The following is a 72,089-nucleotide window of genomic DNA, read 5'->3' as shown; positions in this document are numbered from 1 at the left end:
GTGTAGATTTAGAATGAAGTTTCTCAGTGGTCTTTATGTTCTCTGTTGCTGTTGCTGTCCTTGCCTGCTGCATTTATTCACTACTCCTGCATTTCTGTTGTTTGTGGTGTTTGCAAAGCAAAGAATCTCCCCAGTTCTGGTTTTCTTTCTAAAAATGTTTCAAACTCTTCTTTATTGTTGAATATCCATCTTTTGTCCTGTGTGGTTAAGCTCAGATTTTTAGGACTGGTCATCTTAGGCTACATCCTGAGTTCCATAGCTCTTAGAAAACACATTCTTCTATTCCTTTCTTCTTTTTTCTAGTGAATCCAGAATAGTGTTGTGTTAATTGAATGTCCTTTCCTTTGTATTTGAAGGAATTTGAATTCCTTTCTCTAGAGAGCATGCAGACCATGTTGTTTCTGAACTGAATTGTTAAAGTGAACCACTATGTGTCCTGGAGTTTGCTTTATCTTCTTCTTCTTCTTCTTCATTATCTTCTTATCTTCTTCATCTTCCTCCTCTTCCTCCTTTTCTTCTTCTCCTACTTCTCCTTCTTCCTCCTGAAGGCAATCTGTGAGTTCTTTAGATTGGGATTTCATTTTGTTCTGGAGGGTTCTCTTTTATTATTTCCTCCAATTATGGTATTAAGATCTTTTGTCCTGGTTATGTCCTTCTCGGAGACATATGAGCCTTAGGTTGTGTCTATGTATCTGGTCTTCAAGATCTATATATCTTGCTTGTATAGTAAGCATGTTTTCTTTTAATTATCTTTTTTTTTGTTTCTCTTCTTCTAAGTTGTCCATTTCTATTTGCATTCTGAATCTATTGTTTTCTCTTTTGTTTTTTCAGTGAGGCCTGCCATTGCAGATTCAAATTTTTCAATTCTGCTCATTATTTTTCCTGTGCAGGACACAAATTCTGCTTTCATAATTCTCATATCTCTTTTAAATTTCTCAAAAATATTGTGTTATGATTCCATGTTCTCAAATTCCACGGGGTCCTCTGTCTCATCAAATGCTGGATCACTTTCCTTTATTTTGCAGTATTTATTCATAGATGCCTGAATCCATTTACTACATCTAGAGGCCATATTTCCTTCTGTTGTCACTGTTTTTCCTGTTGCTGTGTCAGTTTGTGTTCAAGGTCTTTGAGATTTCTTCTTTTTGAAATCTTTGGTACTTTCAGTTCTGCATGGCCCCCCACCCCTCCCCCAGCCTTTTTTCCTTTTCATTTTGTATCCTCACTCTCTCCCCTCTGAGTGTGGTTTCCTTGGGGGCTGTACCTCAAAGCATTCCAGGCTGACAATTTACCATTCACCACTGTAGATCTTTGCCCCAAATGACTTTTGTGTGGTCAGAACCAGGCCCAGCTGAGTGCTGTGCTCTTTCCCTCAGGCTTAGTCACGGTGCAGCACAGCTCACCCTATACACATATTGTCCAGTCCCTGAGACCAGTCCTACTCCTTCTTTTCCTCAGTTCTCAGGTCCCCCACCAGGAGTTCACAACCTGCTTTCCTCAGGTCTGGAAGTTCAGAGCTTTGTAGTGCTGGTGCTTCTGGGTTTTAGCCTCAGGCAGGCTTCGGCTCCTGAGGGGCTCTGGCCAAGCAGACTGTCTATGGCCAAGCAAACTTGAGAGACCTGGAATTAGGGTCTCCATGGTAAAGAGGGAGAGGGAAGTGGGGTATAGGAAAACATTTTGACTTAAGCTTGCGTCATGTCCCTAGGTGTGCAGTGCAGCCTTGAGGATAGTAGTGTGCAAGGTGGGGGAAGGGTGCTGAGTGAGGTCAGTGAATATCAGTTCCTGGGCTTCTGGGTTTTTTTTTTCTTGTTGTTGTTTGTTTTTCTTGGTAACTTAATAATTTTATTAATAAGGCCAGCAAATTTGTTAATAAAAGGATGGTCATTTGGCCATTTCCCTTAGCCCAAAGACCCCCTCATATCAGTGGGCTCACAGTTTATATGCCCTTTGAAGAGTAGGTGTTCCTGAGGGTACCAATCGACTCTGTTTGGTTAACACTATGGGAAGTGGACTAGATTAAAATTAGGGTCTTGGGGTAGGTGACTTAGGTCACCCAAATCTTGGTCAAAGAGACATTTTGATTTTTTTTAAACTTTCTTTTGGATCTTGGGTGTCCTATACCCACGGAAACAGCTGAAGTTGCTTCATCTTTTGTGCATAATTTCTGTTTTAGAGAGAATTGAGAAGTCATGAGAATTGGAGAAAATGTGTAGTCATACACTGCGTACACAGGCAGGGAAGGGGGGAGGGGCTGTTCTGCACACCTCTAAGCCTGAGGGAAAGAGCACAGCCCCAGCTGGGGCTGGTTCTGACCACTCAAAAATCAGTTAGGGCTGAGACCTGTGCTGGTGAATGGTGATTTGTCTAGCCTGGAATGAGCCTGAGATCCTTCGAGATACAGCCCCTTAGAAAGTCGCATGACCCAGAAGTCTCATCACTGCCTTCTGTGTTTGTATCTTGAGCTTGCCTGTCACCAGAGGAGGTCTTTTTTGTATGTCTTTTTTGTTTATTCATTTTCCTAACCTACTTTTTTTTTTTGAGGGAGGAAGGCAGGGCAATTAGGGTTAAGTGACTTGCCCAAGGTCATATAGTTAGTGTATCAAGTGTCTGAGTTCAGATTTGAACTCAGGTCCTCCTGACTTGACTCCAGGGCCACTGCACTACTCACTGTGCTGCCTAGCCACCCCCAACCTACTTTTTGACCGGATTTTACATCCTTGCTAGGCTGTGCTCACTTCTGAAGGGGATGTCTGGCCTGAGCAGCTTTTCTTTTATGTCCTTCTGTTTCTTTCACAGCTCAATCTGAGGGGACTGAAGGTTTTCAATGCTTCCAAACTGGTGTGATCCAGGGAGAGGTTTGTTTATTGTCCTCCTCTTCTGAGACCTACAAATTCCTAACCCAGATTTTGTTCTCTTAGCTTGTATGTAGTTAAGTTTCAGGACATTACTTCTGGACCCAGTCACTATTAATCCACTAGGAGGCCTGGCAGGTTCAATTCAGCTGAACTTCTGGCTCCCCTTTCATATGGGACTCCTGCCCTTGTAATTCCACTGCAGGCTTAGATAATGAACTAAAACCTAAAACTGCATCCTGGCTATTCTGCTCCTGGGCTCAGAGCCACACTATCCTTGTGAAACATTCTTTGCTCAAAGCACAGCTAGTGTGTGCCCCACACTCCCCCATGACAACTCCTCTGAATCCTCAATCTGTGATCCTGGGCCATGGGTGACAAAGCCACTAGAGGGCACTTGTTTCTGCATCCAGAAATAGTTCGAGGATCTTTTCTCCAGTGCTCCCTACCCTAGTGTTGTATCTCAGCTCTCTTTCCTTGGGTGCTGGAATACTCCCTGCCACCACTGCCTCCTCACACATTCCTGGGCAGCTTCCCATCCCAAGGTCTGCAGATCTTCTTAAGCTTCCCTTGGCTACAAAAATGACTTGCTGTGACTTTTCTTAGCTTTCCCCATCAGAATTCAGACTGGTATGTTTTCTAGATTGTTATGAAGAAGGTAGATTGGGCTGCCTAGGCAAAAACACTTTCTCTCACTCTGCCATCTTGACTCTCCCCTTAGCTTATAATTTATTCTACAAATATATTCATTTAAACATAAGCGGCTTCCCCTTTTTATTCACTAATATCCTTCCCTACTCTAAAGTTCTAAGAAGCTTTTATTCTTCTTTCTACTTTCTTCATTCTTGTAGTACTTCTGGTGACCCCCTTCCTTCTTCCCTTTCTCTCCTCTTGAGGTCCTGTAGTAAATAGAAGGCCTCACCTGGAGTCAGGAAGGCCTGAGTTCAAATCTGACCTCAGTCACTCAGCTGTGTGACCCTGGGCAAGTCACTTAACCCTGTTTGCCTCAGTTTCCTCATCTGTAATATGAGGTGGAGAAGGAAATGGCAAACCACTCCAGTATCTTTGCCAAGAAAACCCCAAATGGGGGTCACCAAGAGTCAGACGCAACTGAAAAACAACTAAATAATAACAACAGATCTTTTATCCTTCTTCTGTTAATCTGGGCCTGTCATTCTACTCCCATAGACCTATTCCTCCCCCTCCCAGTGAGCTCTCTCATAACAAAGATTTTTTTTTTAAAGAAAAAGAGGAAGAAGGAAAAAAAATCAGAAAAGAAAAAAAAAAAACTTGGACAATATAGTGATGTTCACACTTGTTGACCTGCCCTACTCACCCTCTGGAAAGGAGTTGTGGATAGACGTCTTCTCATATCTGTTCTCTGACCAACCTTGTTCTTTGTAGCTTTGTAGTTGTTGCTGATCTTTCTATTTACATTACTGTAGTACAAGGTATATATTGTTTTCTTGGCTTCAATTACTTTGAATCAATCAGTTCATTTAAGTCTTTCTATACTTACATATTTGTCATACTTGTTCTTTCTCAAATAACGGTAATATTCCATTCTAATATATCACAATTTCTTCAAAACTTCCCTATTACTCTTGAGGGCACCATAATCCTCCCAACTACCCAGTCTCACAACTCAGGTACAACTCCTCACTTTCACTCATCCCCTCACCCCCATATCCAATCTGTTCGCAGGTCCTGTTGAATCTACATTTGTAACATCTTTCATATTTGCCCCCATCTCTTCTCTGACACTGCCACCACCCTGGTGCAGGCCCATCTCACTTCAAGCCTAGGCTGCTGCAGTAGCCTGATGGTTGTTCTTCCTGTTTTCAGTGTTTCCCCATTCTATTCCATCTTCCACCGGGATGACAAAGCAATCTACCTAAAGTGCATGTCTGATAAACGTCATCCCTCCTACTCAATAAATTCTAGTGATTCTCTCTTACTTTCAGGATCAAATATAAAATCTCATTTGGCTTTTAATTACTATGTGGCTCCTTTCTAACTCTCCAGTTTTCTGATGCTTGATTCCCCTCAATAGGATGCTCTACAATCCAGTGACATTGGCCATCTTGCTGTTTCTTGCCTTTTCCCAAATTGTCCTCTATATCTGGAATTCTCATCTCACTTCAGCTCTGCCTCTTGGCTTCCTTGAAGTCCCAGCTAAAAATCTCATCTTCTGTAAGAAGCTAGTACCTTCCCTCTGTTGATTATCTCCAATTTATGATTTTATGTAGGATATTGTTTGTACAAAATTGTTGACAGGTTTTCTCTCATATTTGATTGTGAGCTCCTAGACCTGGATAAAATATAAAATCTTCTATTTGGCATCCATAGCTCTTTGTAACCTAGCCCTGTCCCACCTTTCCAGTCTTCTTAACATTTCACTCCCCCATGCCTGTAATGATCTTTCTCCTCAATTCCACCTACTGACTTCCCTGGCTTCTTCTGTGGTCATTCAGTTTAGTCATGTCTGACTCTTCATGATCCCATGGACCATATCACACCAGGGCCTTCTATCTTCTATTATCTTCTGAAGTCTGTCCAGTCTCATGTTTGCTGATTCCATGACACTATCTATCCATTTCGTCATCTGCTGTCTTTTTGTCTTCAATCTTTCCCAACATTAGAGTCTTCCAATGAGTCCTGTCTTCTCATCATGTGGCCAAAGTATTTAAGCTTCCACTTCAGTATTTGTTTTTCCAAAAAATAGCCTGAATTAATTTCTTTAAGTATTGCCTGATTTGACATCCTTGCTATCCAAGGGACTCTCAAAAGTCTTTTCCAGCACCACAATTTGAAAGCATGGATTCTGTGGCACTCAGATTTCCTTGTAGTCCAACTTTCACAGCCATACATTGCTACTGAAAAAAACCTAGTTTTGATTATACAGACCTTTGTCAGGAAGGTGATGTCTCGGTTTTTTAGTATGCTGTTCAGATTTGCCATGTATTTCCTACCAGTGAGAAAGTGTCTTTTAATTTCACGGCTGCAATCATCATCTGTAGTGGTCTTTGAGCCCAAGGATATAAAATCTGATACTGCTTCCATTTCTTCTTTCTCTATTAGCCACAAAGTGATAGGACCAGTTGCCAAGACCTTAGAGTTTTTGATGTTAAGGTCCAAGTCAGTTTTTACATTCTCCTCTTTCACACTCATTAAGAAGCTTCTTAATATTCTTTGGTTTCTGCCATCAGAGTGGTACCATGTGCATATCTGAGATTGTTGATATTTCTCCAAGGAACCTTAATTCTGGCTTTTGATTCATCCAGCCTGGCATTTCTCATGATGTACTCTGCATATAAGTTAAATGAGGTATAAAAAAATACAGCCTTGTCATACTCCTTTTCCAATCTTAAACCAATGAGATGTTACATGGTTGGTTCCAATTGTTGCTTCTTGGCCCACATACAAGGTTCCTCGGGAGACAAGTAAGATGATCCGGTACTCCTATCTCTTTGAGGACTTGCTACATTTTGTTGTGATCCACATGGTCAGAGGCTTTAATGCAGTCAATGAAGCAGAAGCAGATGTTTCCATCCAGTCAATGTTGGTAATTTAGTTGCTAGTTCCTCTGCCCCTTTGAAAACCATCATGCTATTCTGGTAATTCTCAGTTCGCATATTGCTGAAGCCTAGCTTGCAGAATCTTATCATAATCTTGAGTGCACTTGTTCAGTAATTTGAACATTTTTTGGCATTGCCCTTCTTTAGGACTGGGATATAAATTGATCTTTTCCAATCTAGTGGCCCACTGTTGTGTTTTCCAAATTTTCTGGCATTTTGAGTACAGCAGTTTAACAGCATCGTCTTTTAAGATTTTAAATGGCTCAGCTGGAATTCCATCACCTCCACTAACCTTGTCGTTAGCAATGCTTCCCTAAGGCCCACTCATCAATTGATGTATGGCCCTAGATCAGTTACTAGGTCAGTAACCACATCACTGTGGTTATTGGTGATGTTAAGATCTTTCTTATATGGTTCTTCAATATATTCTTGCCATGTCTTAATATTTTCTGCTTCTGTTAAATCCCTACCATTTTAAATCCCAACTAAAATCTTTTACAGGAAGCCTTTCCCATTCCCTCTGAATTCTAGTGCCTTCCTCTTATTATTTCCTATTTACCTTGTATATAACTTGTTTGTGTATATTTGCATGTTGTATCTCCCATTTAGATTGTGAGCCCTTTGAGGTCAGGGACTGTCTTTTGCTTCTTTTTGTATCTCAGCATAGTGTCTGTCACATAGAAGGCACTTAATAAATGCTTATTGATTGTTTATCTATTCTCCATCTGTTATTTCATCCTTTTTCCTTCTCTACTTCATTCATACTTTTTTCTCCTTCCTCTCTCTCCCTTTCTTTTTCTTGCTTCATTGCCTCTCTCTAGTCCTTTCTTTTTTGCTTTTTGTTTTTGTTTTTTTTTTTCCTGGATCTCTCCCCATTTTCTTACTTCTTTCTAGGGCTGAATCCCAGCTCTGCTCATGACTACCAGTATAACCTTGGAAAAAGTACTTCCCTTCTTTGGATTCCTGTTTGTCATCTATAAAATGAGGGGGTTGGATTTCATATATAATATATATACGAACACTATATACATGTATGTGTGTGTGCACACATGTGGGCACACACACACAGAGTCAGTCCTCAACTTTCATGGAAGTAATGTTCCTAGAAAATGGTGACAAAGTAAAAAATATGAAGGTTGATACATTAAACCTATGGGAAATAGGGAATTACGTTACGGTGACCACCAAAAATTGTAATCCTTCAATACAGATTGCTGAAAATACACTTTTCTACATACAATTCTTCATAACAAAACATTAATTCTGATAACGTACTTTTCCTGACATGGTAACCATGAAATAATACATAAAATGCATTATATAATAAAATTTGGTGACCTTTTGTGCTAACATCTCAATTTTTAAAAACCATGGATTTCAGACAATATTCACTTTTCATAATGTATGAAATCTATAGTACCTTTAATACTGTACAGCAAATAAAATAAAACTAAAACTTTTTTTAACCTGAATCTTACCTTCCACTACATCAGATGGTGGTGTGAGAGTATTGTACTGTATATAGGATTATGCTGCTGTAAACCTCTCTACCTTGGCTGCCCTCTGAAAACCAAGAGAGAGGTTGCTGGAACTTTAGTTGTTGTTGGCTGAGACTGCCAAGGCCTCCATATCACCTCTGACCCTCTGTCCTTCACAGCTGGGGGATGTGCCATCTTGAAATAATCCACCATAGAAGTTTGCTTCCTGTGCCTTATGAGGTATGAGTTCCTTAAGGGTCTCCAGGCCAACAACCCCTTGCAGACGTTCTTGCATGAAGTTTATCTAACACTTTTATTTTCTCACCAAGCTGCATCACAGGCTTTACATCCTTGGGCTTGGAACCCAAAGAACTTGAACTAAGATTTGGGGACATAATTGCAACTTAAAACTTGAGTTTTAAAGGCAAACAATAAATATATGCAATCAATGCACAGGGAGCTCTTTACAACAGTCCTGAATGGGATGGATAATTGTGAAGACTTCACAGGGTATGTCTAAGGGAATAGGAGAGGTTAGGGATTTGGCCTTGTGATTCTGGAAGGTCAGGGCCTGGAGCTGTGGGCATGACCTTCCTCTTCTCTCTCAGATGTTAGAAGATAATGAACTTCCTGTGAGCTATCTGTTCTTTGCTCCAGGAGGGTCTCTCCCTCCCCCCCACCCCATTTCTTCTCCTAGACTTTCAGATGCCACCCCGGCAGTTGAGTTCTGATAGGGAAAACTTGAATGGACCAGATCAACCTTGGGTCCTCTGTCTAGTTTTCACACCTAGACTGTAAGCCCACCTCCCAGCCAATGGTGAGAAGGGATAGAGGTGGATGGGAATCTTTTCATTAAGAGTACACAAGCGAGCACACTGGAGACTTTTCCGACTAGCTGAGTGCCTGAGGGCAAGCCTGGTCTCACTGGAGAGTCACAAATTTGGAGGAGAGGAACTCGGAGAAGCAAAGTAAAAAGGGGGAAATCTGAGTGCACTGTGCATTGAGTGGAAATCGGCCAGCTGTGAAATTTTCAGTCGCGAACAGTCATACCCCGTGTAACCCAGGGTAAGTCCTGTGTCCCCTGTCCATGAGACCCAGCAGTGTTGACTGACAGATTTAAGGACTCTGAGAAGACACTGGAGGACTGAGCTAAGATCGTGAGGTCTTAGAAAAAACCAAGCCACCTGGCCCTGGAGTGCCAGGGGATTGGAATTTGTGGGGTTTCTAACCCAGAGATGAGGGTGACCTGTCGCATGTAAATTGGTTGCAAATCTCAGCGCTTGGACAGCCCTAGTGTGCTGTACCAAAGTAGAAAGGAATGGCCATAGAAAGAGCTCTTAAAATATTTGACTCAGGTGGGGAAAATGGGTTTCCCCTGGTAATGTTGGAAGTGATTCTGAATTCGAATTCGAAATTGTTCATGTGAAATGTCTGTCTAACTAATGTTTTGTCTGTGTTTTTTGTTCTATGTTCAGGTAAAAATGTTTAACTCTAGGAGACTGAAATGGGCTCTTTTGGTATGAAAATTGTTTGATAAGGAATCAGAGCTGAAGCTTCCAGCTGGGAGGGCTGGGGGCTCTGAATTAAGGGTTGGTTAGATTCTAAAGGGAAAAAAAATCTATGTATTTTGTATTGAGTTAGTCTATCTAACATCAGGCAAGTGTTTAAACTGTAGAGGAGAAGTAAAGGGGTCTGTATGAAAAATTGGATGACCACTTTAAAGAGGTTCAGTGGTCTGCTTAGGATGTGATTAAAAATTGTTGGTCATTTTAATCTTTAAGTTTTAAGGTAAAAAGAAAGCAGCTGGGAAAAGGAAAAGCTGGGTGAGTATGTAATTTATTATTTACTTGAAATGTTTGAGGTAGTTTGGGTCAAGATTAGGGAAGAAAGATTGAAATTGGAATGCAGAGGCTAAAAGTTTCAGTAAAAGTTGGGAAAAGAGAGAGATAAAGATAAAGAGATAAAGGGATTTAGGTGGGGGGTTGTAGAATGGCAGCTTGAGACCGCCTGGCTAGCCAGGAGTCCATGTGCTGCTCTTAGCTGCCACATGCTCCTGACCACACCCGTCCCCTACCCTCCACATTGAAAGACTGTGGGGAGCTAAAGCTAAAAGAAACTTGTAACCTGATTGGGAAATAGGTCTGATTAGTTATTGATGAAAGGTTTTATTGAATCTCTGGATATTGACTATAAGAAAGATTTTGATTTGTATATTCATTAAGCTTTGCCCATGTAAGGTATGACTGAATTTTGTTTTCACAGAGATTATATAAAATCATGACTTGAAGCCATATACTAGTGGCTAGGGATAGGAAATTAAGCTAGCCCCCTGAAAATTAGCATATCTAATTTGCTCCTTTGTTTTTAGAAAGGCTGCCAGGCCCAAATGTTGTACACCTAGGGAGGAGCCTTTAGCAACTGAAAGGAATTTTTCCCCTCCATGTTATCTGAGGCAGCAGGATGAAGGGGGAACTGAGAAAAATATTTTAGCTTGGTATAAAGAATGAGTGGGGGAGTTGCAAACCCATGTGCTCTTAAGGACCACTCCCTCTTATCTTTCTTAAGAGTCCAAAAGGTTTTTTTTTGAAAGAGAAGTGCCCATACCCCTTCCCCCTCAAAATCCTTAGAATCCTTAGGCATTTTGTTAATTGCCAGTATGCATAAGATGAAGCTTGGAGAAAGTGGGGTGCCAAATTCAAATCTGGATTGTTCATGAAAGCAGATAATGATATGAAATAAAGTTTTTCTTTTCTTTTGTTAAGTTCATTCATGGCCAGGCAAATATTCCTAACACTTGGGCCAGAGGTAGTGGGTTCTGAAGAATATACAGCTAAATAAATAAAGTGTATTTAAGATATTAATATATTAATATATGTTATGCATGTATTTATATATTAATGTATTAATATAGAAATACCAGAAGTAACAGAATCAACAATTCCTATATGTGATAATCTGGAAATGCAATTGATGTCATCTGAAATTTATTGTTTCTGTATTTCTAAAATTATATTGTATCTCTAAAATTCTCTTAGATTGTGAAGTTTGAGAAGACCATTATGTGATTTTAATCTGAGTTTGATATATGTGAATTGGGTGCTTTTAAAGGATGTGATGAAAATTTGATGATTTTAAACTGTCATATTTGGTTTAGAAATGTATTTACCTAGACTGAAATGAGTAGTTCAAATTTTACATACATAATAATGTTTAGGGCATTATTACATTTCTATAGTATAAATTTTGTTAGAGTTGCATTAGGTTAAAAAGTTGGACAATTGCTGTAACCTAAGAAATTATAACTTCCAAGTTTTGTCTGGACATTCAGTTGAAATTGTTTTTGCTATAAATCAAGTATTTATGCAAAGGCCTTGTTTGGTCCTCTTGTAATCTCTGTCAATTCAGGATACATTGTGAACTGTTAAAAATGTAGTTTTATAAACAGTAATCTTTTCTTTTACAATGCTAAGAGTATTGGGCCTTAGAAATTAAAATGTTGCCACTAGTGATTAAAATAATTCCTCTTATAATCTAGATGTTGTTAGATTAAGAATTGTACTTAATTAAGAAATTGAGGTTGTTAACTGAACCAAGGACTTTTGGATATTCAATCTTGTGTAAGGGTAGAAGAATTCCTATGGACAAAGCTTTTAAAGTCCTGGTAAACTTTGTGATTGTTAGAAAGCTAATTTAATTGGGTATGTAATGGATAGAAATTAAGCATTCTCACCATTACAATACTTTTTTGACTAAAGAATTTTGTGATATCTAGAAATTCTGTAATAACAAAGAATTGAGTTGTCATAATACTTTGAAAAATGTAGGGGTGTGATTTTCAAGCCTGTATCATCTAAAGATATATTTATGTATGTTAATCTGGAGGTTTATGGACTAATTTGTGATGGCACTTTGGGAATTTGTGAATGAATCCCAATGTTTAAAGGTTATTTTGCTTTAAGAAGGGGAGAGACACATCTCATTTTAGAGCTGTCCAAATAATTTTTCTTCATGAAAGTTTAGTGACAATCGCTGTTTATATCAGGATCAATTTTAAACTGTTTTAAAGAGGGTAAAATACTTTTGGAAAATGCTCTGTAAAATCTTTTGGTATAATTTTCAGAAGGCCTGCTGAATTTCCACCTGTAAGCTAATTGGTTGCAGTTCAAACCTGCTGTGAGTTTTCCAAGTTCTGGGTGAGAACCTTATACTTGGGGAATTAATGCTTATCTATAGAAGTCTTGGGGGAGGGTGGTTAAATCATGTGTTTTATGTACCCCAAGAAAGGCCCATTCAATGTCTTAGTTTAGATTTTTGAGTAAGGAGGGTTGAAACTGAAGTCCGTTCATTTCTTACTCCTCCTCCCCGCCCCACCTTAGTTTAGATGAGAAGAAAAAGTTTGACCTTTGCCTACCTGTCAGAAGGGAAGGACTGAAAGAAAGAGAACAGTAGGGGTCAGAAACCTCTGAACCTGGCTTCTTAAAGTCAGCACAAATGATGGGCTTTTAGGATAAGATTAGGTTTTGAGGATGTGGGTCTTAATGATACAGTTTTCATTAGTGAAGTTTGCCATCTGATGGAAAAGAACCCACCCTCAGGGGGAGATGATATGGCAGATCTCTGTAATCAGAAATCAGCAGGTAGTGACAAAAGGGAAGTTATCTGCCAGAATCTGTTACCATTGTGAAAGAAATTGGTTTTATGGGGAAAAATGGAAAATTGGATAAATGCAAATATGTGAAATCTTGTTGTTGTTAATCAAATGACTGGTTACATTGGTGCTCTTGTATAGCCAAATGAAAGATAATATGGTTTCTAAAGTATTAATAGGAATAATTTGGGAAAAAGGGAAAAGAAGTTTTATGAGATAATATTGTTTACAAATGTAAGGTTGAATCATTATCCCATAGACTAAGGCTGGGATTTAAAGTTACATTGTAGCTATGTGAGATAGAGTTCTTAGATGTTTAAAGTGATATAAGAGCAATTAGGTATTAATACAAATAGTGTAATTAATCACTGCAATTAAATCAGAGACATCTTCAGTTTAGGGAAAAGAATTTCAATGTAAGTCTCCTTAAGAGAGATAAGTTGTAGAATATTTCTGTATTGATGGGAAAAGTTAAATGTGGATTTGAATTCATTCCATTGTCTAAAACATAAAGATAAAGTTACATGGTTCAATTCTTTCAGATCAGGTGTAATTAGAGAAGAACAGAAAAATAGAGGAGAAACTGATGCCAATGTGTTAGAGCAATAACTTATGATCTTAATGGGAAGACTTTATAAGAGAGGAAATGCATACAAGCTATTTAGAGCTAGCTTTAAGGATATTCCTCTAGCAATGTGAGATTATATTCATATTCATTGGAACTTGCCATTCAAAGACTTAATGGGACTGTTAACTAACTGCTTTTCTGAGTCTAACTCCAGTTGTGAGTATCCAGGAAGGCTGACCCAAGATGCCAGCAGCCCTGTTGGAGGGCAGGCATGAGCTGCAGGTATGATTTCTTGACACAGTTGAGGGGGCAACTGTTCAGCATGTGCTGAGGTGGGACCCTCCTGACTTGATCCCCTTAACTGAAGCCTGACAGACTAGGCCTGGCTCGATGCAGGTTGCAGTTTGACATAACTTCTGCCTGGAGTTGATAGAAAGCTGGGGAAAATATGGTCCCCTTACTCTAAGTCCCTACTCTCTTGGTGGCAAATTTCTATAATCAGAAGTTTTTGTAAGTACAGTAAAAATCTATTGATTATGGAACATCTTAGATTACTATAGGACTGGGAGTAGTGTTTTTGTATAGGTCTGTATATAAGTTAGGTTTTTTTCTCAGTAATGGTATGGAGACAATTAGGTCAGGGACTTGTGAGAATATTATTTTGTTGTTTGGTTAATATCAAGCTTGTCTAAAGCTTTGTTACTATTAGTAATGCTAAAAGAAGAATGGCTTGTGGTTTATTTTGTAAATGCCATCAAAGAAACTTGGCATGACTAAGAGTTTATGATGTTATATGTGCTGTGTTAAGAATTGGTTATTTAATGTGTTTATGTATGTACTGGAGCCCATTGTTAACTCCTTAAGTGAGATACCATCCTCCTGGTGAGGAAATTAATAATGAGTGAATGTAAAATATAAGAAGCTGGGTTCTGATGCAAATTTCTTAAACAGAACAATTTGTCAAGGTTCCAATTTTGAATTTGTAAAATGATCAGGGTTATAAGGATTAGAAATGGTAACTTAAAATTGTGCTAAGGTGACTTTTGTGGGAGAATGGACAGAAAGCTGGTTCCTATAAGAAGACAAGAGGAAGATGCTGGGATGCCATGCTGAAGATGGCAGAGCAAATGCCAAGGACTGGACGACTTTTGATGCTCCCTGCGGGACAGCTATACAGGGAAAGACTTTTTGAATCTTAAAGGGACAATTGCATCATCATTTTCCTTTGGGTTTCTGTATTTGTATTAACAAAGGGGACTGCCCCCTTTGATTTGTCAATGTGTCAGAGATTTTGAGGAATGGAAACCTTAGAAAAGGGTAATGGGGATGCAAGCATGATGGGAAGATAAGTTGATGGACAATTTATATCAGCAATGATGTGTGAAGACTTCAAAATCGTAAGAAATCAGAAGGGGGACTGAATGGGATGGATAATTGTGAAGACTTCACAGGGTATGTCTAAGGGAGTAGGAGAGGTTTGGGATTTGGCCTTGTGATTCTGGAAGGTCAGGGCCTGGAGCTGTGGGCATACCCTTCCCCCTCTCTCTCAGATGTTAGAAGATAATGAACTTCCCCTAAGCCATCTGTTCTCTGCTCCACGAAGGTCTCTCCTCCCCCCCTCCACCCCATTTCTTCTCCTAGACTTTCAGATGCCACCCCGGCAGTTGAGTTCTGATAGGGAAAACCTGAATGGACTGGATCAACCTTGGGTTCTCTGTCTAGTTTTCTAAGCCCACCTCCCAGCCAATGGTGAGAAGGGATAGAGGTGGGTGGGAATCTTTTCATTGAGTATAAATTAAGGCAGGTTCCCTTTTACCTCGCCTCCTCCATTATGGAGGTGTGCCCAAATCTTGCAAGGTTTGTAAAATAAACTTACTTTGTTTCTCCTAAGGATGTCTCTCCTATTATTTAAAAATCCTGTCCCACACAGTACGGTAAACAAGACCACTGAAATGCCTAGTAGGATACCAGTGAAATGCCTAGTAGGATACTGGGGGTACAGTTTCTGGGAACCCCCTTGAACTCTCCTTGAATCTTCCCCCTAGATCTGGCCTTCCCCTGAGGCCATAAGCTTTTCCTTATCTCTAGGCCCAAATCTCTGTTAAACTAGCCTAGCCCTGTATTGTCTGTTATCTTCAGGTGGCCTTCAGCTATTTCCCACCCTTAATCTCACTCCTGGAGTCTTGACCTCTAGTCACCCCAGTACCATCAAGATCCTCCTTAGACTCCTCCCTTAGACTACATGACCACCCCTAAATCCCTCCCACAGTCTTTCTGTATATAAGCTCCATCTTGCCTCCATGCAGGCTCTCAGATTCAATCTAGCTCAGTGGAAACAAGCATCACAAATAAGACTACTCGTTATGGCAAATCTTTAATAAACTTTCTTTTTCTTTGGCTGAGAAGGCTTGAGTCGAGTATATTTGGCAGGACCTGGTGTGTCAGTATTTTGGGGTCCCGAGCACCCCTAGAAAAATATGGTTCCCTACCCTCATCATTTTCTTTAAACTCATCACCAGCAGCTCCTCCATAAAACTGTGAGAGTCTAGCCTCTCATTTTTTTCTCTCCTTCGGGATGCCATAAAGTTATAATAATAACTTTAACAATAATAAAATCATGCAAATGCTTGAAGTTGTAAAGTTAAAACACAAGAATGCTAAGGATTGTGTATATATATATATAGATATTATATACACACATGTAGATATTAAATGTACATATATACATTGTGCATATGTATGTGTGTATATAGGGAGCTGTTCAATGATCTCCCTCAGCTCCAACTCCATGTATGCATGTGTGTATACATACACATACATATTTGTGCATATGCATAATGTACACACAGGGGTTCTTAACTTGGGGCCCTTGAATTTGTTTTAAAAATAAACTGATAAGGGTATTTCAATTATCACTGATTTCCTTTGTAATACTGTGTATTTTGTTTTATGGATTTGAAAACATTATTCTGAGATTTCCATAGGCTTCCTCAGACTGCCCAAGGGGCACCCGATAAGAAAAAGGTGAGGAATCTCTGGATTCCAGCTCTAATCCTCTATCCTTATGCTTCTGCTCCCCCTCCCCTTCTTTCTCCCCCTCTCCTGTTCTTCCTGTCTCTGTTTCTCTCTTCTGCTCCTTTTCCCCTCTCTCCAGTCCCCCCTCCGGTTCAGACTGCGCTGGGCCTCCGGCCCGGCAGAGGGCGCTCTCTTTCGCGAACTGGCGGTGGTTCTGCCGTAAGACGCCCGTCTCCAGGAGCGATGGAGCCGGAGCTCCGAGTACCGAGACGGAACAGGAACCGGAAGCTGGGCCGGAGCCGGAAGCGGAGCGACGACAGCTGCGGGGGTGGGGTGGGGGGGCGGGAGCAGCGTTGGGGCCTGGACCGCCGCGGCGGCCCCTGGGTGAGAGTGGAGGTTTGCGCAGCTGGAGGCTTGGAGCGGGACGTCCTGCAGCGCCACCTCCCAGATCCGGTAAGTGCAACCCCCTCCTGCCTGGGATACACCTCGCTCTCCAGGACTTGGCCTCGCTCCCAGGCTCGGCTTTCTCCTGGAGCTTCGGCGCCGTCAGGCCTCGGGCCTCCCCTCCCCGACACCCCCGGCCCCACAGACTCCCCCTTTGTTTTTTTAGCCCTTTCGGGCGCTCCAGCGACAGTGGCCGGAGCTCCTTCTCCCCCACCCTCTGTCCCCGAGCCCGCGGCTGCTTCCTCCCTGACACCCTTCCTCCTCGCCCCCATCCTTCCCCTCCATCGCCTTGCCATGTTTTCCCTCTTTTCCCTCCTTGCTCCTTTCCCCCCACTTACTCCGTCCCGTACCTGCTCCTCCTCTCCTTCCTCTTCTCTTTTCCTCTTCTCGTCCTTCCCCCACCCCCTCTTCCCCCATTTCTTCTCACCATCGTTTTCTCTCCTTTTCCCCTCCTCTCATCTTTCCTCCTTCCCTTTCACTTGCTTCTTGCTCTCTTCCTTCTTTTCACTTCATTTCTCGTCTTCCCCCTCAACCTTCCCTATTTTCTATTTCCTCCTTGCTCCTTTCCCTTGCCTCTTTTTACACTCAGTAACTTTCGCACCTTGCCCCTCTTCACCCCTCACTTTCCCTTCATTTTCTCTGCTTTTTGCTTCATTCCCCTCAATCATTTCTTCTCTTCCCCTTCCCTCCTACTCCGTAGCTCACAGGATCGTTGTGAGGAAAGCACGAAGCGATATAGCAGCGTGAGCTTTAATAGTAACAATGTTTCAATTAACCGGTGACCTCATCAGCGTGTAGACCGCCTCCACCGGTGATGGTTGACTCCCCTCCACATCTCATCTTGTGCATTTCTTGTTTGTCTTTCTGTAAATCTGCTGTAGAAAACAATTCACTTTAGTGATATTTTTAATCTTCATCTCTGTTTTAAAGGTGAGGGTGTTCAGATAGGTGAAATGATTTTCGACATAGTGAGGACCCTTTCTCTGCTGCTTTTAATATTTTACAAATAGCAATATACTATTGCATCCCGTCAACCTCTTACCTTACTGTCATTACCAGCTCATCTTTTTATCAGGTATCCTCAGGGACGATTTTTATATTACTTCCCCAAAGAAGTCATCACCACAACACCGCTTGCACCAACCTGCTTGTCATTACATGACTTTTTTTTTTCACATTTATGATTCTTATGAAATTGTTATGTTCCATGACTCCCAGATATAATAGCACTAAGAAAACTTTACTGTTAAGAACATCGATGGTTTTTGAAGCAGAGACCAGCTTGAAATCCTAATCTTTAAAAAATTGTTCTTTTTGCCAAATTCAGAGCTGCTCAATTTGATCTAACCCATACTTCAATTGAATGAAGGGAAAACCTGATTAAGAGCTTGCTAGATGTCAGGCTCTGTGCCAGATGCTATTAAGTGCCGATCTCTGTGCCAAAACTGGGGACAGTAATGAAAAGCAAAGACAGCTTCTGACTTGGGGGAATTTACATTGTAATGGATGGAGACCATTCTTGGGGGAGTAGAGGCCCTATGAGAGGCATTTTGCTTATGTTGAGTTGATAATGGTTCCAGAACTGGAGGGGGTGAGGGAGAGGAAAGTGTGCGCTAGTAACTGTTGAGAAGCTGTGGAGGACAGAGTTGGGGAGAAAGGAAGGAAGTTAAGTCTGTCCAGGAGCTTTCTTGAAGTAGAGAAACAATCACCAATCAAGAAGGGGAGATGAGAGGAGCTGAGGAATAGAGGCAAGATAAAATTCAGCGATGAATCAGTCAACAGGTATTAGGGGTTTATGTCAGTGTAAGAAGATTTACAGAAAAAGCAAAAAAGTTCTTGCCCTTAAGGAAAAAAGATGTATATAAATCAGAACATGCAAGGTAAATACACATTAGATGGAAGGTAACTTGAAGGGATGGCACTAGCAGCTTGGGGATCTGGGAGGGGATAGGACTAGGAAAGGCCTCCTGAAGGAGGTAGTACTTGAGCTGAGTTTTAAAGAAGCCAGAGATTCCAAGAGTCCAAGCTTGGGAGAGAAAGTCTGCCAGTTATTGAGAGCAGCCAGTGCAAAGACATGGGGCTGGGAGATGGAGGAAGAAACAGGTAGATCAGTATGGCTGAACCATAGAGTGCTTGGAAAGAGTAGAATGAAGAACATTGAAAAGATAGGGAGGGGCTCAGCTGTGAAGAGGTTTAAATGCCAAAGTACTTTATATTTGTTCCTGGAGGTAATAGAAGGCCACTGGAGGTTATTGAATAAGATAGTGACATAGTCACAGTAACGTTACTTGGGCAGCACAGTGGAGTGAGGAGAGAGTTGTGTGAAGCTGGAGGCCATTGCAGTAATCATGGTGAGAGGTGACTTGGACCTGAATTAAAGTAGTAGTTATGTGATTTGAAGGAAGGGCTCATGAGAGAGATTTTTTTTTTTATTTTGGAGGGGGGAAGGCAGGGCAATTGGGGTTAAGTGACTTGCCCAAGGTCACGTAGTGTGTCAAGTGCCTGAGGTCTTATTTGAACTCAGGTCCTCCTAACTCTAGGGCTGGTATTCTACTCACTGGATTAGGCAACTAATTATATATGTGAGGTAAGCCATAGACAGGTGTCACTGAGATTTTAAAGCTGGGTGACTGGAAAGATGATGGTGTCCTTGACAGGGAAGTTCAGAAGAGGGGAAGGTAGGAGAAGGGAGATGGTGAGTCTTATTTTGGACATGTGGAGTTTGAGATGCCCATAGGACATCTAGTTTGAGGTGGTTGGTGTTGCAAAACTGAAGCTTAGGAGAAGAACTAGAAATGTATATCAGCATCTCAGAATCATGTGCAGATAGTGATAAAATTCATAGAAACCAATAAGATCAAGTGAGAGTTTAGAAGGAAGAGAGGACAATGTCTTGGAGACAGTGGGTATAACTTGGATGAAGATCCAGTTAAGTGGAGGTCAGACAGGTAGGAAGAGAACCATCCTCTATAGTCACAAAAAGCTAAAGAGGAAAAAGCATTCATCTAGGAAGGGTTCTCTACTTTTTTTTGTTGTGGAACCTTTTGGCAGTCTGATAAAACCTATGGATCCCTTCTCAAAATAATGTTTTTAAATGCCTAAAGAATACATAGGATTACAAAAGAAGCCAATTGTATTTAAATATTTAACAACATTAAAAAAAAGTTCATTAGAATTCCTGTTATAGGATAAGGTGGTCAAGCCTTAAATGCTGCAGAGAGGATGAGAAGGTTGAAAATGAAGATCAAATGAGAGCATAGGTAAGTTTGGAGGATCAGTTTCAGTTGAATGATGAGGTTAGAAGCCAAATTTCATAGGTTTTAGAAAGTGAGAGTAGAGGAAGTGAAAGTACCCATTTTAGATGGCCTTTTTAGGTTGAACTCTCCTGGCTGCAGTCTCTTGTCTGCAAAGAGGCTCTGGAGCTGTCTAGAGAGGAGGTAGTATGATGGATCTAGATATGAAAGGGCCTCAGGGGCTCTTGAATTAAACCCCCTCATTTTATGGATGAAAAAAATAGGCCCCAGCAAGAGATTGTCACTTGCTTGTGGTCAAACAGTATCAGATTTGAAATTTGAATCAAGGTCCTCTTAACTTCAGAGCCAAGTGCTCTTTCCAGTGTACCCTGCTGCCTGACTCCAATTTATTGTCCATCTGTAGCATTTGTCCAGTATCTTTCTATCTGTTTGTCTATGTACACATGTAATTTTTTGGGAAATGTGTTTAACATCTATTTCATTTTTTTTCTGTGGTTGGTTACTCTGACCCTTTTCAAACAATTACATATTTTATTGAAGAAGCTTTGTAGTGTATCTAGTTTGTATTAATTGCATGGGTCAGTGAATTAAAAAAATTATTTCCCTATCAACTTTTCCTCTCATTTTCTCCCATTCTTTTCTCATTCCCTTCCCTCCTTTTCCACATTTTCTTCCTCTCCCTTCTTGCCTCTTTGTGACATCTGGCCTCTTTGAGAGGTGCTGACAAGTGCTTAACTTGGATTGCTATCATTTCCTTCCTGTCTGTAGAGATGTGGAAAGGCTCTTGGACTTCTCTAGATTTAGCACGTAGTAGGCATTTAATAAATGTCTTGTTGATTAATTGACTGACTTAGTTGTGGCCTGCAATAGAAACTAGTTTGTGGTGTGAAGGCAGAGGCCTTAGGAGATTGGTCTGTCCTGTTTTAGATTGATGTTGGGAGGCACAAGTATAGTGGGAAGAATAAAGTCACAGAATTTAAAGCTAAAATGGACCTCAAAGGTGATCTGGCTTGGAGGTTCTCACTTTTGAGGTTAAGCCCTTTCTCCTATTTTGAATCTAAATGTGAATTCATAAGTAAACATAGCTTATACTATTGGGATAAATGTCTTATGATATATACATTACTATTTAAATTTTATTAATATCTAAATTAACTTAAAAGTATTGCATTCATTGTGTATTTGTTGCCATCATTTAATACTAATAATACAACTATCATCATGTCAAGTCCAGGAAATTTTTTTTAAAGAGTTCCAAAGCACATGCCTCTTATCCCTACTACCAGTTAGGTTGAGGCTAACTGGTCTTTTGAGATCAGGAGTTCTGAGCTGATTCAATGTCTGTATTGAATCCTTAATAAGCCCCCTAGTAGGAAGGAGGCCACCAGGTTGCCTAAGTAGCAATGAGCCATCCCACATTGGAAACAAAACAGGTCAAAGCTTGTGTGTCTGTCAGTAGTGGTGAATGGCTGCTGCATTTCCAGCCTGGATGAGATAGGGAGCTCTCATCTCAAAGAGGGAGAGAGGAAGGGAGGAATCCTAACATTCAAAAGTAGTTTGGGAACCATTCACTTTATAGATGTAGAAACTAAAACAAAAAGAGATTATGACTTGCCCAAGGTCACATAGGAAGCAAATAGCAGGTTCTGGATTTGAACCCAGGTCCTTTGACTCTGAATGTAGTGTTCTTTTTATTGGATTCAGAAAACCTGTTAACTATTTAAGTCGCCTTATTTACTTCCCTTAGTCTCAGTGTCCTCATCTGTCAGTAGGGGTGATAATCCTAGCATAGCCAAGTTTACAAGATTGTGTGAAGGAAAGCCTTGTGGAATGGGTGCTGGGCTTGTGTTCTGAAAGGGAGGAGGGGGTGGGGGAGGGGCAGTGCATTTTGAAATGTTCAGTGGGCATGATTATTACACTGTGGGCTGAAACTGGGATGTGCTCAGGAAAAATGTCATAAAGTTGAAGTCAGTCTAATCATAGTAAAGAAGGGGAGAAATTGCTGTAGTGGCTCAACTCCCTTGGTGATTGGAGAACCTTGGGGCTGGCCAGGAGTGCATAAAGGGGAATACTATAGGAGCAGTCAGTATGATCCTGCTTTCTTTCCTGTAGCTGGAGGATATTGAACAATTAACCCAAAGACGTAAATAAATCTACCTTGGATCTTTGAAGACCCTACTGGACCATCTTTTTAACACCTCTTGTCGCACCCTAGGGTTTGCTTGAAAGACAAGGGTGGAGGGAGACTTCTGCCTGCTTTCTTACCAAAAGGGAGGAGAGAAATCCAGCAGCATCATCTTCAGGAATAAAAGGTATAAAAGGTTTGAGCTAGGTTGATTTTTGCTGAAATAATAAAATTAAAATATCAGTGAAAGGGAAATGTTAGGAAGCATCAAGGCCTAGCCCAGTCTGTATTTTCCATTGAAGGTCAGTGTTCCTGTCAAAGACATCCAAAGGCCTTGTAACAGGCCCCTTTTCAATTTAGTTTAATTCAGCAAATATTTACTAAGTACTTAAGATATTCAAGGCACTGGGTATGGAGACAAAAAAAAACAGTCAATAGCATGTTATACTAGGGGATAGATTGGGCTGGGAATAGGGATGGACTTATGATTTCATTGGCATAGGGAACTCCTGAGTGAGGAGGCTCCCTCTACCAACACAGCTGGGCAACTTCTCTGCAACTCAACATCTAGAGAGCTGCCTAGAGCCTTGAGAACCTGGACCATAAAACCAGTATAGGTCAAAGGTGGAAAACCTTCTACTCCAATGCCAGTTCTGTATCTACTATGCCCCACTGCCTCTCCATACTTATACCTTGTACCACTGGGTACTGCCATCTTTCCCTCATGATCAAATCTACTTTGCCATTGTTCCTATTGGGTACATGTCAGTCTGCTCCTCTATGGCTTAGTTCACCTGTAACTTTCAGGATCAAAGTGCTCTTCTTGGCCAACCTGTGTGTAAAAGAATAGAAGCTCCTTTACTGAAGGTAATCCAGATGGAAACACTGACAGGCTGGACAGCTTTGAAAGTTACCTGTTGAATTTATATGCTTAAAAGGAAAAGTAAGCTGGACATAATAGAAATTTGTCCTTCCTTGCTATTTTGCCTTGCATGTGAAAATACCTATTTTCAACAAATAAAATAAAAATAAAATTTAAAAAACAACAACAAAAGAATGTAAGGTCCTTGAGGGCCAGAGCTGTCTTTTTGCATTTTTGTCTCCAGTGCTTAGCACTTAGTAGGTGCTTGATAAATGCTTATTCATTCATATTCACCTCAGTTCTTTCAAGGCTGGTGTCCTCCCATATAAAATGACTTCATTTGCCTTATAGCCTATAAATGAAGTTTTGGTATAATCTGTGGATTTTAATATGACTGTTATAGTGCTTAATTAAAAATTGACAGTCATTGGTGGGAAACCTAGCTTTGTTGGGGAAATTTTCTCTTTTCAAATGGTGGTATGAAAATATTTAATCATTTTGATCCTGAAGGCAAATAACCTGAATTAATTGTTGTAGGATATAAAAATGTCTTCGTGGGTCAAGGTTAACAGAGGACAAAGTCAAAGATGTGCTGCAGATAAAAGGTGAGGTAAAATACCCCCTAAATATTTGTGCTAGCTGTATTTCATAAGAGTTTCAGTAGGTTAGTGGAATTAGATGAAATTGTTAATATTGTTTTCTAGAGTTGTTCGCTACTGTTTAGTTGTGAAGGCTTTCCCTAGAGAAAGTTGTCATTGAAGGAAAGACTTAGTGTTTGTGTGGGTGTGTATAAGTCTTTGAATATGCCCAGTGTTTCATTTCAGATAGTCACATTTGGCAACCCTAGCCCTCCAGAGCATGATCACTAAAGATGTCACAAACTCCATTTATTAAAATTTAGACATTTTTCTCCCAGAACCCCTCAGAACCTATTTTTTAGGAATAGTTCTTACATGTTTGCTTATCTAGTTTCCAAGCCCACTATTGATTATTCATACTTTGAAAGATCTGTTGGTTTACCTCTCCAACAAACAATTGTAGCCTCAGTTATATGGAAAATTCAGGTAATATGGAATACCTTGTCTCTTTATGGTGCTGGATAAATAAACTATCTTCTGTATATGAATCATATTTGTTAAACCCTTTCAATGGATGCATTTACTCTAGAAAATTTTGACAGATTTCAGTTTTATAAAATAGTTCTTATTTAAATTTTTCAGAATGACTGATTGTACTTTTGGGTTTTTGCGGTTGTGGCTATGATAGTATAACAGATTGGCATGAAACTGCAGTAATATAACTTAAAGATAACCAAAGACCCCATACCATTTCTTAACATAGTATTTATTTTAAATACCAGTGAAAATCTAGGTTATCATTTGTAATCTTTGTCATTTTAATGAAGTAAATTGATTTCCTAATGGTCACCCAACCATCAGTGTAAATTTAAATGAAGAATACTTTAAAATTAGGTGTTGTGTTTTATATTCCTGTGATTATACTTCGTTAAAATGGGATATCCTTGCTGTGTATATTCCCTCCACAGATTTGCAGATCACAACTCCTCTATGCCTTAGATCAGTTTGGTGAGTTGCCTTAGCTGAAAAATTTATCCATTGGCCTGGAGGCTAATCTAATCATCAAGGCTAGTCCTCTGGGTTCTCTTAACCTTTTCTTTTTGAGAAGACCTGCCCTAGCTTATGCTGTGTTTGCTCTGCTTTTTAGTGTCCGTACCTGTAAACCTCAGGTTCTGCAAAGTCACCAGAAGATCTAGGTTCTAATAGTACAGTTGTTAACCAGCTGTGTGAACTTGGGTAAGGTCCTTACCCTTTCTGGACCTTAATGCCCTCATATATAAAAATAAAATGAGGTGTTTGGACTGAGTGTCTATGGTTAGTATTATGTTTTCTCAAAATAGAATCATAGGTTACTTAATAATAGCTGAGAGATTATGGTATGTAGAGGTAGCACATGCTGTCATGGCCTGTACCTTAATATGCTTTGTTAAAGAAGGAAAGGGTGGCTCAAAATGCTAGGGAACAGTAAGTGCCCGAATTCTAGAACCTCTCTCTGAAAAATGATATCTGTGAAATCAAGCATCTTCTTTAGTTTCATAAATCTTTTAAATATGTTTGATAAAAGACATCTGGGGGAAATTTTTATCAATTTTTTTTCTTCATTGGTATAACTTAAATATGGAATTTCTTTTTAAAGTCTGTTTCTGTTGATACTGAGGTAACCTCAGTAAATGGAACGGGACCAAACAGCTGTCATTCCAATATGTGGTTCAGAGAATCTGGTTCCCCAATAAAAAAAAAATTCTAGTCTTATTATGTAGTTTAAGCTTTTCATTAATATTCTTTGGACCCTGAGCTAGCAGTCTGGAACCTTAAAAGATCTCTCAGAGTAGCCTGTGTATGCGAAGGTGGCACTTGTGTTGTCCTTGTTGGGTATAGAAAAATACCACTGTCTCCTTACATTTTAGTGCCATTTCTTTTTATCATTCTTCAGACACAGAGACAACTGTCACTTGAATTTTCTGTAACTTTTTTTTTGGAGGCGGGAAGGCAGGGCAATTGGGGTTAAGTGACTTGCCCAGCGTCACACAGCTAGTAAGTGTCAAGTGTCTAAGGCTAGATTTGAACTCAGGTCCTCCTGACTCCAGGGCCGATGCTCTATTCACTGTGCCACCTAGCTGTCCCCTGTAACGTTTTAAAGATATTATTTTTACTTCTTTGGTTTTTGCTGCTTCTATGGGTTTAATATTTCCTATTCCTTGCAGAATTTTCCAGCATTGTTCTTAGTGTTTGGAGTTCACATTAGTTCTATCTAGAACAGAATTTGTACAATTTCGCTTAATTTTTATTTTGATTTAGCTTGTAAATTTTGAGGATATTTTTGTGTACTGTTTTGAAAGGAAGGATTTTGATAGGCCGTCTTTCAACAAATAGGCATGTAGATGATTGACACTTAGGCAAGAAGGCTTTAAAGCAGAGCTTGGAATTAGGAAGGTCTGCACTGGAATTCTGCCTCAGACAGTGTTATTTAATCTCCTCCCACTCCATCAGTTTTCTCATTAGCCCTTACTTCCGGGGTTGTTATGAGTATCAACTAAGATAATATGGAAAGCATTTTGCAAACCTTAAAGTACTATATAAATGCTAGCTATTATTTACTTGCTACTCGTTCTGTTATTTAAAACTTGAAACTGCCTTTGAACCTAATCTTTATAGCAGCCCTGTGAGATAGGGAAACACACAGGATTCCATGGTCATAAATGAACCTTAATACTAAGAGAATTATTGAAAAATTGACAAGTTAGTCAAAGGATATGTGTAGAGACTGGCTCTGGTTTTTCTATTAGCTGTGACCTAGGATAGCAGCATAATGGAGAGTTCTGCATCTAAGTCAGTAGCCTTTGTGATTCTGCTGCTTATTACCTGTAGGACCTGGGGAGACTTACTGCCTTTCTCTTGGCCTCAGTTTCCTCATCTGTAAAAGGAAGAGAGTTGAACTAAATATTTGATCATTTACTTTGAAGTTCTATAATCCCATTATCTCTCTAGGCCTCAGTTTCCTTATCTATAAAAAGTATCATTAAGGCCCAGTCCAACTAAAACTTGATATATAGGCTGCTGTAGTCGATAATGAATTGGTCTATTTTTCAAAGAACATTTGAAAGTTAAACACTTGGTTCTGTTATTTGTGTTCCTGATGCTTTGGATTATTTTGACCATTTAAAATTTGTTATTTGAGTAACTTTTCATTGAGTAACTTTTGCATTTTACTATATTTGGACAATACAACAAACTCTTTTTTTCCCAGTTTTTGTCTGCTGATTCAGATTTCTTGAGAGAAGTATTAAAATTCATATTATTGTCAGTAAAATCAGAAACAATGAGGACACTTTTAAGAGTGGATTTAAAAAAAATTTTTTTAAAAAAATTTCTCACCAGCAGGTCACATGATGAGGATTTAATAGACTAATAAGTTAGGGGTAATTGAGATATAACATTAAAAATGTTAAAATATTTTCTCAGTGTTGTTAAAGTCTTTTGGGTCACAGGTCTTTTTAGAAATTTGTCTACATTTATAATTGTGGGAATGGTATTTTGGTAGACCTTTTTATAGATTTTTGCTGAAATTACAGTGGGTAGATAAAGACAAATAGGAAACCAAAATCCTTTCTAGAAAGTCACATAAGCAAGTACATTTTAATATTAAATAGCCTTTTATACCTTTTAACAGATTTAAAGAAAAATCAATAGATTGGCTTCAATCTTAGGGTTGCTGGAACAGTTTATTAATTGGTTCATTCATGCAATATGAACTTTGGTTTACTATAATTAATGAATCAGTTCTTAAACTCTTGCCCATCACATTTCACACCTGCAAATTGATGTTTTAGAGTAAAACTTCTTTGTATTTCTTCCAGAATCCCAGGTAGTTATCTGCTGACTGCTTTTCAGAGCCTTTGACCTTGAATATGGCATACTTCCTTTTGACCTATTCTGTCTGTTGTCCAGCTGGTTGAGGTGTGCTACGAGCCCAGAAGGAGTCCGTTTGTGCATTAGTGCGTTGTTTTTCTTCTGTGGCTTAGTCAGAGTGACCATTGGATGTGACTAGTTCTTAGCAGATTGTCCATTACATGAGTTTATAGTTCTAGATTGCTTAAAATAAATGGCTTGGGCAGGCCAAAAAATGTACCCTCCATTTAGAAGGTGTTTGAGGTAAAGCATTATGTTTGTGGGTGACACTAGATATTCTGTTTCTTTGCCAGGTAGTTGTATCTTGAGGTTTCCTTTCTTTCGCTGGACTGTTGGGTTCCAGATATCCTGCTGTTTTTCTCCTTGGAGCCGGCTGGCTTTCTTGGCATCAGTCAGGCTTATTTGCTAGGAAGCTCTGTAAGGCAAATGCAGCTTCCTTTTGACTTATGCACCTCGAACCATCTGCTAATGCCTTCTCTTGGTCTTCAGACTTGGCTACTGTAATCAAGAGAAGGGCTGAATCAAGCATCTGTGCTTATCCTTTTTGTAGAAGAATATGTTTCCTAGGCACTGTTTAACCCTGTCGGTCCAAATTGCCGATAGGAATTCTCATTTTGTCCTTTTTCCATTCAAATAACAGTTTGGAGTAGGCATTTTCTTAGTTTCACTTGTTTCTTTGTTCAGTTTATGTTGTTGGTTGCCTGATTAATTGAAGTTAAATTCAGTCCAACAAAATCAAATGTACTGTATACCAAGCATCAAGACCCACAAATATTTATTAAATAGCTACTTTTAAAATTTTTTTAAAATTTGGAACTCTAAACAACAAAACTCTAAAAAAACAAAACTCTAAACAACAAAGAGCCATACACACAGCAGAACACAAAAAAAGGATTCTATAGGAAACTGTTAATCACCATTTTATATGGCTTACTTTTTTAAAAAGTATAAATTTTACATATTACTTTCAGAACTGTCCTGCTTGTTTGTCTTTCCTTCTGAACTTCTTTCTGGGCTTTTCTATTTATTTAAAGAAATGTTTCAGTGGCCCTCCTTTTTTGAACATTGCTATTGCTACCCTTCTCCCACCTCAGCCCCATTTAAATCTGAGAGAAAGAAAGAGAAGAAAAAAAACCTTTGTAGTAAATATGCATAGTTGAGAAAAGCGAAAGTGCACAATGCCATGCCTCCAAATATATACATATCTCTTTGTGCATCTTGTGTCTATCACCTCTCTGTCAGGAGTGGGTATCATTAAGGAATATGTAGGAATATTGTGCTAGGTGCTGGGGTACAAAGACACAAGTAGACCCTCAATGAGTTTTCAGTTTATTAGGGAAAGCAACATGTCCACATATGAGTAAACAGAAAATGTATATAAAACAGCTATTGATTAGTAGGCTGGGGGAAGGCATTGCCACCTGAGACTATCAGAAAAAGCCTCATGGACCTGGAGTGGCCTTGGAGCTGAGCTTTGTAGGAAGCTAAAGATGTGGATAAAGAGGGGAGTCCATTCCAGGCATAGAGGACAGCTTGTGCAAAGGTATGAAGATAAGAGACAGCATGTCCTAGACAGGGTACAGCAAGTAAGCTAATTTGGAGTGCTTTTGGAGGTGAGTAAGATGTAATAAACTTGGAATAGTAGGCAGGGGCCAAATAGGTTTTAAAAAAAAAAGCTGAGAGATTTGCATTTTGTTCTACAAGCAATAGATAGTCACTGGAGTTTGGGGAGCAGGAGGGTGAGAGACCTGTGCTTTAGAACTGTCACTTTGGCAGCTGTGTGGAGGGTGGATCAGAGAGGGAGGGACTTAAGGCATAGAGATAATTAGGAAGCCATTGAGCATTGTGCTGGGTCTGGAGCTACTAGACATCCAGAGATTATTCTTTATTAGATGAGATGTATTGTACACAGATAACTAATAGAAAATGATGCATAGTGAGTAAGTAGGAAGAAATACAATCTTATATAGTAGATAGAGTGCCAGATTTGGAAGTCAAGAAGACTAGTTGACCATGGTCAAGGCAGATAATCGCTTTGACCTTCTGGTACTTCCCTAAGACTTACTTTCAAAATATAGACTGTATGATCAGTAGGAGTTCCAGTGAACTTAGGTACATTAGAAAAATTACAAAGTACTGTATGAGACCTAGATAGATGAAATTTAGTAACTGACTGAGTAGACCTCCATTGTGGTGTTGAATGTAGGAGATGCTTAATAAATGTTTGAATTTGAGTTGGAGGAAGTGGCATTTGAATTGGATTTTAAAAGAAATTCAGCAGAAGGAAAAAAAGGAGATCATTTCAGGAATAAGGAAGAGCATGAAAATAATTTCTAGTTGAGAGATAAAATGGGAGCCTAAGGAAGCTTTGGTCTGACCTTCAGGGGTATGTGGTCAACCAGTGGCAGGTGAGAAGACCAATTGCATTCCACTCTCCTTAGCTTATCTCCAACACAGTTAACCTTTTCCCCCCATACTCCCTCACTTGCCACTCTGACCTCTTCTGTACAAGCTCCCAACTATTCACAGCATCAGGTTCAAAAGTACCATTGGGAAGCCTTATGGTGGGTTCTCTCAAACATACTTAACTCCTACCCTCTGGATTACCTCTTCCCTGGGGAGGACAGAGTGCTCCTGGGCAGTGATGGATGAATTAGAGACCCACCTCCCTCCTTTTTCCATCTTCTTCATTTTGGACCAAGATACAAATAGTACTCAGTATCAATAGACTTTTAAATCATGAATCTTTTGCTTTCACAGCTCTCATTTTCTAGTCAGTCAAATGTTTTTTCCAAGTAGAGAAAGTTGTATTAACTGATTAATTTTAAGTGAACCTTTGTTATGTCAGGATAAGCAGGAATGAATGATATTCATCTCAGATAGTATTACATGATCTCTGTCTTCCTCCCCTCAGCCTTTCTTTTAGACTTAATGTGGAGGGCACCAGCATTCTTCCTTTTTCTCAGGTTCATCAACTCCTCAGTCACCTCGTACATCCAGTCAGTTACCAACTCTTTGTCATTCCTGTTTCCATGCATTCTCTTGTAGCTTTACTTTTGCCTCTACTCACACAGTTATTACTCAGGTCCTCATCACCTGGGCTGTTAAAATAGCCTCCTAATTGGTCTTCTGGCCTCAAGTCTCTCCCCTCTCCAATCTAAAGCTGCCAGAGTGATTTTTCTAAAGCGTGGGTCTGACCAAGTGTTGCAGCAGCCCTTGACTCAGCTCCAGTGGTTCTTTATTGATTCTAGCATCAAATATTATTTTGTCTACTTTAAGTTTCTATTTTTTATATTTTATAATGTATATAATTATTAGTATGTATGTATAATTTATAAAGAAGTAATATACACATTGGGACTCATGCTGATACTTTTTGTTGATGAAAAAAGTTGAGAGACCACTTTAGAGCAGAGATGTCAAACTCCTGAGCTGGAGGCCTCAACTAGATTAAAATGTAATTAGGAAATGTTTAACAGAATAAAAGTATAGTACAATATGGAAAATATCATTTTGTGGTTTTCTAAGTAAATATACTGGAGGCATGGATCTGTTTCAGTTTGAGTTTGACACCACTAATCTAGAAAATGGAGATACATGAGGAGGACCTTGAATACCAAGCTAAAGTTTGATCTTTAGTGTTAGTGAATCATTCTTTAAGATGTTGAATTTTTTTGTAGACTAGGGTACTTTCATAGCAATATATCACAAGGAATACATGTGATGTATTAATATTTAAACTTTCTTTTAAAAACTGGTACTCAAGGCCCCTGGTCTGTACCAAGACGTAAACAGTACTTATCATTAATAAGCTTTTAATTCTTGAATATCTTCCTTTCACAACTGTCATAGCCAGTGTTAGATACTTTTTCCAAGTAGATAAAATAGTGTTAATTTAGCTGAACCTTTACTAGTAGTTCTGGTGCTTCTAGTAGAAAATGTTAGCCAGATTTGGGGGGAGAAGGCACATCTTATTACCAATATTGTACTTGATTATTTTTAGGGTAGTTAGTTTGAGGGAAATCAGATAGTCTGGAATGTCTAGTGTTGATTCTCGAAACAATGTTTTGGTGAGTTGCAAAGGTTCATAAAATTTACCTGATACATCTTGCTTATGATAAATCCACTAAAGCACTTGTATAAATGTAGTAGAACAAAAATAAAAAAGAAAGAACTTGAATAATTTATATTTTAATCTTCAGAGATAACGGTTTTAGGAAAATTCAACTTGTAGCTTTGGATCTGTGATTTCGTTGTATGTATTAGAGATGTGAAAACCATTATGTTTGGGTAAAATGCCTTTCTGTGTGTAACTTTGCCTTTATTATATTTGTATATTTTTAGCATAAATCCTTATAAACCTCATCTGATCATTTCTCCTGGAGATGGTCACATAAAGGAAAGTGAAGACACTAAAAGGTAAAGTTTTTACTAAAATGACTGAATTTGCTAAAGGTTTTAGAAATTACTTATATGTCTTAATGTCTACTCTATTTTGGTTATGACTAGTGATAGTCCTAGCTGCTTATTTGGTAAATAGCTTGGGTTGCATTCATCATATCAATAGTTGCTAATGGTAGCAAAAGGAGAAAGTTTCAAATGGGGATATCCTGATTTAATTTTACCTCAGTGAAGCACTTTGTCTTTTGGCCTGCAATAATTAAAACATAACTTTTGGAACAAATTAAGTGAAAGATTTGAACAGACATTTATAACCTGTGTCCAAATTTCAGTCTCTGCCTTAATGGGCAGACTTAGAGGTAACTGTGAGGATTCCAGTGTGTCTGGAGGAATGTTGGTGCCAGTACAAAAGCAAGGAACTTAGGACTAGCACAGTGTCTTGCACAGAGAAGGTTTCATTACATATTTGAATGAGTAGATAGTTTCTGAGAGATGATGAGTTTGATGAAGTGTCAGTGGAATAGCTATGTAAAGATATTCATCAAGGAGTTAGAAATGTGGAACTGAAGTATGGGGAGGATTCAGGCCCAGAGAAGTAAGTAGATTTGGAAGTCAGCATTTTAGAGGTGTTAATTGAAGCTGTGGAATTTTATGAAATCACCATGGAACTGAAAGAGAAAAGAAGGTAGAGAACAGAACCTTGGGAAATACCTGCTTTGTCATGGAAAGAGAGAAGTTTTAAAAATGGGGAGGAGTAAGTTGTATCAGATACTGCAGAATGAAAACCTTTTTGCAAAAGCACCTATTTTAGGTAAGTGATGAGAAATGAAGGGAGAAGCATTAGTTTTGAAGTTTGATGAAGGGTTCAGTTAGTGAGTAAACATTTATTAAGCACCTATTCTGCTATATGCCAGGTACTGTGCTAAACCATGGGGATGCAAACATGAAAAAAGACAGCCCTTGCTCTCAAATTGCTTATAATCTAATAGGGGAATACAGCCCCTACCCCCCGCCCTCCAAAGGAGCTGAAAACTGGAGAGTAATAGGAAGAGCTGGGGAAAGGGATTGATAAGGAGGCGTGGAGGAAAAGTTGGAGAAATCTCTGAGCATTGCAGCCAGATAAGAAATGAAGAGGTGTTCTGAGTTCAGCTCCCTCCTTAAATGGAGGTTAGGGAGTTCACGGCTCTGTTCTCCAGTCAAAGGAGCGGTGATGAAATGGTGTCCTAAGGCTGATGGGATCTTGCAGAATGATGGTGTTGTCCCAATAACGAGAGGGTCAGAGGAAATATAGCAAAGGAGTGGGTAGCACAGATAGAGAAGATTTTTTTAATTAGAAGAGAAACCTGAGAAAATTTTTAGCTGGATGACAAGTAGCCAGTAAGGAGAGAGATACTGAATTTGCAAAAGAGAAAGAACTGACAAATGAGATATCATGATTCAGTGGAAAGAACATGGGGTTTTAGCAGCAGAGGCTGGATTTGAATGCAGGTTCTGCCACGTGTGGTGTGACACCTTCCTCAGTCTGTGCAGTGGCATTAGGCCTCCTTTTCCTCATATGTAAAATAAGGATATAACTTTTCTAGTGGGTAGAGCATTGGACTTAGGAGTCAGGGACTTGGGAGTCCTGCCTCAGACATTCTAGTTAAGTGACTCTGGGCAAGTCACCTCAAAGTCACTCCCAGCCTCTCCCTCTGTAGAATAGAGGCAGGAGTATTATTATTGTTGTCATCGTCACCGTCATCGTTTTCATCATCATCATCATCATCTACCTTGGAGGATTATTGTGAGGATCTAGGGAAGACATGCATATCAAACAGTAAATAAATACAAACTATTTTTATAGAACAGGGTTTATCAGTTAGGAGATGGATGGGATCAGGCGTATGGATGGAGGGAGAAGCTTTGTAAAAGACTGGATACCTCTTCATAGAAAGGATGGTTGAAGATGCAGAGATATTTTGAAGTAAATAGGAGAGGAAATGAAGCAATCTAGATGGTTCTTGATCTCAGTAAAGTAGGAAGTGAAATCATCTGAGTATTAGGGAAAGGGGAACAAAGAGTTCTCAGAATAAGAATTGCAAACTATTAACAAGCGTATGAAAGAGAGTTGCAGATCACTAATAATTAGGGAAATGCAAATCTGAGCGGCTCTGAAGTTTTACCTTATACTTGGGAAAAAGTGTAAAAGATGGCAGAAGATGAAAATAAATGAATTAAGTGGTTACTATGTGCTAGGCCCTGTTTTAAGTGCTGGGAATGCACATGCAAAAAATAAGGCAGACTCTTCCCTTAAGGAACTTAGGTTCAAATAGGGGAGATAAAATGAAGGAGAGTGGGCAGGCAAGGGAGCTTTATTTTGTGGGTTCAGTGGGATAATCATTTGAACTTCAGGGCAGCTGATTGACATATCCTTTCTAGAAGCAGTGATTGTATTGGTGGTGGTAGTTTTATTTTTCCCGTTGTCCCTAAGTAACCCGGCATAGGTGGCTTTCAGCTTGGTCCTTACATTGTATCATCTTTTGGAAGAAAGCAGGATGATAGAATTACATCTCTAATGATGTCAGTAGTAGTGATCAAGGAAATGAGGTCCTGTGGCAAAGGCTTATCTGTGAGTCTATACCATATGAGTCTGTTACCATGTCCAAAGCATCAGGTAGAATAGGAATAGAATACTTAGACAGCGGCAAGGCGAGGTGGCCCAGGTTGGGTGGGGAGTGAAGCGTTATGCAGTGTAGGGTAGGCAAGACATGGACAAACGCTTGAATGTATTAACTGTCCCAGGAAGTAGAGACATGATTTCTGAAGGTCCATTTCAGATAAGGGGAAGTGAGGCAGCAGCAGGGAAGATTGATTGTTAGATTGTCTAAGTGGCTGGGTTGAGAAGAATAATCAATATCAGAGGGATTATGGAAAGACAAGCATGATAATTTCAGTTGTTTCCAACTCTTCATGATCCCATTTGGAGTTTTCTTGGCAAAAATACTGGAGTGGTTTGCCTTCTCCAGCTCATTTTACAGATGAGGAACTGAGGCAAATGGGGTTAGTGATTTGCTCAGCCTCACATAGCTAGTAAGTATCTGAGGGTAGATTTGAATTCAGGAAGATGAGTCTTTCTGACTCTTGCCCCAGTACTGGCTCCACTGTGCCACCTAAATGCATTCTTGTTTGTGTTCTCTCTCTCTCTCCCACTCTCCCTTCCTCCCCGCCCCCCACTGTGTGTGCGAGAGCACGCGAGCACGCACACACACATCCACATCCATGAGACTAAAATAAAATGCCCATAACCGCAAAGATAGGAAGAATGGTCTTATATATATATATATATATATATATATATATATATATATATATATATATATATATATATATATATATATATATATATATATATGTTAAAATATTCATAGTACCCTTTTTGTAATAGCAGAGAACTGGAAACAAAGTAGACTGAGGAATGGTTAAGCAAATTGTGGTACATGAGTGTAATAGACTATTATTGCACCATAAAAAATGATGAATATAAAGGGCATAAAGACTCATGGAGAGACATGAATTGATACAAAGTGAAAAAGCAGGAAAAACAATATATTACACTGTGACTACAACAATATAAATGGAAAGACCAAATAAAAATGGAAACCAAATACTATGTAATTATCACTAACCAAGCTTGGTCCTAAATGAGAAATAAGAAAACCCCTCCTTTTACAGAGGTGAGGACTATGAGTATGGAATTGTGCATGTTCTTTTGATTTGGTTAATGTTTTGGTTAGTTTCGCCAAATTGCTTTTTATTTCTCTTTTCTTATTTGTTACTAAGCATGGTTCTTTGGATAGAAAGGTGATATAAAAACAAAGGGTACCAGTAAATTAAAAAAATAAATGAAGACAAGGGGAACTTGAGGAAAGTGAAGAAATTTCCCAGTAGTCACTTTGGGATTGACTATAACAAAATAAAGGAAAATAACAATGAAAGATTTTAAAAATTAATCCATGCAGTGATTTGCTGTAATTTCAGAGGGCTGGTGGTAAAGCCTTTTCCCTTGTGGTGCTCGTAGAAGATTATAGGTGTTTTTCTTGACTGTACTTATTTATTACAAAAGAGGTGAGAGAAGATGAGTTATTGAGAAGTGACAGTGAAATTTAAAAAAACAAAACACTAAAAGAAAAGTCATTTGGGGCAGTGGGATGAGGAGTCAGCAAGAGGTGAGTCAAAGTATTACAAAGTAGTAATGAAGGCCTTCAGTAATAAAGTTCTTATTTATCAACTAAGTAAGTGCATCAACATTTGGCAGTTTTGTGGAACCTTTTCCTGAATCCATGTGTCATTTTTAAAAAAAAAAATCTTAATAATGCTTTAAATTCAGATTCAGCAAACATTTGTTAAGCCCGCTAGTATGTGCAGGGCATTGGTGATACAAAGACAAAATAAGTCCCTTCCCTTTTATTTCTAAATTTATATGGACTTTCACAAAGCCTCCTGTCTCATCTGCCTTAAAGAGGAGATCTGTGTCAGTTTAGATTAATAATTCCAAATTACAAAATGCATTTCCTGACTGTATAAATGTTTGGAAGTGTAAAATTCAGAAGTTACTGTTGATAAAGTTTAGTTTCTCTCAGGTAATATTTTAGTAAATCATATCTAGAAGTTCTGCTGAATAATATCGAAGTGTATTTATTTATAAACTTCTATAGAGAGTCTCTCCAGAACCAGCTAAATACCAGCTCAGACTCTAGCTTCTTGGACCCCTCAGCTCACTCTATTTACTTGGTGAGTTTTATCACCATCCTGTCTTGGGAAAGAAGGCAAATTTACAGGGACTTTAAATGGAATATTTTTCCTTCATAGGGTTATTATGTATGAGAAAGGCAGTAACAACAGAGTATTTGAGCCTCTTCACTAGTTTTTAAGCTCTTTGAATGCAAAGACTGTCTTATTCCATTCTTATATCCCTACTCTTATTAAATAGTGCATTACACATGGGTAACCACTTAAGTGCTTATTGAATTTGTTGTATGTAACATAGGAAGGGTTGGAGAGGATAAGCCAGTGTTCTGAAAGAAAAATATAACATTGAACAATGTCGTGATTTTAATGTTAAGTGGAAGCCAGATGTGTGGGGTTCTTTCTTTCTTGTTGATTTCTAACCTAAAGATCTCAATCTTCTTAGAGCAATGTTTCCCAATGCAAACTTTATTGAAGATAAGCAAAATAAATAACCCAGTTCTCTACTGTAGATTGTGCTTTGTCCTCTGAAACCTTAGGATGGTGTTTTGGTGAAAGAGAGAGGAATAGGATGTGGTTTGCTACATTTTTGGAATTCAAAGAGATTGGTAGTAAAAAAAAAAATTGCTAGTCAGAAACACTGATTCAGAATATCAGTGCAAACATGGTATATATACCCAGTGGACCAGCAAAGGTCTTGTCTGACTGCTTGGTTCTGATCTCCAACTGTATGTATTTTAAGAGCTTGAGTGTGAGAACTATAATAAAACCTCCAAAGAGGAAAATCAGAGAGAGACTTGTTTATCTTTGGAGAAAATAATTAATTGCCGCCTTCCTTGGTGTCTGTACCTACTTGGATATTCCTTCTGGACTAAACTTATTGGTCCACATTATGGATACTGGTAAGCAGATGCTATCATATATTATTTTGGTTACAGCTTATATTTTTCTCTCTTCTGTTAAATCACAGGAAAGAGGACTCAACCTGGATAATAAATAGATCATTGCATATCTGAATACTCTTTTCAGTTATGCTTTTACAAAGAAAAAGTAGTTTAATTACCAAAGTTTTAGCTATTGTGTTTCCAGAGTACTCAGTATTCATTCATTCCACAAACATTCATTAAGCACTTGTAACATACAGATCTCTGCTTATGTACCTACATTCTGGTTAACTAGAATTTAGGATTTTATGTTCCATTTTGCATGAAGATCCAGTTAAGATCCTTTAGGTGTGAAATTATGATTTGTTTTTTATAAGCACCTTTTCCAAAAAAAGGTTCTTATCTTGTAACTTTGGAAAATATGATGTAAAAGTGGCTTGTGTGTCATTTAGATATGCTTTTTTGACTTTCTGTCCAAAGGCTTTGCGATTGAATTGCAATATAGCAGAGAATGACAGTGCTGAAGAGACATTAGGCTCAGAATTTGACTGTAATGACAGTAGAGAGATGTGAACTTGTCTTATTTTTCTATCTTTCCTGGCATAAGTCATGCATAGGGGCTTAAGTGGTTGTTGAATGAAATAATAGATTGAACTTTTATCTTTAGATGTCTGTAACATTCATTTAGAGGTCTTAAAGCTTAAAAGATTTTTTATTTTTTTATTTAGCATTAAGATATTCTGGAAATTGCTATTAATTGAAATGTGTGAATGTGTTTAGAGGAAAAATATATGTGAATAAAATACTTTATTTTCATTTATACAGTAACTTTGAAGAATTATTGGGGAAAGAGTATAATTATTCTAAAGGAAGTGAAGATAACTATGAGAGATACCAATATTCCCATAAAGGTAACAAGTCTTTGAAATTTCACTTATATTTTCTGGGGTTTGGGAAGGTTGTGTAGATTTTTGGTTTTGTTTTGTAAAACTCAGCAGTTGGCTTTTGACAGCCTTTTTTTTTTTTTAACGAGGTTCGTTATTTTCCAGATGATGACCACAGTAAGGACCATCGAAAAGAGAAGCTCTACCAGCAGTTTTACCAACAGATACAGAATGAATATGATAAAGAAAGGCCTTCAGATTGCACCATTGTTTCCATCAACAAAGACCAAAGGTAGATATATTTCCTTTTATTGAATCAAATAGGCTCTTTGAAGCAATGTGGTGGACTGGAAAGAATATTCAGTCTGTGATTCATTTTCCAACTGTGCTACTTGGTATCTTGACCAAGTGATACTTGAACTTTCTGCATCGCATCAGGAAAGTGAGGATGATCGGCTAGATGAGCTCATGCCCCTTACAATTCCAAATGTAATTAAGCTGTCACTTGTGACTAATTTACGTGATCTGGAAATGAATTCAATACTCTATCTCTTTTGAAGGTACAGTTGAATATTAAGCAAATAAATTGGTGAAATTTAGGAATCTTCCAACAGTCGGTTGAAATAAAGTCTTAAGGATTTTACTAGAAAAATGACTTAATAGGTCTTGTATAAATGAATCTGCCTCCTCCATTCCTGATTCTTACTCTGTGACAGCAAGAATAGCTCATGTCTATAGAGCAGCTTACAAAGAGCTTTGGTCACTAACCTTTCCCCAACCCCCGCTACCCCTGAAGTAGGTAATATCTAGCATTTATATAGCACTTTAAGGTTTGCGAAACACTTTACATTATCACAATTGATCTTCACAGCCAACCTGTGAGGTAAGTGTTGTCATCATCCCGTTTTACAGATGAGGAAACCAAAGATCACAGTTAAGTGATTTTGCCCCATTGTCTGGTATTTCTGACTTTCAAGTTCTGTGCTCTTTCCACTGTGTCATCTGGCTGCTGGTAGTAAAGAGTATAAATGTTATTTTGGTGTTTTTAGATAAAGAATCTGAGACTCTCAGAGGCTAAAAAGCTTGCTAAAGAGCTCAGCAGTTAGTAAATAGTAGATCCAGGACTTGAACTTTAAGGCCAGTGTTTTTTTCACTATACAGTTGGAAATGTTATTAACCTGGGTCTGTGAACTTTTTTTAAAAAATTAAGTATTTTAGTAACTATACTCCAGTATTTTTGGTTTCATTTGTATTTTATGCATTTTAAAAGATTATTTGGAGAAGGGCCATAGCCTTCGCTATGTAGCTAGGAGTTCATGACACAAAAAAAGGTTGAGAATGCCTGATCTAGAGAGAGGATACATGTGAGGCACTGTGTAAATCCTAAAAGGTTTATATAAATGGCGAATGATACCCATCTCTCATGCTTGCCTTTTCTATGTAAGTAGATTTATTACTTTTTTGTTTCTTCAGTTTGATCCCTTTAAAGAATTCCACCTCATTTTCATAATAAGATTTTTTTTAAATAGGCCATTTTGAAAGCAAATTCCTACCTCCATCTGACTTGGAAAGGTTGGATTATTTGCATTAAAGAATACTCAAAGAGAATTGAAAGAGTATTGAGGGTAAGAGAGCATGATTTCCTGCACATTAGGGGATTATAGAATTTCATGTTATAACTAGAAAAGTGAAGATGGTCTGGATTCATTTAACAATGCATTCTTAATGTTGAACTCAGACCGAGAAGGAATGAAAAATCAGTGTGCATAATAGCTTAAGTGTTTCCCTAGAATTCACTATCTCCACTCTAAGCCCGTTTGCTCCACTAATAACCCAGACCAGATTCATTGTGTTATGCTTAGAATAGATTAACTTCCTCAATTTTGAGGTGTTATAGAATTTGACTTAAAGCAACCTTCACTGCTTTTAGAATTGAGACTCCATCTGAGACAGCGCTGATATTTTTGCTTCTTTCATATCTAAAGAAACAGACCTACTGGTATTTAATTCTAGTACTTTGTCAGGTATTGGAGAGGTGTATTGGAGATTACTTTTCTTTTCCCTCTGTCTGGAGTGGCTTTTTAAAACAGCTCTTCAGATTTTATCTAGGCTTTGCCTGGTGTTTTGCAGTGCTGGCATTTTGCCATGGATTAAGATACTGTGGTGGATGAGCTCTTCAGAGGCAGTTTAGGAAATCCTCTGCCATTCTGCAGTTGGCTTCTGACTGTGGGAAATGATGCAGTATAAAATATTTTTCATTTGTGGCAAAAACGTTTGTACCTAAATAGAAATATATTGGTTAGCGTGACTTTGATTAAACATACTCTAACTTTCATAGAGTATGAGCACAAATGAATTGTTTTCAGTTATTTGCATATTAGTAGGAACTATAAACATGAAGATTTCTTCTGTCTAGTGAATTTTTATGAATTGTCCACCTTTTAAAAATTATTTTTATTGAAGTTTCTTTTAAATTTTTTCTTTTTCAGTTATCAAGCATTTCTTTTTTTCACTCCCTCCTACCTCTTTCTTCCCCCAACCTTCCTCATCCCTGGATAAAAAATAAAGAAAAAACAAAATTCTTCTAATAAGTATGTATAGTCAAGCAAAACATTCCCCTATTGGCCATGTCCAAAAGTTTGTCCCATTTTGCATATTTGTCTATTGCCTTTCATCAGGAAATTAATTTGCATTTTTATATTCCAAAATCGCATGGTTTCTGAATCGAGAAATCAGCTTTTGTGTCTCTTTTCAGAGTCAGAATATTAGGCAGTCAAACTGTGCATACTTTTGGATCCAGCAATACCACTACTAGGTCTGTATCCCAAAGAGATCATAAAAATGGGAAAAGGACCTACATGTACAAAAATATTTGTAGTAGCTCTTTTTGTGATGGTAAGGAATTTGAAATTGAGGGAATGCTCATCAATTGGGGAATGGCTGAACAAGTTGTGGTATGTGAATGTAATGGAATACTATTGTGCTATAAGCAATGATGAGCAGGCAGATTTCAGAAAAACTGGAAAGAGTTACATGAACTGATGCTGAGTGAAGAGAGCAGAACCAGGAGAACATTGTACACAGTAACAGCAACATTATGTGGTAGTCAACTATGATAGACTTAGCTCTTCTCAGCAATACAATGATTTAAGACAATTCCAGAAGACTCATGATGGAAGATGCTACCCACATCCAGAGGAAAAACTATGGAGTCTTAATTTAGAGAGAAGCATACTATTGTCACTTTTGGGGGGGGGTAGGTTGTGGTTTTTCCTTTTTGTTCTGTTTCCTCTTTCACAACATGACTAATGTGGAAACGTGGAATCAGAATGTGAAAACAGAATCATGTTTGACATGATTGTGCATGTATTGGATTGTACATGTATATTGGATTGCTTGCCATCTTGGGGAGGAGAGGAAGGAAAAAAATTTGGAACTCAAAATTTTATAAAAATGAATATCAAAAAATAACTTTACATGTCATTTGGAGAAAAAATAAAATACTATTTACCAAAAAAAAAAACCCGTGAATATTAGGTTCTGAAATGATGCTGTTAATTTTTCAGAAGTGAGTTATCTCCAGGGTACTAACTGCAGCAAGTATTGGAATATCTTAGAAAGTAGTCAGATAAGAATTGTTTTTTTCCCTTAATGTAACTGTCATGTTGGTCTTTTAAAGTTTTCCTTTTCTATTTATTAACTTTTAATTCTTTCTGAGTTCTCTATAGTTACTTTAATATTTCCATTTTGGAAAGGGATGATAATGCACAATTATATTTATATGATTATCCTTGACCCATATGACCAAGTGATAGTAATCATAACCATATTTTCTTTTTATACCATTCTGTGGTTATAGAACTCTTTATGTGTATTATCTCATTTGAGTATTAATAGCATGGCAAAAGAAAACATAACTTTAGCAGGCATATTTTTCCCTTAAGATGTCACTTAATAATTACAAACACTGGAGGGTTCCAATACCCTTTCAGAGCCTCTGAGTGTTTGGTGTCCATGAGAAGGAAGAGGAACGTAATACCTCTCTGCTATCTGAAATAACTTGAGGTTAAATGATATGAGCTACTTTTGAGAAGTCTGTTTTTATTTCATATTCCTGTAACTGAGAATAACTAAAAGGCAAACACATCAGCCATGCAATAATTCTTTGTTGTATTTGTTTTTTCTTTAAGGGACTATGCAGTAAGCATAGGTCATCGTTTGCAAGATCATGGCCTTGTGGTGGAAATGATTTATCTGACATCAGAGGCGAGTCTCACCTGTGCACTCCAGGAAGTAAAAAATGATGGGTCTCCCTTTTGTATTCTTGTTGAACAGTCCAATGTAGCGCTCTCCTCTTGCACCGTAATTTCACTTCACAAGTCTATCACAAGTAAGTTTAGCTTCTGCTAGAAGTGTCTCTTAAAAGTGTCTCCATTTAAAACCATAATTCCACGTCATTTTCTTTTACCCTAGGATGCTTTATTGAGCCCTTTTAAACTTTGCATTTATCACTTCCATGAAGAAGCCAGATGAGATGATGTGAAGAGGAATCATAACTTTTTATGTGGCTCTCAATGAATTTATCTGCAAATATCTAGTCCATAATGACCTGTCTTAAATATGCCTTTCAGCTACATTTTAGAACTAAGCATTCTGACCCAAAGTTAAACAACCTATTAGATCAGTCACTTTTGCTAATAATTTCACTTATCTGTTATTTGCTCTAGTCATCTCTGTCCAACTTGCAAACCTTCTTGCCCTCTTCACAGCACTCTTAGCCAACTTAAATCTTAGTTTTTTCTGTCCATCCTTTTGTCAGTCCATCTCCCTCCTCCATAATCCCTGAATTATTCTAATCATCCCTAGTTGTAATGATTCATATAAAAGGTGGGCCTTCTCTTTTTAATAGATATACTTATGAGTAGATAAAATTATATGTGCATATATTTATAGTTGATGTCATCCTCTCAGTCAGAAAAGCTTTTATTCTTGAGATATATCCTTCTGAATGGCTGGCATGTCAAAGGATTCTGCTCTTTCTCATATTACTTTTTTTCTGAAAACAGTGATTCACATCTACATGAATCTTGCTTGTCATTTCTTCTCATTTCAGTTAGCTGGGGTGAAAATATTTGAATGTAAAATTAGCATTTGCATCTGAACAGAAGGTGTTAGACATGACATTGAACATAACAATAAAGAAATGATATAATACTTGATTTTGAAACTGACAGTGTCCCTGTGGTTGCTGCCCACATACTCACGTCATAGACAGTCATTTCTGCTATAAGCAGAAAATATAATATATTGATTTAAATATAGGCTATGTCTCTAAATGTTAATTTTTTTAAAGAAAAAACAAGTAGGCTTACAGTGGAAAATAATTACCCTAAAATCCAACACCATCATTGTGAACAACACGATAATTGCTCTGAAGTAGAAACTGGGCTGTGGGGGAAGAAGGATGGGAAGGAAGAGGGAACACAAGTAGGGGTACTTGTAGATGTGCCATTGTACAGATGCTATTGCTCTTTTGGCCAAACTGATTCCCGCCTCTGCCTGGCTCAGATCTGCGCTCTTCTGTCCCTGAGGCCACAAACTGAACAGAGCACTTTGCTCGCAGTGTCCCCGTGAGGGAGATAATAAGAATGTTATTAGTCTTAATTTACAGATGAGGAAATGGAGGCCTGCAAATAGTAAGCACTTAGTAAATGTTTGTTGAATTGGATTGATTTGTTTAGACTCAGAAGGAAATTGACCTGTCCGTGGTTGTGACTCTTGTGTCTAGTTTCGAAGCACCTGGGTTTGAATCTGTCTTCTGCCTCTGACGCTATTGCTCTTTCTAATACTTCATGTTGCCTCTCTAATACATCAGAAATATTTCAGAATTAACCAAAGTGTGTGATTGATCAAGCTGGATGTTTTTCTTTTTCTCTAGTACATCGCCATATGCCCCTGGAAGATGCATTGGCTCTAGTAGCTAAAGAATTTAGGACTATTTTGGCTGAGCGGGAACAGCAAGAAGGTGCTGGGATTTCACAAAAAGCGGCTGATCTGGTAGATGACTACTTAGAACGAGACCTCTGTGAAAGCTACTCTGTGCCTCTGGGTATCAAACATCTCCTCTTCCTACTAAGTGAGGGAAAACATTTGTATCAGGAGGAGTTGAACACCATTAGTGACTACCTGAAGACCAGGAAAGAAGAATTGGAAGGTATTCGTGTATTTCCTTCCACAAAACTGAAAAAAAATTTTCATCTTTTTGAGATAAAACTATGTTCTGAATAGTGTCATGTAAAAAAGCCTTAGTATTATCAGGTAGTAAAAAAGAAGACACTTATGATATAATAGTCTTTTTGGTTCAGACCTTTAGTCTTAAAACAAGGTAGAAATGTACTTTGTATAATCATGTCTATGGTATCACTTTAAGCTTAAAGTTTCTCTTACAAATACGAATTTGGAGTGACTTCTTATAAAAATAGTTCACATTTATATAATGCTCTGTTTTACAAAATTCTTTGCTCACCACAACCTTGTGAAATAGGTATGCCAATAATTAGTTGGCAGGTGAGCAAACAAAGTCTTAAAGTCTAAGTAACTTGCCTGTTAGTGTCAAAACAAAGATCCAAGTCTTTCGACTCAAATACCAGTGTTCATTTTAGGTTTTTATTTGAGCTGCATATGATGAAACATTTAGAAAGCTTGAGCAGTTTTCTCTAGTATATTCTATGTTTTTCTTATTAGATAAGCTCAGCAGAAGTGCCTGGCGAGCAACTCTTAATCTTGGTTCAGAGTAGATTGAATCTAACAGTATTTTAAAGAGAATTATAAAGATCACTATTCCTAAGAAATGGCTACTTGGCATTGGACCACTTTAAGATATTCCATGATAGCCATAAACTGCAGAATGATATTTAAAATAATATTCTTAAATTTCATGCAGTGTCTTTAGAACAGCAAACATTGTATTGTTTTTTGTTCAGTTGTGTTGCCGTGTATCCTAGGTTCCTCCTGACATTGATTTCTTTTTTCAGGTTTTGTCGAGACACCAGATACTTCAACTGCAGTTGTGAATGCTTTGATTGAAGCTAATTTGATGCCAAGATCTCATACTATGGGCAAGCCACCTCCTCTTCTTCCAACCCCTGGTAGGAACTCCTTCCAGGGCCAGCCTCTCCTTCCTCCAGTTAAGCCTCCTTTATTAGGTGATAGGCCTGGAGGACTCCTTCCAACACCAGGTCAGTGCTGTCCTTTCCCTAGCAGTATTGTCTTATGATCACTACACTTTTTCCTTTGGTTCTAGTAAATGTGTAGTCATTGAATTTTGCTGTATCTATGAAAAATGATAAATTTACCTAAGTTGACAAATTCTGTTTGATGAAAAAATTCACCTGGATAAATCAGACTAAAGGGAAAAAGGTGAGACTCCTGAGCCAGCTTAGCTGTCCTGTGAGTTCTCCCTTGAGAGAACAGAGTAGTCATGATACTTGCTTTATTCTCCATAATGTTTTCAACAAACGTGAAGGTGCCTGCAGTTCTGGCTCCTAGATGGGGGAAATTTGTATTTTTAATTAGGCTTCTGTGTTTGCCCAAAGCCTTCTGAATGAAGAGAGAGCTTGTCATATGAACTCTGGTCCCTTTGATGTCAAATTTGAGTTGCCCAAGTTTTCTTCCAGGGTTAAGACTCTGAAGCTGATGAAGCTTGGTGGGAACAGATTCAGTGTATTGACAGTGATTCAGATACTCTTCCAACAGTTACCTGACTTTTCTACCATTCTTGAAGCACAGTTTTTAATGCTGAATTAAAATGAATTGTGTGCCTATTTTCATTCTTTTGTTCTGCTATTTGAATTTGTAAGATGAAGTTAATATTTCATGAACACGTTTGAGTTATAAAAAATAATTGAAAACCTAAAGAAAGGTCAACAGTAGAATTTAAATAGTCTGTAATTAGTGAGGTTAGGGATGCTCATCTAGGAAGATGGGATACTTATAAAAAGCTAATTTGTTACTTTGTATTCCATTGCCATCCTTTACAAAATCATTTCTGTTTATGTATTGTAACTCTTCTCCTTTAAGTTGATGTCAGTAATTTTCTATCTTTTGCTTCTGGTGTAACATGATTCAAGAAAGGGACCTGAAAGTTATTTCAAAATAAAAGCTCTGCACCATAGATTATCTGTTTAGTTCTATCACAGCATTGAATCCTAAGCAAACAATTTTAATTTAAGCTAGAAGCCTTTCCTGTGAGTGCCACATTTATACCTAATTTGGCATTCTGAACAAGTCCAAGTAGAATAACACATGCTTTTACTCTTATAGTCGTATACTCTTAATGAATCATTCACTGTTATTATTGATGTCACTCTTTATTGAGGGCATGTGGTTCTGTTTTAGGTGTTGGATGTTTCTGTTGTCTTTATTGGATACTTCAGCCCCATTTAGAGGTACCTAACTTGCTTAGATGGAATTCTGTCAAAAGGAATGTTCTCATACCTTTGGATATAAGATATAGTTATTAAGTGCTGGTTTTCAGTTACCTTATAAAAAGAGAAGCAGAATTTGTGTCTTGGGGTCAGTAGTTGACTCCATCGAATGGTGTGACTTAGAAGGCAGGTAAACTGTTAAAATAGGAACAGTGATATCTAACACAAATAGGGTCACCAAGCTGTCCATAAGGATCTTTGTAGGTACATGTTGATTTAAAAAAAAAATCACATATTAACATCACCTATTTTCTGTTGCATTTTTATTTATTTAAAAAATTTTTCCCAATTACACATTAATCTAGTTTGGGCTGCCAGCTAGAATAGAAGACACTTTGCAGATCCTGCTCCTAAGTCTTTTTGAAAGAGTAATCTGGAGCAGTGAGCTAGTTGGGTGTGCATTTTCAGAGATGTCTGCTGTACTAAACATCAGGGAATATTGTTCCTGATAAGAATATTTTATCAGTTTGTTGTTTTTTATTTCATATAAATCTAGGACATTCTGGGCCCAAGGGTAAACCTCCTCCCCTTCTAGCGGTACCCTCTAAAAGACCTGGTCTCCTGGGATATGCACCACACCAGCCTGCAAAGCGTCCAATGATGTGGGAGAAACCAGCCCTTTTGCCAACTCCAGTAGGTGAGTTGTGTTGCAAATACTATGCTTTATAGATGGTACAGAAATCATTGGTACCAAAATACTTTACTAACCATTTCCTAATAAGCATACTCTACAGTCTCCTGTCTAGAAGGATGTGTCCTGATTTTATAACACAAACCTTTCTCCTGACACTGAATTACCATTTCAAGATTGGTTTCAAGTCTCCTTTTGAATCAAAAAAGATACTTTTCCTCTAATGCATAGGTAATTGTGGTTTCAGGATAAAAGTTATATACTTAAAAATAGTAGCAAGGAACAGAACATATAGTAATACCTCCCTCTCTCTGTAATTAAAATAATCTAGGATCATAGAGTTAGAGCAGCTGGAAAGGACCCTTATGACAACATTGAGGCCAGCCCTCTTGTTTTGCAGCTGAGTAAATTGAGGCTGAGATTGAGTTTTATGTGACTTGCCCAGGGTCACTCACATACTAAGTATGTGAGGTAGGATTTGCTCACAGCTTTATTCACTGTGTTATCTAGCTGCAGTTGAAAAAGCTATCATCTCACTGACTTGCGTATTATAGCCATGTTTCTAATATGTAGGAAGACTGAACTTTTTCTGTTAAATGTTGAGAAAAAAGATAGTTTAGAGCTGAAGTAGATTGAAGGGAATGGCCACAGAGGCTATTTCTGTCATCAGTTTCCAATGACCATGGCATAGTGTCTTCATGGGGATAATATTTTCTGTCACTTGCACATTGTGAGGATTGTTGGCATTGTTAGACATCTGTCTAGAAGACTAATTGAAATAGATTTTTGAATTATTGTTTACAGTCAGGTTGTTATGTATTTTCATCATATTCCTCTATGATGAAGTTAAATGATAATAAAATGATATTTTTAAAAAATAGTATTTTTTCCAATTACCTGTAAAGACACATTCATTTTTACAAAATATGAGTTCCAAATTTTTCTCCTTCCCTTCCATCCCTTCTTCCATAGTATATGAAGGGGGGTGGGGTGCAGCTAGATGGAGCAGAGGATAGAGCACCAGCCCTGGAGTCAGGAGGACTTGAGTTCCAATCCAGCCTCAAATATGTACTAGCTGTGTGACCCTGGGTGAGTCACTTAACCCTAATTGCCTCTCAAAAACAAAAAAATAAAGTATATAAAGGGTGGCATCATGGCAACTGCAGGAGAGGAGAGGACAGGTGAAATACATTGGGAGAAAATGATGCAGGCTGATAGCTGGCGACCAGTTTGGGGCTCTAGACCATTTACTATGTTTCTTGTGTATAATAATCAATAATAAAGTATTTTTAAACACTTTTCTTCTCACTCAAAGAATTTTCTGAAAGAATTTTCACCTTCTCCTATATCATTACTCTCACAATATCCAGATTAGGATAGATAGCCTACAAGCAAACTTTTTTGCCCTTAGGTAATCAGACAGAAGAATTCGAGGCAATAAAAGGACTTTAGAAATTCACAAGAAAATTTTTTAAAGTAGTTTGTGAAGGGGGTTGGTCTTGAAAGAAGTAAAGGATTTGGATTGGAGAAGGGAATATAGAGATAAGGAAACAGATTTTAAGTGACTTGTTGATGGTACAGTTTACGTAGTTGGGTCTAGAGCCTGGGTAGCCTGATCCCACATACTTTTGTTCTCATGAAGCCATAATATTTCTCATGTTTATAAGACTACTTTAGACCCTTTGATGAAGAATACAAATAAATTCATGTCTGTTGTTATTCAGGCAGAAGAACTTGAATAACCCTTCAAACACTGAAGAAAAGCTGCTGCTTTTGAAAATCACAAATGTATCCTAATTGTCTAGTTTTTAAAACATTACTGTAGTCTTTTTTATTTACATTACTTTAATTTTTAATATATCCCTCCCCTTAGTCAGTGAACCATCCCTTGTAACAAAGCATTTTTTAAAGGAGAAAAATCAATTCATCAAAATCAACCCCATATGTCTACCATATCTGAGTTGCTGAATCAAATCACTAGCATCTACTGGGGAAAAGACTTTATTTTCCCATATTCATTTAAATTCACACAATATTACCACATCCATAGCCCTCAACTTTTGCAAAGAAGGGAGGAAGGTAAATTTTCCCAACTTTTCTCCAGAGCCACACTCGATCATTGTGCTTGCATAGTGAATCTGTTAGAGCCTACAGAAATGGGGTGACTTAATGTCATCAGTGGTATGGGTTGGTGGGTGTGAGAAGCAGACAAAATGGTGGTGTGAGGTCTGGAAGTTAGAGTAGTACCATGTTGCAGTAATTGTGTCTTTTTGCCTCCTAGCAGTGCAGACAGTGCAACCTCAACGAGCAGCTAAACCCAAACCTTTTTGAACTAAGGAAACTTCAACTGGGCTGGAAGGAAAATGGCAAGGCATTCCAAGCAGATGGTGTCCTCTCTCTTTCATCACTAATGTCTGTGTACCAGGCAAGAAACTTTATTGTAGCATACTTTCTGTTATAATCTACATTCCCACGGGAATTTTTTTAATTTGCGGAGACTGTCACAAGCTAGATGTTTGTGAAAAGTCGGTGTTGTAGATATTTTTGACCTTTAAGTTGTTCCATTACATATATTACACAATAAATTCCTTGTTTTACATAACCCCTTGCTCATTTTTAAACAGTGGTTAGATTTCACCTGTTTGGGGAATATATGGGGAAGGAAGAAGCTTTTTGTTCAGTAGTGGTTGAACAAGCTAGTCAGCCTTTTTTGATTTAAATGGGAGGGGTTGTATAAGGGTGGGGGTGGGGTCATAATGGGAATTTTTGTATTGGAATGAAAAGTCTGAGGGGGAAAATCAGCTCAGGGTAGCTGTCTTTTCTAAACTTGAATAAAAAGGAGTTGTTTTTCTTCTGTCCGGGGCCTCTCTCTTTGATTAAACTGTAATACCAGTGTTTACTTGTCTATACCAGATGTCTATTCTTGTGTGGGAAGCACTTTTTACACTAAATTTTTTGTCTTTTCCTTCATTAAAGTATGAAATCTTATGTCTGGACTGAAAGCTCTTAGACCTGAATACAGATTATGTTGATGTGACTTAGTTTTCTGTCATCTTATGAAGTACAGATTATATCTTGTGTGGAACACCTCCTGTAATAACAGTCCAGAATTGTGAAGTGGCTGGCTGTTAAAGAACTTGATCATGCAGAGAAACCTCAAGTTTCTCACCACTCCACCTGTATCAGGTGCTAGTTTGCAGGGGTTGTTAGTTACCAAAACACTTTTCCCAGGTTCCTTTCAAAGTGACAGTCATCTTTCAGAGGAGCTATTTCTTCAAAGTAATTTAGACCTTCCACATAAATATACATTAACTTTCGCTCTTTACGTTGCTGAATAAATCACTAGCATCTACTGAGGAAGAGACTTCATTTTCTCATATTTATTTGAATAATAGAATAAGATTACAGCAGTATCTTCTGTTAAGATTTGGAAAATAGTATGTGTATTTGTTAAAAGCACATTTTTTTAATCTAGGTATTGATTTCCATATATACTATTATAAGTTTTTGAGCCAATTCTAAATACTCACTAATTTAGTTCCAGCCAATAAAAATGTAGAATGATTTCCTTATTTCAGACACTGTTGAGAATGAAACTCAATGTCTCAAACATCATATTTCCATTTACTGTGGCCAAAGGATCATTTCCACAAAGTCTTACGTGAGCAAACAGAACTATTATTAGTTAACAAATGAAGAACTGGTACATAGATTTTCTTCTCCATGACTTTTTAATGGGTGATTCAGAGTATTTGAAAATTGACTCATATTTATCGAGCATAATTAATTGGTCTTGTTAACCAACAGTATCTTATACACCATATATAGATTGACAGTTTTAATAAAATTTCAATAATAGAGTAAAATATTCTTAACATTGAGGGAAGATTGAACATTTAATTTTTGATGATTCAGAGGGTACATTTATTTGCTAAAGTTTATTTTAGGCTATAAAACACCCCTTCTGTGTAGCCTGTATGGGAATCCAACTGAATACTGTTGTTCAGATTTAATTCCTTTCTAGTTGATAGCATTTGTTGTGCAGGGGAGGTTTGGTTAAGAAGGCTACTTTAATGTTGAGAGTGAGAAGGATTATCACCCATGCCAGACCAAGGCATTGAATGTCTGAGTATGGGTTAATTTCACATATGGATTCCCTCCCCCCCGCCGCCCTCTATCTCTTTTGAAGGGGAAAAACAAAGACAAACAAAATTAAAACACTAAAAAAGAATTATATCAAATAAATACTCATGGATTGGTGATCTCGTCTATGTGAACATTCCCTCAAAAATAGATGCCCGCTGTTGAGACGTTTGTCCTTATCTCTTCATAGATTTGCCACAGGAGGTCCACCCAGTGAGTTGCAGACTGGCCTTGCTCTCTTTCGAAATCATGAGAATACCAGTGGACCATCGAGTTGTCCTTTGGTCATTCTTGCCCTCACCACATGACCACCTCATCTGTTTTTAGAATATAAAGCATCCTAAACATATGTTTCATTAATGACATTCTTTGACTTTGCTCATCTTTATAGTTCCTTGTTAGGAATTACAGCTCATCGTACGCACTGTATGCCTTCGCTGCCCTTTGGGTGATGGAGGATCATTTTTAATTTTTTGGAGAACCTAGTGTTCTATTACTCACGGGTAGAATATTGGGTTGTTTTTTTTTTTAATGTGAGCCTTTGTTTCAGGGAGAAGTTTAGCGTTATTAAAAGAGTTTTGCAGTTAAAGCAAGAGCTTGTTTTGTTTAATTCTGGGTGTAACTCATTCATTTGTGGTATCCATCCATATACGTATATGTAGATAATAGGCATTCTACCAAACAGTTGTGTGAAAAATATACTTTGTATGAGAGCTTTTTTTTTTTTTTTTAATTTTAATAAATTTCTTTATTTTTAGTTTACCACGCACGGTTCTACATAGTTTTGAGTTCCAGTTTTTCTCCCCTCCCTCCCCCCTCCCTCCCCAAGACGGCATGAAGTCTCATATAACTGTCATGTATAACTTCACATTGAATTAATTTATGCACTAGTAAAGTCGTGGAGAAGAATTTTGACCAATGGAATGAATCATGAGAAAGAAGAAACAGAACCAAAAAAAAAAAAAACACAAAAACAAAAAAAAAAAACCCCCAAAACAAAAACAAAAGAGAAGCAGAAAAGGCGAGCATGTAGTGTGCCTCAGTCTGTATTCAAACTTCGCAGTTCTTTGTCTCGATGAAGATAGCATTCTACATCGTGAGTCCCCTGGAGTTGTCCTTGCCCCTTAGGTGGCTGAGAAAAGCACAGTTTGTCAGGGTTGGTCCTTGTATGAGAGCTTTTAAATTTTTTTCTTTATGTTAATATGTTTTAGCTATTTTTATCATCACTGCTTTATTTTCATTACCTTTTTTGTGATTCTTCTCAGTATTCCTACAAACAATTTCATTTTCATTACTATCATAGGATTTTTTGAAGTCATGGCCACTAGATTCCAGCACTATTCTTTTCCACGTAGTTAGATCCATAAGTGTATTAACTCAGTCTTAGTAAGCTTTGGTTCACTGTCTTGGGAGATAGGAAAGAGCAAGTTTAAGCAGATCTTTTGAATTAGGGAGAGCTTCTTAACCTGGGATCCATGTACCCCTAATGGATAGATTTAAAAGGGTCTAGGGACTTGGCTGGGAAAGAAATTACATATTTATTTTCACTAACCTCTAACTGAAGCATAGCATTTCCTCTAATTATATATGTAGGCAACAAACCTTAGTAGAATTAGCAACTATGGTGACTATCACCAATAGAAGTCACAGATTTTTTCATATTTATTGCATTACAGTTGTTGCAGATATCTTATAATTTATGCTTATCGTTGCTTCAAAATTACTGTTGTCATTCGACCTGCCACTAGATTGCATGTGATTTCATTTCTTCTGGTGCACAGACACTCATGCAGCATAGCTGACCAGTTACTGGGCAGCTCTGCACCTAGCAGCCACCAAACAGTGAAATGGTCCCACATTGGCAACACAGACATCTGTGTTGCTTTCCATTGTTCCTGTTGTACAGTTATTTGTTGATCAATGTATGGAAGGTGAGTTTGCAAAATTGGGTGGTTCAAATGTGAATTCTTAATTCTCTGTAAGGTGACATAGTCTTTCGTAACACTAAAGGATATGTAACTGTGCTATAGACCAGCTAAGGTCTAACACATCTGACAGTTGAGAGAACTGTTGAAGTCTGTGACTTAAAAGTATTCAAGATTGTGCCACATGATATAGGCCATGCACAATGTTGTAAGTTGTTTGAGTAGAGAGCTTCTTTATTTTATTTGCTTTTTTCTTCCTAGTGTTAGGAAATAAAGTCATACACGTGCAGTAGGTTGTACAAGTGTTGTTCATGTGTTATTCTTTGAAAATACTGTGCATTTAAACAGTTGGTTGGCAGGAAAACTTTGATGTCAGAAATGAGAATCATTATCTTTAGGAAGACACAGAAAGCCATGGGATGGACTCTCAAGTGCAACAATACTGAATTCCATGAAGGACATGACTCTTGAGCCACTACTGTAATTTGCTTATCAAAAGGTTAAAAGCCAGTAAGTGTTAAAGTTTTGGATAAATTATAAAATCTGCCTTATTTTACTTGTCATACTGATTTTTTTATATCTCACTTACAGGTTATTTCTATTCACATTTCTCAAACAAAGGATTTTAAAAACAAACAAAAATATTGTTTTAAAAATCAGTCAGGTTAAACAGTGAGGCATAAATGCCACAGGTTTTTGTGCAGAACTAAAATATAAAACAAGCCTAACCAAAAGGAGTACCTCAGCCCTAAAGGTACAGGTTCTTTTCATTCAAAGAAAATTCAATTCAAAAGAGATGGGACACTTCTAAAACTCGAATTTGCCATATCACAAAAATCTTCATGTGAAATATCCTATAAAGGTGCTTACTTGGCCAGCCAAACGAAAGAAGCTCCCTTTCCCTCTCCCCCTCCCCCAGTCACTATTGGTGATATTTTAATCAAGAAATATACACTAGAAATGATTGAAGTAATTTGTGGAACAGTGGAAAACTGTCCACCAGTGGTTCCGTGGTCAAATGATGTAATCTGTTATTGTCTCAAATTGGGAGGCTCACCATTCCCCTTTGGTTTGCAGCTGGATGAAACTATAGACATCTTTCAGTGTCCTCCAACAACCCTTAAAGATTTGTCATAATTGTAAAAGTCACCCACTTCATCAGAAACATTGCATTTTTAAAACACTTTGTGAAGAAATAGCAAAATAGGAAGTGCTTCTTTACCAACACAAATTTGCTGACTTTCAAGAGGATAAGTCTTAAAGTGCTTGTTTGAAGTAAGGGCAGAAGTTTTACCTTTTCTAAAAGAAAAAGCAAATCTACCTTGGGAAAACACTTTGAAAAAAAAATATTTTGTCCAGTTGTTTGGCTCCCCTGGCAGAGATTTTTCAACTGTAGGAATAAGGTAAGTTTTTCAGTTGAAGATACTGAAGTTATTATTACAGATGCCACTGAAAAATTGTAAGCTTTCTCAGTTAAGCTGCTGAAAGGCAAGAAAAGTAGAGGCTAACATCATTGCAAACTTTCAAATGCCGGAGGAAGTACTTTACCAAGGTACAAAATATAAAATGCTCTTGTCAGTTGCTTTGAAAAGATAAATCTGCGAAAACAGCTGGAAAGATTTTAGAATTCTTAAATTATTTCTATCTTGATGACATGAAGTCAGATTTGCAGTCCTTTTCTTTGTGATATAAACTCTGTCAAAGTTGTTGACCTAGCCAAAGATGAACTTGCTGATCTTAGGACAAAAACCTAACTACAATTGGGAGTTTAACTCAAAAGCCTTAGAGAATTCTGGTGTTCCAAAGCCTATCCTTTACTTGTTATGGAAGCTTTATTCTCCTTCATGCCAACTAATCCTTGTGAATTGAGATTTTCTTGACTCGTAACCTTTAGAACAAAAAGCTGAAATTGATTGGATGTTCAATATGACATGCATTTTGCTTTGTCAAGGACCACCGCATTAATTTAATGTTCTTTTGTTTAATCCAAGCAGCAATAACCTTCACATTATGTCCTTTAAAAATGAAATATATGGGGGCAGGAAGGAGGACCTGAGTTCAAATGCAGCCTCAGACACTTGACACGTACTAGCTGTGTGACCTTGGGCAAGTCACTTAACCCCAATTGCCCTGCAAAAAAAACAACAAAAAAATGAAATTTAGCTTTACCCTTCTTATAATTAAAGTTTTTGTCATTATTTTGTCTTCATAAAGAAGCAATATATCACTATATCACAAATTTGTTTTTTAAAACATTTTTAATTGGGGATGTTCAAAAGTCCTTTCTAGCTCTGTATCTTATGATTCTGATATCTTTAGTGACTCCTTCGACTAGAGAAGCAATGAAAAAGGCAACACTTTACTGTTTAGAACTGAGGCATAGAGACATTTTGTGATGCTAATAGCACTAATAGATAGAAATCTATCATAAAGCCTTGGAAACACAGTAGCACTCTTCGCTCCTTCTGTCCAAATATTTGGCTCTTATCATTCCTTCAAGTCTCAGTTCCCTGAATGGCCCCAAACTGTTCTGAACTTACAGAATTGTAAGCATTACAGGTTGCAGTTCTCCTGAGGCAGGGAAGCACTGAACATTTTCTGTGTCTTGCTGTTATTTTAAAAATTCTGTTATTAGGCACTTGGTATTGCAAAGCCTTATGCTGGGTGCAGGGAGAGATTAATGAAGCTTTTATCAAGTAAGTGCCTACTATGTGCCAGGTACTATGCTAGGTGATAGAGAAGAATGAAACATCTCTACTCTCCAGGAGCCTACATGCAAATACCAGAGATAAGTACATATGTAAATAAAAGAAAATAAAATAAATACAAGATAAAGGAGGGCACTAGCAGTCAGGAATCATGTAGAAGGAGAGGCTTGAGCTGTGTTATAAAGGAAATGAAGGACAGTCATATGAGGAGGGAAATTCATTTCTGTCATGTTCAGGTGTTTTCAAGTCATGTCTGACTCTTCGATCCCATTTGGGGTTTTCTTGGCAAATAGGACAGCATGGTTTGCCATTTTCAACTAATTTTTATAGATGAAGAAACTGAGGCAAACAGGGTTAAGTGACTTGCCTGGGGTCACAGCTAAGTGTCTTAGGTCAGATTTGAGTTCAGGTCTTCCCGACTCCAGGCCTGGCAGGCACTCTCATCCACTGTACCACCTACTTGCTCCTAGAGCAATGTGTAATATCGAATGTGCCATGTGTGAAGAACAGAGGTGCTAGTTTGGGTGGATTTTAGGGTACATGGTAAAAACTGAAACTGAAAGGTGGGTTGGAGCCAGGTTGTGAGGGACTTTAAAAACTAAGCAGCACTTTGTATTTGATCATAGGGGCAAGAGGGAGTCACTGAAGTTAACCAAGGAACGAAAGTGAGATCAGAGCTAGGTTTAAGGAACATCATTTTGGTAGCTGTGTAGACAGTGGACTATAATGGGGAGAGATACTTGTCTAGGCAAGAGAGGTGAGATGAGATTGGTAATGTCTTGAACAGAAATGGGGAGATTTGAGGGAGAGATCATGCATTCTGTCTTATGCACGTTGTTTGAGATAACAAGTAGTTGGCAATGTGAGACTGAGGCTCAGAGGAGAGATAGGCCTGGATATATAGAACTATATGACTGAAATGCACAGAGGTTTTAATTAAATCTGGGAGCTCATGAGACCACCAGAAAGTTCAAAGAGAAGAGGAGAAGGCTCAGAACAGGGCCTGAAGGAGTATTCACAGGTAGGGACATTGTATAGATGATGAGTGAGCCAGCAACAGAAACTAGTGGATAGTTAGGCCAGGAGTGAATAGTGTTGTGAAAACCCAGAGAGGGGAGATCATTTAAGAAGAAAGCTTGTGTAATAGTGGCATAGTGAAGAGGTTTAAAAAAAAAAAGATTTGACGATAAGAGATTATTAGTAATGCCACAGTAATTGGGATATGTGATGAATTTGAAAGTCAGCTTGCTGAGGTTTGAGAAGAAAATCTGGAGAGCAACTGGAGGCTCTTAGTCTAGACAGTTTTTCATAGTAGTTTGGCAGAGAAATGGAGGAGAGCTAGTTACATATCTAATGAGGGTTTTTGGTTTTGTGTTTGTAAGGGTGGGGGAAATGGATGAAATATAAAGATTAATAAGTTATGGTTCCTGCCCTTAATGGAGCATTATGCAATGCTTTTCCTCAAGTAAGCTCCCTGTAGACAGCTTATTTAGATAAGCTCCTTGGTTTCCACAGAGCTCTGTGAGAGGGGAATTTATTGGTTACTTAGTGAGGTAGGCCTGCCAAGGTTAAGATGACCAGAAGTTTAGGACAAAGAGACTCAAGGATGTTAAAGATTAATCCTGAGTAACTTTATTCTTCTAGCACATAGTGGTGCTCAATTAATATTTGTTGGTTGATATAAAAAAATGGGGTTAGGATCTTCCTTAATGTGGAAATGTTTTGTTGATACATATTCAAAAGTGTGAAAAATAAGCCTAAAGATTTGTTAACAGTCATTTCATTTCCTCATTTTGCTTACTATCCTATTTTTAAAACAACTGCTGGGCAAAAGTTTACACATGATTTGCTTGTAGAATAAATTTGTTTTAAGTATTCATGGTGCTGACCACTCATCCTTTTTTTTTTTTCATTTTAGCATTTTCTATGTTAACTAGTTTATAACTGGTTATTAAAATGCTGGAGGATGGAGGCACCCACTTAAATCACCAGCAAAGTGGCACAGACTTTACTAAAAGGAACTAATCTCCCTCTTTTAAAAAGATATGGTTGCCCGATGCTTTTACTTCCCTAAATTTGGGGGGGGGGCGGTGTAAAATGAAAAGAATTTGAATCAGAAACTCTTTACTCACTTTCTGTTCATTTGCATATGGTAAACTTCCTGAAGATGTTTGAAAAGTAAATATTTGAATTGTTTTTCTGTCCCCAAGCCTCTTCTTCTCTTTTCCTTATTTAATCAGCCTTTGGTACTTGGCTGTTTTAATGGCGTGTAACCTAGCTTCTTATTTAGTTAGAGGGTAGTTCTGCCCTAGTAGGAAATGCTAACCTAATGCTACTGAAGTTACTTTTGATATCTTGATTATTTGTCCATAGCCTTGCAGTTCTGGCTGATTTGAATTCTCTGTTTTGTTCAGTAGACCTTTGAGTTAAGGTCTCTTCAGAGAGTCACTCAGGACACTGTCAACTTCAGGAATCTTGTTCATGAATCAAGATTCTTGTGTTTGGTAACAGATAGTCTTTCTGGCTACTGCTGCGAACTGTTAAAAAAGGAAGTGCTGATTGAGCTTAATCTGGTCCCCTAACCTTAAAAGGATTTGAGAAGACCATGAGGAAGTTTGAAAGTTTAGAGACTGAGGTACTAAACTTTAAGGGGCCCCACTTTTGGGGGATCCAGGTGTCAATTCAATAGCCTTTTTCTGTACTTCTGTAATTAGGAAACATTTAAGTCATTGTCTACAACCTTTGCCTCTTTCCCAAAGATAAAATGTAATTCCTTTTTAACCTATTTCAGGAGCTAGACTATATAGTACTCAATTAGTTGGTTGAATGAGGATGTATAGTATAGTCAGTGTTTCCTGGTTAGTTGTCAGACACTAGGGGAAAAGCACAACTGCAATTAAACTTACATAATACCTGTGACACAATTCAGAGTACGTGTAACCCCTTGTAGTGCGAGATGGCAAGACCTGATATTTTAATAAATTAGGTTTGCTGCTAGTAGATTAGTCAATACCTATTGAGTAGCCATTCTATGCCAACCTTGTAAAAAGTATTTGCTTAATGGGTGGCAGGCCAGGAGCTAAATGCAAACAAAAAAAGCCCTCCAGTCCCCGCCCTCAGGGAGGGTCTGTTTGTTCCTAAAGGGAGGGACAACCAGAAAAAAAAAAGAACAAATAAAAGGAAAACATAAAGAAGTATGTTAGAAATACTCTGGGCTCTCTTCTTGTAGATCCGTCTAGTCCTTTTTGAGCCAAGGTGTCATAGAATTCCATAGTTGGAAGGGTGGTCTTGATTAACTCAAATCTGAACTGGAATCTCACCTACTACAAACATCTTTGACAAAATCTCCATTTGAAGACCTACCTCAAAGGAAAGGGAGCCCATATTCTCCAGGGGCAACTGTTCTTTTGGGCAGTACTAACTAACCAGGAGTTTCTCCATTTTAAGCTGCAATTTGAATCCATTGCTCTTCTGCCTTTAGCTAAGCAGACCAAATCTAGGACAGCCTGTCAAATACTTGAAGACAACCTGCTGATCTCTCTTCCCTAGGCTAAATATCCCAAGGCCTTTCAACCAATCTGTATATAATGGCTGGACTCTTTACTATCCTGGTCATCTTGTGTACATACTCTAGTTTGTCACATTTCTGAGGAGGTGGTGGCCTGGGCAGTCCCTGCTAACTTTGCTACATTATACACCAGCTTACAAGGAGTACTATTTTATTGGGCAGTCTCTCCCCAACCCTGGTTATACAGTCAGTGTTCACTGCCTGGGCACAGGGAAAAATCCTTGCTTTTTAAATTTGCGTATTCATGCATGTGGAATGGGATGGGGTGATTGAAATAATACGTTGGATGATTCTTAGGCTTATAGTTTAGGCTTGTTTAAGGACCTAGGTTTTTACAGCTAATTAACAGATGATGAAGTAAAAGGACTTGAGTTGGGAAATTAGGGCTTGGTTGACTGGAGGACCCCAGGAAATTTTCACTTAGCTCTTGTCCTGAAGAGAGTTATGAGAGAGCTGAAAGGACCGAGAAATCATTGCCCACGGCATGATGGAGCACCACGGGTCCTATATCCCAGGCTTTCACTTAAAAGAAAAGCAAAGAGACAGAAAGTCCCTGCACTCTTCTGATTTACATGGATGGTTTGAGATTTTTTGAATAATACTTCAACCCCTACTGTCATCTTTTCCTCTAGAATGAGTTTGGTTGAATTAATACTTCATCTAAACATTACTTAGAAATAAATTTTGTCACTCATTTGAGAAATCATGCCAGGCTCTGTATGGGGGTGGGGGTGGGGAGGGGAGAGACATAAGCTGTGTCTTGCCTAAGACTCAAACCAGAGAAATCAGTAAAAGGGGGAAAATAAACATTTTTGGCTTCTAAGATTTATAAGCAAAAGGCAACCACTGTTAAAAAAAAATGATTTGCTGAACACTGCTCTAGGAAATAACATCTTCCGCTTATTATCCCCTACAAGTTTTGCTCATCCTTACCCTTTTGCTTTTGTACCTGCCATTGCTATGGGCTAGATTTGAAGGTTGCTGGTCCCCACTTTCCTTCTCCCTCCCCTGTAAATCTATCCTTTCTTTAAAACCCAACTCAAAGGTTACCTCCTCTAAGAAGCTTCTCCTGTCCAACTTTACCCCTTTTGGGTGAGTCCTTTATCCCATGTCCCTCAGCCCTTGCTTGTGCACTTTGTTCTACATGATGTGTTCATATAATCAAGTCCTCAGTTGAATTATGGTCTCATTGACGTGAGTATTCCCTCCAAGGATGCAGACTGTAACCTATTCATGCCTGTCCATCCTATGTGATGTACATGTCTCCCCCAGAATTGGCCACAGGGCATCTACTTAATGTTCTGGGGACTTCCCTTGTTTCCTCCTGACTGTACAGTTACCAGCAGTGTCTTGTTCTCACCATATTAATATCCTTTTATTTTTCATTTGTACTTTTTGTCAGTGACACCCTTTCCACTTCTTTATATTTCCTTGTTTGTAAGGTATTGCAACCCACTCATTTCCACCAGACACTGCTACATCGCCTTTTGGGCAGATCCTCAATTTCACTTTTTTGAAGACTTAGTACTTTGTGATTCACATAAATACAACCCCGATAGAATATTACAAAATGCCGGGTTTTTGTTTCTGGGAGAAGTTTGGGGTCATTACAATAACTTTACAATTTCCCAAAGGCAATCCAGCTTTGTCCTCCTCTTCCTCCCCTCCTCCTCCTCTTCCCACTCCTTGACCTCCCCCTGTTCAATTCTTGGGCCAACTCATTGTCTATCTGCAGTATCTATATAAAGATAGAGAAGTAGATGGATGGATGGATAGATGGACAGATAGATAGATAGGTAGATAGTAGGTAGATAAACTCATTCAGTTGCATATTATTGTCTGGACAATAGGCATTCTTAAATCATTTGGCTTTTCCTGCATGAATCCTCATTTATGAGGTTCTGTCCTGTTCTGGGACTTGATACATTTAGCATCATGTCATGTTCAGACAAGAGTATCTGGAGGACCTCATCATCTATAGGAAATCTTTCTTGAACTTTTCTGGTTCTCCTCCAGGTCAGTGGCAAAAACCTTTGGTGAGCATATGTTTTTTCTTTAAATCTCCCCTCATGTTAATAATCGGAGGTCTTTTGAAAAAGGTTATCTGTTGTTTTTTTTTTATCTTTCACAGAATTTTGTATAAGTCTGAGTTATTTCTAGGAGACATTTTGTTGGAGGAATTCCTTTAAGTCTGTGATTTGTTTTTTACCAAACCGAGTGCTTATTTATAGGCAAAAACAAGAAGCACAATGGAATCTTATTTTTTTATGTTTTTTTCAGTGAATTGTGTGATGGTAAAGACATCTACTATGTAATAAAGGTTTCAAAAATTGGGCTGTACCCTTGGAAATGATGCCCTCAATATGCATGTGGGTTATTCTCATACAAATTTTATATAAATGAGAAAGTAGCCTTATGGGTTAGTAGTTATTGATGGGCCTTTGGTTACCCTTTTTTATTTGATAGCAATGAAATAGAGGATTTTTTCCACCCTTTGCTGGAATTTTATTTTAGATACCTGGAAAATTAATCCCTCAATGCCCTCAAAATTGTGTCGCCTTCAGCGTGCATCTCATCTTGATTCTCTTGCCTCTCTTCAGCTATTTGTCCCCTCTTAGCCCTCATATGTGTTATTTCTACTTCCACATATATCACATCAGGGACTGCAATGTTATAGTCCAAATATAGTAGCTTCATTGTCCTTGATGGGTATATAATCGCTGCTGATTTTTTTTTCCCCATCATTCATCTCCTTATTACTCTCCTCTGGTTTCATGGTTATGGACCTTCAGGAAAACTTGGCTTAGTTGGAGCTCCTTGCTAAGCTTTCTTTAAACTGTTTAAATTGCTTCTTACTATTTTACAAGGCAGTGCTGCTCTTCCATTCTTCTCTCTAAGACCTTACAAATGAATTTGTATTCTAAACCAAGGTTTCCCTTGTAAATTAAATATGTGCTGGCTAAGGAAGTTTTTAGGCTTTTTTTGGGGAGGGTCTCATTATGGCAATTTATTTACATAGGTCAAATTTCTGTTAGAAATTGTTATTGGTGTTAATGTCCTTTTCTCAATTCAATCCCCATTTTTTAAGTGATAATAATTTGTTTAAATAGGTCAGGTTAGAATTGTTTTAATTGTATACCATTCTTTTTTCTCATTTTTTTCTCACAAAGCTCTCCTGGTTTTATATTCATTTTGATCTTCGCTTTAATAAGTAAGTGGTCTCACTATACACAGATATCTGATCCAAGAATGTTTACAACATTAGTAACAAGTCTTTGCCTGCCTATTAACATATAATCAGCTCCGTTTTTGTAATGTTATTTGGTGTTCACTGCGTCAACAAGTCAGCAACCATTTATTAAGCACCTACTGTGTGCTTGGCACTGTGCTAAGCTCTGGGGATAAAAAGGCTTACCCTCAAGGAGTTAACAAACCAGATGATGTCAATCCCAGTCATAATAACAATAATGATTAACATTTATAGACTATATATAGTAGTAATAATTATTAACATTTATATATAACATTATAGATTATATAATAAATTAACATTTATATATATAAGCACTTTAAGGTTTGTAAAGTGTTTTTACAAATGTCTCATCTTACCCTCCCTACGACCCCGGCAGGTAGGTATTACTGTCATCCCCACTTTATAGATGAGGACACTGAAGCAGAGCAGGTTGTGACTTACCCAAGGTCACATAGCTAGTGCCTAAAGCTCTCTTTGAACTTGGGTTCAGAGGTCTAGACTGTTTCCATCAGGGTCCGAGGGCCGATGGTGGTCAAGGTGGTGGTGGTGGTGGTGGTGGTGGGCTCTTTTCTCTATTCTCTTCTTCCCTTCTCCCCAACTCCCACCCCTCCCCCCTGCAAGCACTACTGAAGTTTGTATTGGACTGTTGCTTAGGATTTCAGCTTTCTAAGGCTTAGAACCACCCTGTTCAGGGTCCCTGAGCTTCCTTGGGACTCAGCTCCACTAGGATTGGGGAATTGTTTTGGGACAACTTTATTGCTTTTGGGGCCCTGTCACTTCAGGGTAGAAGGAAAAGGCACCTAAGTTTGGAACCAATCTGAGGTGAATCCTTGGAAGGCAGCAGGGGAGGAAGAGAAGCTTATTTCAGTCACTTGCCCCAATCTTGGAATCAATATTCTTTAGTGTGCATATTCTATTTTTTGGAGGGGGGAAGGCAGGGCAATTGGTGTTAAGTGACTTGCCCAAGGTCACATAGCTACTAAGTGTGTCAAGTGTCTGAGTGCAGATTTGAACTCAGGTCTTCCTGACTCCAGGGCCTGTGCTGTATTCACTGCGCCACCTAGCTGCACCTAGTGTGCATGTTCTAAAAACCCCATTGCAAAAATACCATCCCTGAAACAAAAACCTCTTTTCTTCCTTCAGCTCCCTTCTCCTTCCATCTTGCATAAGACTGAGGTTCTCTCCCCTCCCCCACCAGGGTGTCATCTAAACAAAGAATGTTAAAGACTTCATCCCTTCTACTCTTGGTATTAGGGAAGAAATGTGTATATAAATTTCTTACAAGATAGAGTCCCTGAAACTTGCCCCCTCTCCTATGTACTCCCTCTCCCCAACAATAAAGCAAGGTAATGTATTGTAGGCCTTGGGCCGGACCTGAGTAATGAATTTGACATGCCATAGAGTGCTCAAACCCCCCCTAGGTGCCTAGAATGATCATTTAGAATAGAACCAGATAGATACAAGTGAGGAGAACTCTCAGATGACGGAGCAAGGTGGTAGCCTTGTAGAATGACAAGAGAGAGAGGTAAGGAAGATGACTTCCAGGTGGGGAACAACTGTTGGGAAGAATGAAAAAAGTCATAGGAGACAGGTCAAAGCAGAGGGAAGCAAAATGGGTTTCCAATGTGAGCAAGGTTTTAGGGCTGACAGAGTTTCTAAACCACTGACAAGTCAATGAGTAAACAGACATTTCATCTTCCGTAGCAGGAGAAAACTCTCTGACCCACTCACTAGCAGGACTGCTTGGTCTTCACTGTTCTAAAAGGCATGCCAGTTTTAAAAATATAGATGCAGTTCTTTCCTCAAGAAGCACAGTACACCACAAGCTGCCTCCCACCCACATGAAAATATCCAGCTTGTGTTGATATTTGCCCCTCTCTAGGATGTGAGCTATGTTTGTGTAGAAGGCTCAGGCACTTACCCAGAAGCTAGAGCCTGGGAACTGGACTGGTACCTTTGTGACACACACAGATACCTGTCCATAGGCCCAGGAAAGATTTGTAAATACCAGCTGGTATTTGATTCCTTTTAACTCTTGGGAGGGGACTCTACTATGTTGTTCTCCCCTCCTCCACCTGGGTGTTTTTCAGAGGAGATAGTGCCAAAGGACTTCCTTGAGCACAACCTGCTGGGCTTGCAAGCTGCTTTCTTGTACCTTCTTTCTATTTGGAATAAAATAGCAGCTCTTAGGCAAGGGAGGAACAAAAAAAAAACAAAAAAAAAACCCAACCCAGCAAAAAACCCCTAACACCCAAGTTTCTGGGAAGTCTGAACTTTTCTACCCAACTCTCTTAGGGATAAAGAAAATTCTAGTCCTAATTGTTGGAATTTCTCTAGGAATCCTAGTCCCTATTAGTCCCTTTGTCCCTATTCTTGTTATACTTATTAAGCCCAAGGCACCGTGCACCTCAATGAAGATACAAAAATGAAAAACAAAGTTTTTGCCCTGAAACAGCTTACACGCCATGTGTGGATGGGAGGGTAGAGAATACAAGTACAAAAGATTACATGCTTGATACAAGGTAGAATGGCATAGGGTAGCTAGATGGCTCAGTGGATAGGGTGCTGGGCCTGGAGTCAAGAAAACTTATGTTCCTGAGTTTAAATCTGGCCTCAGCATTTACTAGCTATGTGACCCTGGGCAAGTCACTGCCTCAGTTTCCTCATCTGTTAAATGAGCTAGAGAAGAAATTGCAAACCACTCCAGCATCTCTACTGAGAAAGCCCCAAACGGGGTTGTGAAGGGTAGACCGAAATGACTGAACAACAAACAGCAACAACAAAAAGAAAGGGAAAAGGGCAAATGAAAAATCTAGGCAGAGTCCTCTGAGGAAATTTGAGGAAAGATTGTTCCCCACTTCTGCCAACATAAGAGACATTTCTGATCCTGTCTTAGAGGTTACCCGCACAACCCCAACCAAAAAGGGGCCCAGACAGAGCCCAAGGGGAAGCATGCCCATACATGGCAAGTTGGACATGTGGTTGTGGTGCAGGCCGAGAGAATAGCCTCTGGATCTCTCATCTTCTACTTGTGAACATGTTCAAGATTTATAAAGCAAGGATTTGGGGAGAGCTTTTCCAAGGGCCTTGGGGGTGAATTAGATTTCTGGCCTGGATTTGAAGGGTATCTATACCCAAGGATAGATCCAAGACTGACCAGGGACCTCTGGCCTGGGAGAAATTCAGAACCCGTCATCTCTTTAAACCCATCTATTATGGACTTGTAGGCTTGGGCAAATGCCAGATTGACCTGGGGAAGGTCATTTTGTCCAACCCTCATTTTACAGATGAAGAAGTTAAGACCTGTGACTCAGGTCGTTAGTAGCTGAGCTAGGACTTGAAACTAGGTCCTCTGGTTCCAAACGCAGCACTGCTGTTTTCATTAAATTTTTTTTTTCGAATAATAAGAATTTATTTTATTTCCCTCCTATCTGTTCCCCCTCCCCCCAAAAAAAACTGGGAAAGAAAAAACCCTTGTCACAAATATGCATAGTCAAGCAAAAATAAATTCCTATAATGGCCATGTTCAAGATGCGTCTCAGTCTGGATATTTATTGCATAGCCTCTCTGTCGGGAGATGGGTAGCATTTTTAATTTTTGGTCCTTTGGAATCGTGGCTGGTCTTTCCTGCACTATTTTCCACTGTATCTGGCATTCCAGTGGGAGATGGACCTTTGACATTGACCAGCTTTCTCCTTATGGGTTACAAATGAGTTTATGTCTACAGAGACCAAGGAATGTGAAGAACTCGAAAAGTTAGATCTTACAGGTTAGAAAGCTCTTTCAGGAGGGGAAAGGTGATTTAAAAAAACAAACCTGAATTTGGTTCACTATCTAGACATCTATTCACTGCCTAATTACCCAAGTTCTTAGTTAAGGTGGCCTATATACACACAGCTTTCGAGGGAAGTGTAGGGATGTCTTTCTTTTTCTTAAATTCCATGGGACCATTGGAGGTGGGCAAGTGTACCCGGGTGTTCTAGAGGGACAAAGAAAGTGGCCTCATTCACAAGTTCTGTAGTTACTGAGCTGGTCAAAGGAAAAGTCTGTTAAGTATCCTGAGAATTCTCTATCTACCAGAAGGGGGCAGACAGTGACTTAAAAACCCCAAGGCAACAATAGATGCCTGAATTGTGATTGTGAGGGTAAAAAGAAAATTCAGCTTTTAATTTAGAGTGAGAACAATTATGGCACGATAGTGGAGGGCGTTGTGATTGCTGTTCCTGCTATCCTTTGGTTTAAGAAGACAGAATTCAGGGACAAGAAAAAAAAGAATATGGGTTACTAGAAGCTTCTTTGTATGGCCAAGCTAGAATCTATTAGGTCTCCCCACCCATGATTTGTCAACACCACAGGGTGTTTCCAGTTTCCAGGGGGGAGGAGAGGCTGAAATTTAGAGAAAAAAATTCCACATAGTTAATTTTATTTGCTGTTGGGGGGGAGGAATAATGCATGCTATAGGTAGCTAGGAGATACAGTGAAACAAAGAATGAACTTTCAACCCTGTCCCCCCCAAATGATTTGGGAGATCACTGAACTATTGCCTTTAGTTAAGGGTGTGAAGTGTGTGTGTGTGTATACACACACACACATATACATTTATGTGACTATCTTTTGTTTTTCCATCACCTTGATTTCCAAATATCACCCCCACCCCCCGCCCATCCAGAGAGTTATTTGTGGGTGACATTGAAAAGGAATGCTGACCAAGAGTGGGGTTGGTGTGGTGGAGGTACAGTAAGCCCCTTTCTCCAATTCCATTCACATCTTGATCCTTAGGATTCTTACATACTAGGAGCACTAGAGCTGCTTTCCCCAGCCAAACTAGGCTCAGATGTATTGTCTTTGCTGGAAACTGCCTGGGGCTGAGCCTTTTAGCAGTTTTGTGGTGCATCTGTTTCTGAAAACCTGTCATAAGTTCTCTCTGAATCTTCCTGCCTTTCTCCCAATCTCAGATTTGTTGCACAAATCTATCCTTTTGTGGATTAGAAGAGCCGGTTTCCAGTTGTTGGGAATCTCGGAAGGCTTGGATGGAGAGAATTTTAAAAAAATAACACCCTCTCTTCCCCTTCCTCCCTCCCTTTCTGATCTCTACAATATTCTATTCACATGTTAAGGTAAGGTGTGCTCCCACAATTAAAATGCCATTTTATTTAATATTGGGAAGGACAAGTAAATATTTTCAACAAAAGAATTATTAAGAAACCTGGATGAAGATCCTGCAAAGGAGACGGAAGATAGAGTAGTGCCACAGAAACCTAGAGAGAAGGGTATCAAGAAAAGGCAGATCAGCAGTGTCAAAGGCTATGGAGAGGCCAATAAGGATGAGGATTGAGAAAAGGCCATTAGATTTGTCAAGTAAGAGACCATTAGTAACTTCAGAGATAGTTTCAGTTAAATGATGGCAACTTCCTTGCCTAAACTGCAGACTCCTGCCATTCCCCTCTCCCCCCACCCCCCACCCCCCATCCCAGCCTTGCCGAAGAGAGCTGTTCAGTTCTCGTGATTATGTCATTTTAGGTGAAGGAATCACTAAGAGTAGATATGAAAGTGAGAGTATGTACATCTCCCTGGCTAAACACTTTATTTTTTGCAATCTCCATTAGCATGTGTATGGCAGCATTGTGCTAAGTACAGTGCTTCTACTTCAGCACATAGTAGGTGCTTACTAAATTCTTTTTGATTGATTGATGAGATCAAGTAAGAGAACTCACTCCAAATTAGGATGTTGGTATTCCTTTCCTTAGCTCTTGTTATGTTCTTGAGTGGATGTGGAGTATGGCGAGGATGAATCAGTTCCTTTCCCTTTCTTGGAAAGGGCTGAGATTCATTGAGAGGGTAGATGAAAGACACTCCCACATGAAGGGCTATTCATTTACCACTTAAAAAGTGTTCATTTCCTTTTGCACCTTGGCTGCTTGACAAAAATCATAGAACTATATAGATCTGGTATACTACAAACTCCATTCAATTCAACACACATTTATTGAGTGCCTATTGTGTTCATAGCTCTGTGCTTGCTCCTGAGAATGATACAAAATGTATTGATGTTATTGCCCTCTGGAACTTACACATATGGGAGATAGATGCACCCAAACAGCTAAAATAGATGGAATGTGCCATAAGGGAGGTACCATGATTCGATTTAATTCAACAAGCATTTATTGAGTGCCTAAACTCCGTGGTAGATATTCAGAAGAGGGAGCAACGCATTTCAGTTGGAAAAATTGGATAAGGTCTAATGGAGGAGATAACAGTTGAGCTGGGTCTTAAAAGTTCATCATTGTGGGAGGGGGAAAGGAAGGAAGAAGGAAAAAGGAAGGAAAGAAGAAGGAGGGAAAAGGGAAGGAAGAAGGAAGGTAGAGAGGGATGGGGAAGGAGGAAGGAAAGAAAGACGGAAGGAAGGAAGGTAAAGAGGGGAGGGGAAGGAGAGGGGGGAGGGAAGCATGAAAACAAAACAGTTCTCAAAAGAATTACAAACTATTAATAACTACATGAAAGATTGATCCAAATCATTAATAGTAATGGAAATACAAATGAAAGATTTTAGTGTTTCACTCCAGATTTCAGCAAATGGCAAAGATGACCAAAAGGGAACATGTGGAAAGATGGGCACATGAATACACTGTTGATGGAGCTGTAAATTGATCCAATGGTGCTCTGGTAAGCAATTTGGATGCTAAAAGTGACCAAAATGTTCAGATTTTTAAATATTTTTGACCCAGAAATCCCGCTGCTAGGGTATACTCCAAGGAGGGTCAAATGAAGGAAGAAAGATCTCACATATATCAAAGCACTAAATAGCAGGTACTTCATGTGGTGATAGAGAATTGGAGACAAAGCAGATACCCATTGCTTGGGAAATGGTTAAACACATTGTGGCATATGAATGTAATAGAATATTATTGTACCAGAAGTAATTACGAATTTGAAAAATTCAGAGAAGCAGAGAACTGATGCAGAATAAAGCAAGAAGAACCAGGAAAACTATGCAACAACTTCAATATTATAAAGGGAAAGAAGAGAAAAAAGGAATGGAATGCTGTGTAACTACAACGGTTAAGTTTATGGGAAAAGATACCTTTTTCCCTTCTTTGCAGAGGTGGAGGGGTACGGTTGTGGAACAAAGCGCATACTTTGAGACTCAGTTGTTTTGGTTTGTTTTGTTGAACTATTTTCATTTCCCTCGTTTATTCTTTATTAGAAGCAGGGGTGTGCTGGAGCCAGCTCCAACCAGCTCCCCACTGTTAAAGTTTTAGTGTGAATATTTATGCTTTGGAAATCAGAAAGCTACAAATCAAAGTTTGATTTATTGTTTTGTTGATTAAGTCTAGACTTAAAGTGATGTAGAAAATGTTAATAAAGCAGAGTAATCTGAAAAGTGTGTACTGTGGAATGTTTCCCCCCAGAGAGCCAATTGTTAAACGTTTACTAACACATCCTTTGTTACAATGATTGTCTCTGTGTCATGAAGGTAATGAAAAAAGAAAAGATCCATAAAAATTTATAATGATTTTAGGAAGAAAAAGGAAATTAACCCAACCCTGGAATCCAGGAGATAATATGAAAATGAGACCCAGGTGGATCTGAGTAGCTCCTCACTGAATCACTGCCAGCCCAAATATCTCAGGGCAGTAGTGAGCCAGAGTTATTACTCATTGCTTTCTGCAAAGAACAAAGCTGACATGTTTGGGTTTCACATAACTGCCCAGAGAAGCCCCTTTAGGAAATTTGAAGAGGGAGAGCAATGGGTGAAAGGGAAAGGGCTGATTAGGCCTCATCCCACTAGGGAGACTAATTTCTTACATTTTCACTTTGGAGGTACATTTTTTAGATGTGTTACTGGTATCTCATATAGTGGAAAGAACATGTTGGCTCTGGTGTTGAGTGGGCATCCCCTTCCACTATCAGAGACATGGTGGCCCAGCAGGTCAAATCCAAGGAGACTTAACTTTACAGCTCTATCCAGTACTAACACCCATCACTCCAGTATTTTTGACTGGATTGTTATATGGAAGGAGAAGAGTTGAGGTAGGGATGGGGACTGAATCCATGATTTCACGAGTACAGAGAGCTCACGAATGAAGAAAATGCCATTACTGATGCGGGTTGCTGCCCCTTCTCTCTCCCACAATATATAGTTTTAGAGTTTCCTAGAATATTGAGAAAGTAATTGACTTGCTCAGGATCATATAAGCAATGGGTATCTGAAGTGGGACTTCACACCAGGTCTCCTTGGGACTGAGGTCAGCTTTCTGTCCACTATGCCACGATGTCTTAGAAACTGAATTTGTTGTTGTTCAGTCACTCTTCAAGACTCCATTTGGAGTTTTCTTGGTGAAGATACTGGAGTGGTTTTCCAATTCCTTCTGCAGCTCATTTTACAGATAAGGAAATTGAGGCAAACAAGGTTAAGTGACTTGCCCAGGGTAGTAAGTGTCCAAAGACAGATTTGAATTTAGGTCTTCCTGATTCCAGGCTTGGTGCTTTATCCACTCCACCACCTGCCTCCCCTAGAAACTGAACTGGATTGAATTGAATTGTAACTGCTCTAAGACCAGAAACTTATGTGAGTTAGTTGATAGTCATTTATTAAGTGCCTACTATGTGCCAGGCATTGTACTAAGCTGGGGATACCAAAAGAGGCAAAAGATAGTCGTTTCTCTCAAGGAGCTTGTAATCTCACGGAGGAGGCAACAAGCAAACGAATATGTACAGACAAGCTATATACAAGATAAATAGGGAATCATTAAAAGAGGGAAGGCACTGGAAGGAAGAGGAGTTGGCAAAAGCTTCCTGTAAGAAGATAAATTTTAGTTAGAACTTAAAGGAAGAAGAAAAACCAGTAGGAGATGAGGAAGGAGAGCATTCCAGGCATAGGGGAAAGCCTGAGAAAATTCCGGAACTCAGAGACGGAGTGTTTGTCTGTGGGACGCCAAGAAGGCCAGTGTCACTTGATTCAAGAGCATGTATCAGGGAGTAAGGTGTAAGAAATGTAGGAGGAGGCTAGGTGATGAAGGGCTCGAATGGCGGAGGACTTTGTATTTGATCCCGGAGGCAATAGAGAGGCCACTGGAATGTATTGAGTTTGGGGGTGAGATGGTTGGACCCATGCTTTAGGAAAATCTCTTCGGTGTCTGAATGGAGGATGGATTGGATTGCAGAGAGAC

The 72,089-nt window shown here is 38.6% G+C and overlaps 1 protein-coding gene across 5 annotated transcripts; it reads left to right on the top strand.

The window, feature by feature from the left end:
• Window positions 1–16,429: 16,429 nt before the first annotated feature.
• Window positions 16,430–50,348, top strand: LOC118844626 (nuclear receptor coactivator 5-like). Of its 5 annotated transcripts, XM_036752557.1 has the most exons (12): window positions 16,504–16,592; window positions 19,771–19,843; window positions 22,053–22,149; window positions 23,362–23,429; window positions 31,656–31,730; window positions 38,147–38,232; window positions 38,371–38,497; window positions 42,396–42,595; window positions 44,144–44,419; window positions 45,240–45,443; window positions 47,188–47,328; window positions 49,604–50,348. In XM_036752557.1, the coding sequence occupies exons 4-12, from the start codon at window positions 23,371–23,373 to the stop codon at window positions 49,651–49,653; spliced, it is 1,218 nt and encodes a 405-aa protein (XP_036608452.1). In that variant the 5' UTR covers window positions 16,504–16,592; window positions 19,771–19,843; window positions 22,053–22,149; window positions 23,362–23,370; the 3' UTR covers window positions 49,654–50,348. The 5 variants fall into 5 exon arrangements, with proteins under 5 accessions (XP_036608453.1, XP_036608455.1, XP_036608452.1 ...); XM_036752558.1 differs by lacking the exon at window positions 19,771–19,843 and having other exon boundaries at window positions 16,430–16,592; window positions 49,607–50,348; XM_036752556.1 differs by lacking the exon at window positions 19,771–19,843.
• Window positions 50,349–72,089: the final 21,741 nt, after the last annotated feature.

This window comes from Trichosurus vulpecula, chromosome 3 (genome assembly GCF_011100635.1).
Source record: "Trichosurus vulpecula isolate mTriVul1 chromosome 3, mTriVul1.pri, whole genome shotgun sequence".
NCBI lineage: Eukaryota > Metazoa > Chordata > Mammalia > Diprotodontia > Phalangeridae > Trichosurus > Trichosurus vulpecula.
Note: the sequence above shows the minus strand (reverse complement) of the source record. Positions and strands in the feature narration are given on the sequence as shown.

Bases quoted from the DNA above. Each gene is read 5' to 3' on its own strand.
- LOC118844626 (XM_036752556.1), top strand. From the start codon at position 23,371: ATGTCTTCGTGGGTCAAGGTTAACAGAGGACAAAGTCAAAGATGTGCT. The intron at 31,731-38,146 runs GTAAAGTTTTTA...TCATTTATACAG, and splicing joins GAAAGTGAAGACACTAAAAG to TAACTTTGAAGAATTATTGG. The intron at 38,233-38,370 runs GTAACAAGTCTT...GTTATTTTCCAG, and splicing joins ATACCAATATTCCCATAAAG to ATGATGACCACAGTAAGGAC.